Genomic DNA, 72,089 nt, shown 5'->3' on the forward strand with positions numbered 1-72,089 from the left:
TGTGGAAACATCAATTGCTTCCCTTAGTTTTGCCGGTGTTTCTCTCATGTATTTTGTGGCACCTTGATTGGGTGCATAAACATTTATGATTGTTATTTCTTCTTGTTGAATTGCCCCTTTTATTAATATGTAGTGGCCTTCTTTGTCTCTCAAAACAGCCCTGCATTTAAGGTCTATTTTATCTGAGATTAATATTGCTACACCTGCTTTCTTTTGGCTGTAGCTTGCATGAAATATTTTTTTCCATCCTTTCACTTTCAATTTCTTTATGTCCCTGTGTCTAAGATGGGTCTCTTGTATGCAACATATTGATGGTTCATTTTTTTAAATTCATTCTGTGAATCTATATCTTTTAATTGGGGAGTTTAATCCATTTACGTTCAATGTTATAACCGTGAAGGCATTTCTTGAATCAGCCATCTTATCCTTTGGTTTATGTTTGTCATACATATTTTTTCCCTCTCTCTATTAATGTCCTTTAACATACCCATACTGAATCTCTTTAGTACTGTACCTTTCTCCATGTCTCTGTCTCCCTTCTTTGTTTCCCTGTCAGTAGGGGTCCCTTTAATATCTCCAGTAGGGCAGGTCTCTTGTTAGCAAATTCTCCAGCATTTGGTTGTCTGTGAAAAATTTAAGCTCTCCCTCAAATTTGAAGGGGAGCTTTGCTGGATGAAGAATTCTTGGTTGGAAATTTTTCTCTCTCAGAATTTTAAATATGTCATGCCACTGCATTCTCACCTCCAGGGTGGCTGCTGAGTAGTCACTACTTAGTCTCATGCTGTTTCCTTTGTATGTGGTGAATTGCTTTTCTCTTGCTGCTTTCAGAACTTGCTCTTTCTCTTCAGTGTTGACAGTGTGATGAGAATGTCTCGGAGTGGATTTATTTGGATTTATTCTATTTGGAGTTTGCTGGGCATTTATGATTTGTGTATTTATGGTGTTTAGAAGATTTTGCAAGTTTTCCCCAACAATTTCTTTGATTACTCTTCCTAGACCTTCACGTTTCTCTTCCCCTTTTGGAACACCAATGAGTCTTATATTTGGATGTTTTATATTATCTAGCATATCCTTGAGGTCCATTTCAATTTTTTTCAATTTTTTCCCCATTCTTTCATTTGTTCTTTCATTTTCCATTCTGTCGTCTTCCAGGTCACTGATTCATTGTTCAACTTCCTCTAGTCTTGTAGTATGAGTATCTAGAATCTTTTTAATTTGGTCAACAGTTTCTTTAATTTCCATAAGATCATCTATTTTTTTATTTACTCTTGCAATTTCTTCTTTATGCTCTTCTAGTGTCTTCTTCATGTCCTTTGTATCCTGTGCCATGCTCTTCTTCATGTCCTTTATATCCTGTGCCATGGTCTCGTTGTTCATCTTTAGTTCTTTGATTAATTGTTCCAAGTACTGTGTCTCCTCTGATCTTTTGATTTGGGTGCTTGGGTTTGGCTTATCCATACTGTCTGTTTCTTTCATATGCTTTAAAATTTTCTGTTGTTTTTGGCCTCTTGGCATTTGCTTAACTTGACAGGGTTCTTTTAGGATATGTAGATCAATTAAAACTCTCATCTCTAATTTGTCAGATCTACAGTTCGTGGAGTACACTTTCTCTAACCAGCAGGTGGTGTCAGCGAGCCATCTGTTCCCCTCAAGTCAGTTTTTCCCCACTTGGTCTTTGTGTTGAGTGGAGGTGTGAGTCTTGTGGGGTCCAATTGGTGTACCAAGCTTGCATGTGTAGTTGGTGCTGCCCGCCCTGTATATGGGGTGTGTGGGTGGTCGGGGGGGGGGGCGGCTCTAACAATCAAATCTCCCTGGTGTTCCCGGAGATTTAAATAAGCTGCTGCAATAGTCTAATCCTTGAGTTCAGTCCCACCACAGTTTGTCTCTGCTGCTGACCCACAAGTCCTTGGTATTGTCATATGGCCCCTGACACTTGAGAGTGGGTCCCTCTTCCAGGCCATGCACCCCGAGGTTCTCTGTTGAGGGATGACTGTGCTATGTCACAGGTGAGCACCATCCCCCCAGGGCAGTTCTGGGCTACAGGGCTGTGTAGGGAGGCTCCTAGTCTGCTGAAAGGATGGCTGAATGGGGCATGTTAATTCACACTGCTCCACCTTCCCAACTCTGGGACAACCAGCTGAGGGTGCAGGGAAGGCTAATGTCAATGCTTGATTTTGTGGTGTGTGCATGTGTTATTGGAAGCACTTCCCATCACACTGGGTTGTCTGGAGCAGCTCTGGGCTGTGGGGCCAGCAACAGGCAGGAGTGTTCCCTGTCCACCAGGAAGATGGTTGTGAGAGGATGCCCCCCTTTTCTTGGGAATTTGTGGGGTTTAGTGAATTTTCTCAGCCACTGGACTTATTGCCTTGTGTCTCAGAGCTCTCTTCGTTTTGCTCTTGTCTTGACTTGCCCAAATTGCAAGTCTTTGAGGCTTTCTGTTTTGGGGTTCTTAGAGTAATTGTTTTAGAAAAAAAAGGAAAAGATAAGGAAAAAAAAAGGTAAAGGCCCTCCTTGCAGACCTAATGGGTTGTTGAAATGCTAAGAGACAAGGCAATTAGGGCCATTAAAGGATGGTCCAGGGATCAGAGAAACTGGTTTTTCTTCTGGATTTGCATATGAGCCTGATTCTGCCTGAGCTCTGCCCTTCCCCGTTCTGTGTTCACGAGAACTCCAAAAAGCCTCTGCTTTTATTTGTGGGTTTTTCTTGCTATTTTTGCTATCCCTATCTCCTCTCTACTGGGCTGGCTGCTCCCGGATTCTCCAGTGTCTGGTCTCAGTCTATCTATGATTGGAGTTTGGATCAGTAGAATGAGTTTCCAATAAGGGCTGCAACTGCAGTTCTCCCTCCTCATTCCCAGTGCTGATGGCCCCTCCTCCCATGGGACTGAGCCTGGCAGGGAGGGGCGTGGGTCCCCTGGCCATGAAAACTTACAGATTTTGCTGATCTCAGCTGTTCCATGTGTTCATGAGTGATGTATGAAATATGTCCAAAGTCAAATTGCTCTGTGGTCTCTGGTCCACACAGTTCCTGGCTTTCTATCTACTGCCCTGGAGGAGTAACTAAAATGTCTCTCTTCTCTTTTAATGTAGACATTTAGGGCAATAAATTTCCCTCTCAGCACTGCCTTTGCTGCATCCCATAAGTTTTGATATGTTGTGTTTTGATTGTCATTTGTCTCAAGGTATTTACTAATTTCTCTTGTAATTTCTTCCTTTAGCCTCCATATATTTGCGTGTTTTCTGACCTTCTGCCTGTTATTGATTTCCAACTACATTCCATTATGTTCCAAGAAAGTGTTTTGTAAAATACCATTATTTTTAAATTTGTTGAGACTTGCTTTGTGTTCCAACATGTGGTCTATCCTAGAGAATGATCCATGACCACTTGAGAAAAATGTGTATCCTCCTATTGTGGGGTCTAGTGTTCTATAAATGTCTGCTAAGACTAAATATTTATACAATTCAACATCTTTGTTTCCTTATTGATCCTCTGTCTTGATGTTCTACCCATTGATGAAAGTGGTGTATTGAAGTCTCCAAATATTATTGTAGAGGTATCTACTCCCTTCAGTGTTGTCAGTGTGTGCCTCATGTATTTTGGGGCATTCTGGCTTGGTGCATAAATATTTATGATTGTTATGTTTTCTGGATTAATTGTCCCTTTTATTAATATGCAGTGTCCTTTTCTGTCTCTGTTAATTGTTTTATATTTGAAGTCTAATCTGTCTGATATTAATATGGCTACTCCCACTATTTTCTGGTTGTTGTTTGCATGAAATATCTTTTTCCAACCTTTCACTTCCAGCTCATTTTTGTCCATGTGTCTAAGGTGAGTTTCTTGTATACAGCATATAGAGGGTCTTGTTTTCTAATCCATTCTTCCAGTTGCTGTCTTTTTATTGAGGAGTTTAAATTATTAAAAGTAATAATTTAGCATTATTACTGTAAGGACAGTGCTTTCTTCTACCATTTTGTCTTTTGGTTTTTATATGTCATATTTCATTTTATTCTCTCTCTCTTTTTACCCTTCCTGATAGTCTTTATTTTTATACTCTTCTCAAAACCTCTCTCTCCTGTCTTTTCCTATCAGCTTGTAGCACTCCCTTTCATATTTCTTGTAGCGCAGGTCTCTTATCCACAAACTCTCTCAGTGTCTGTTTGTCTGAAAATACTTTAAACTCTGCCTCATTTTTGAAGGACTGTTTTGCCAGATATAGAATTCTTGGTTGACAGTTTTTCTCTTTCAGTATCTTAAATATATCATACCACTGCCTTCTTGCATCCATGGTTTCTGCAGAGAAATCTACACATAGTCTCATCAAGATTCCTTTGTGTGTGATGGGTCACTTTTCTCTTGCTGCTTTCAGAATTCTCTTTTTGTCTTTGACATTGGACAATCTGATCAGTAAGTGTCTTGGAATAGGTCTATTGGGAATGATTCTTTTGAAGTATGCTGCATTTCTTGAATCAGTATTTTATGTCTTTCATAAGAGTTGGGAAATTTTCAGTGATTATTTCTTCTATTATACTTTCTGCCACTTTTCACTTCTCTTCTCCTTCTGGGACACCCATAACACATGTATTTGTGCACTTAATGTTGTCATTCAGCTCCCTAAGCCCCTGCTCATATTTTTCCATTCTTTTCCCTATCTGTTCTTTTGTGTGTATGATTTCAGATGCCCTGTCTTCCAGTTCACTGATCCTTTCTTCTTCCTCTTCAAATCTATTGTTAAATGTCTCCATTGTGTTTTTCATCTCTTCTATTGTGCCTTTCATTCCCATAAGTTCTGACATTTGTTTTTCAAGCTTATCAATTCTTCCTTATGGTCCAGTGGCTTTTTATATCCTTCATCTCTTTTGCCACATTTTCCTTGGCTCGTTGATTTGATTTAAGAGATTCATTTGAACAGTGTTAATTAGTTGTTTCAATTCCTGTATCTCAGTTGATGTGTCACTTTGTTCCTTTGGCTGGTCCATACTTTCATTTTTCCTACTATGGATCTTTATTTTCAGCTGTCTAGGCAACTGATTTTCTTGATTAGTTTATTCTGGAGCTCATTTGCACTTTTTTACCTACGATTTTCTTGTTGGTTGGGTTTGTCCTCTATCTGTTCTCTGGCATTCAGTTCAACTTATTCTAGACCTCTAAACTACCTTCTCTTTAGTTGATCAGAATTTTTCACCTCTTGTTTTTCTGGTTCTTTCCCTGCCTCTATGTAACCTTTCTGTGAGATGGTCTCCCTAGATACGATCCACCCCAATCAGATTTTCCCAGTCCAGAAAATCCCAGTTCTCAGAAGGAGGGCATAAAATTTCCCTGGGAATGAGATCCTGCAGATTATCAGACCCTCCTATGAAGCCTGTAGATTCTATGATTTTACTATCCTGTCCAGCAGGTGCTGCTTGTCAGCCCAGAGCTCCCCACAAGTGTAAAGAGGTTCAACAGGTGCCTTTAATTCTCCACAGACCCTGTCTCTGCCAAGGGCATGGCTGACTGAACCTGGTTTCTGTTTTCCAGCCTCTAGGGCCTCAGTTTCTGAAGGAGGGCTGCCACTTGAGTTTGGACCCACTATCCCTTTTCTTGGGGAAGTTATGCCCTTTAGAGAATTATCTCTCCCACTACTCATTGTGTTGTCTCTCAGATCTATCTTACTTCAGCCCTTGCCTGGGTACAGCAGCCAATTGCAAATATCTGAGGCTTTCTGTAAAAAGCTATGTATTAGTTAGGGTTCTCTAGGGAAAGAGAATCAATGAGAAAGATCTATAAATATAAGATTTATAAAAGTGTCTCACACAGATGTGGGTATGCATGAGTCCGAATTCTGTAGTGCAGGCAGCAAACTAGCAACTCGAATGAAGATGTTTGATGAACTCCTCAGAAAATGAACTGGCAACTTTGATAAACTCCTCAGGAAATGCTTCACTGGGCAGCTGAAGAAGAAGTGAAGGTCTTCTATCTGTCTTGCTTAAAAGTCTTCAACTGATTGGATTAAATCCACCTGACTGCATTCTCTCATTCTGGAAGACACACCCTATGTTGATGTCATCAGTCACAGCTGCAGCCAACTGATGATTTAATAAACCAGGCTGCTGGTTTATTAACCAGCCATAAATGTCCTCGCAGCAATGGTTAGGCCAGTGCTTGCTTGACCAGACAGCTGGGTACCATCACCTGGCCAAGTTGACACATGAACCTAACCATCACAGTCCACCTCTTGTCAACTTGGCAGTTATACACATCACCGAAAACCACACTTCATCTCTAAGTAGAGAACAATAACAGACATATATTTCACCTAACAATACTCCACTGTGCACTGCACAACTGGAAATGCACTAAATCTCTCCACAATAGGGTGTAAGTCCTTGGGTGATATTAACTATTAAAATTGATTTCCTTTTGTTTAAGTACAGCTTATGTCATATGATAAGGCAATAAGACAGAAAAGAAAGCAAGGATATTTGCTCTACAGACAAATAAAAACATACTTAAAACAAAGAGGAAATATTCATGCCATCATAGTCCTTGTTTCTGTAACTGGTCATGTGGCCATAGTTCATATTTATCACTACCTTCTTCCACTACCCATTCCATGTTCCCTTTACCTTCAGCAAGCACTTTAGTTGGCCATGGTTCTTTGCCTGGTGGGGTGACCCAAACCTTCATTCCTGAAGTTCCTTGGCCATTGGTAGTCCTGCATGGATTGGGCTGTTGTTTTCCATTGACTGTAATCACAGGGCATGGTAGTACTAAGAGATGCCCTAGGGGATCTCCTGTATTGCAGGAAAACAATTCTTTACTTCCATTGTGTAGTTGCAGTGCTATTTCCCCTTGATATTATACATCAATCACCCCAGCCAGTACAGTAATCCCCTTCCTTGCTTGTTGACTCAGGCATAAGAAGCCCAAAGTGGCCAGGTGGCAGTCTTAACTTCCAGTTCAATGGGATTATTGTTGTGTTTCCTGATGGAAGCACTCCTCTTTTTGGAACAAAGACTTGTGGACCAGCAGACCTTAAGCTTGCAGGGACAGGAAACAAAAATTAACCTAGTGAAGAAAGAGCTAAAACCAAAGAACTAATGGATCAACTGAAGAAGCAAGAAAATGAACAGCAAACCAATCCTAAACCAAGTAGAAGAAAAAAAATAACAAGGATTCAAGCAGAAATAAATGACATAGAGAACAACAACAAAAACAATACAGAGAATAAATAACACCAAAAGTTGGTTCTTTGAGAAGATCAACAAGATTGACAAGCCCCTAGCTAGACTGACAAAATCAAAAAGAGAGAAGACCCATATAAACAAAATAACGAATGAGAAAGGTGACATTACTGTGGATCCTGAAGAAATTAAAAAAATTATAAGAGGATACTATGAAGAACTGCATGCCGATAAACTGGATAGTGTAGAGGAAATGGACAATTTCCTGGAAACATGAACAACCTAGACTGACCACAGAAGAAATACAAGACCTCAGCCAACAAACGACAAGCAAAGAGATCCAATCAGTCATCAAAAAGCTTCCCACAAATAAATGCCCAGGGCTAGATGGCTTCACAGGGGATTTCTACCAAACTTTCCAAAAAGAACTGACACCAATCTTACTTAAACTCTTTCAAAACATCGAATAAAATGGAACACTACATAACTCATTTTATGACGCTAACATCAATCTAATACCAATACTAGACAAAGATGCTACAAAAAAGTAAAACTACAGGCCTATCTCCCTAATGAATATAAATGCAAAATTCTCAACAAAATACTTGCAAATCAAATCCAAAGACACATTAAAAAAATGATACACCATGACCAAGTGGAGTTCATTCCAGGCATGCAAGGATGGATCAAGATAAGAAAATCAATCAATGTACTACAGCACATTAACAAATCAAAAGAGGAAAATCAAATGATCATCTCAATAGATGCTGAAAAAGCACTCGACAAAAGCCAACATCTCTTTTTGATAAAATCGCTTCAAAAGGTAAGAATTGAAGGAAACTTCCTCAATACGATAAAGAGTGTATATGAAAAATCCACAGCCAGTATAGTACTCAATGGTGAGAGACTGAAAGCCTTCCTTCTAAGATCAGGAACAAGACAAGGATGCCTGCTGTCACCACTGTTATTCAACATTGTGCTGGAAGTGCTAGCCAGGGCAATCCGGCAAGACAAAGAAATAAAAGGCATCCAAATTGGAAAGCAAGAGGTAAAACTCATTTTTTGCAGATGATATCACCTTATATCTGGAAAACCCTGAGAAATCGAAAATACAGCTACTAGAGCTAATAAACAAATTTAGCAAAGTACTAGGATACAAGATTAATGCACGTAAGTCAGTAATGTTTCTATATGCTAGAAATGAACAAATTGAAGAGACACTCAAGAAAAAGATACCATTTTCAATAGCAACTAAAAAAATCAAGTACCTTGGAATAAACTTAACCAAAGATGTAAAAGACCTATACAAAGAAAACTACATAACTCTACTAAAAGAAATAGAAGGGGACCTTAAAATGTTCATGGATAGGAAGGCTAAATGTCATTAAGAAGTCAATTCTACCCAAACTCATCTACAGATTCAATGCAATCCCAATCAAAATACCAACAACCTACTTTGCAGACTTGGAAAAGCAAGTTATCAAACTTATATGGAAAAGGAAGATGCCTCAAATTGCTAAAAACACTTTAAAAAAGAAAAATGAAGTGAGAGGACTTACACTCCCTGACTTTGAAGCTTATTATAAAGCCACAGTTGTCAAAACAGCATGGTACTGACACAAAGATAGACATATTGATCAATGGAATTGAATTGAGAATTCGGAGATAGACACCCAGATCTATGGTCGACTGATCTTTGATAAGGCCACCAAAGCCACTGAACTGGGACATAGCAGTCTTTTCAACAAATGAGGCTGGGAGAGTTGGATATCCATATGCAAAAGAATGAAAGAGAAGCCCTACCTCACACCCTATACAAAAATTAACTCAAAGTGGATCAAAGATCTCAATATAAAAGACTACCAGAAAACTTCTAGAAGACAATGTAGGGAAACATCTTCAAGATCTTGTATCAGGTGGCCACTTCCTAGACTTTACAAGCAACAAAAGAAAAAATAGATAAATGGGAACTCCTCAAGCTTAGAAGTTTCTGTACCTCAAAGGAATTTGTCAAAAAGGTGAAGAGGAAGCGAACTCAATGGGAAAACATGTTTGGAAAACATGTATCTGACAAAAGACTGATAGCTTGCATATATAAAGAAATCCTACAACTCAATGACGGCAGTACAGACAGCCCAATGATAAAATGGGCAAAAGATATGAAAAGAGTTCTCTGAAGAAGAAATACAAATGGCCAAAAAACACGAGAAAATGTTCAGCTTCACTAGCTATTAGAGAGATGCAAACTAAGACCACAATGAGATACCATCTCACACCAATTAGAATGGCTGCCATTAAAAAAAACAGAAAACTACAAACGCTCGAGAGGATGTGGAGAAATTGGAACTCTTATTCATTGTTGGTGGGATCATATAATGGTTCAGCCACTCTTGAAGACAGTCTGGCAGTTCTTTAGAAAACTAGATATAGAGTTACCCTTCGATCCAGCAATTGCACTTCTTGGTATGTACCCGGAAGAAATAAAGGAAGTGACACAAACAGATATCTGCATGCCAATGTTCATAGTAGCATTATCCACATTGCCAAGAGATGTAAACAACCCAAATGTCCTTCAGCAGATGAGTGGATAAATAAAATGTGGTATATACACACGATGGAATACTATGCGGAAGTAAAAAGGAACAATGTCATGAAACACATGACAACATGGATGAACCCTGAAGACATAATGCTGAGTGAAATAAGCCAGGCACAAAAAGAGAAATATTATGTGCTACCACTAATGTGAAATTTGAAAAATGTAAAACAAATGATTTATAATGTAGAATGTAGGGGAACTAGCCATAGAAAGCAATTAAGGAAGGGGGAATGACAACCCAAAAACAGATAAGCTATCATGGGTAAATTTAACATCCTGGGAATGCCCAGGAATGACTATGGTCTGTTAATTTCTGATGGGTATGGTAGGAACAAGTTCACAGAAATGTTGCTATATTAGGTTATTTTCTTGGGGTAGAGTAGGAATATGTTGGAAGTAAAGTAGTTATCTTAGATTAGTTATCTTTTTCTTACTCCCTTCTTATGGTTTGTTTGAAATGTTTTTTTAATTGTATTTTTTAACCTTTTTATATAGTTGATTTTAAAAAAGAGTTAATTAAAAAGAACAATGAAAAAAATACGCAGGGCCTCTTGAGGAGCTGGTGGAGAATGCAGGGGTATTGGGCTTCCCCACCTCGATGGTTGCTGATGTGCTCACAGACAAAGGGGACTGGTGGTTTGATGGGCTGAGCCCTCTAGCACGGGACTTGCCCTTGGCAAGACTATTGCTACAAAGGAGAGACTAGGCCTCCCTATAATTGTGCCTAAGAGCCTCTTCCCAAATGCCTCTTTGTTGCTCAGATGTGGCCCTCTCTCTAGCTAAGCCAGCTTGGCAGGTGGAATCACTGCCCTACCCCCTATGTGGGATCCGACACCCAGGGGAGTGAATCTCCCTGGCAACATTGGTATATGACTCCTGGGGAGGAATCTAGACCTGGCATTGTGGGATGGAGAACATCTCCTTGATGAAAAGGGGGACGTGAAAGGAAATGAAATGAGCTTCAGTGGAAGAGAGATTCCAAAAAGAGCTGAGAGGTCACTCTGGTGGGCAGTCTTACACACAATATAGACAACAAATTTTAGGTACTAATGAATTGGAATAGCTAGCAGTAAATACCTGAAACTATCATACTACAACCCAGAACCCATGAATCTTGAAGATGATTGTATAAAAATGTAGCTTATGAGGGGTGACAATGTGATTGGGAAAGCCATATGGACCACCCTCCCCTTTGTCTAGTTTATGGATGGATAAGCAGAAAAATGGGGAAAGAAAAAAAAAGGCACACAGTGTTCTTTTTTAGTTTAATTGTTCTTTTTCACTTTAATTTTTATTCTTGTTATTTTTGTTTGTGTGATAATGAAAATGTCAAAAATTAATTTTGCTGATTAATGCACAACTATATAATGGTACTATAAACAATTGAATGTATGTTTCGTTTTGTATGACTGCATGGTATGTGAATATATGTCAATAAAAATGAATTATAAAAAAAAAATTTACCTACTGGATCACTAGGAGTGATAGCAAGTGGTGCCACTCTTGTTTCCACCCCTTGATTCCTGGATCCATGAATCCTGGCTATGGGAGAAACAGCACTATAGAGTGGACAGTGATTCAAAGCATACACAGCCTCCTGGAGAACAATGCCCCAGCCCTGCAAGGTATTGCCACCTAGTTGGCACTGCAATTGAGTCTTCAACAGGCCATTCCACCTTTCTATCAACCCAGCTCCTCTGGATGATGGGGAACACGGTAAGACCAAAGAATTCCATGAGCATGTGCCCAATCCCTCACTTCATTTTGCTGTGAAGTGGGTTCCTTGGTCAGAAGCAATGCTGTGTGGAATGCCATGACGGTGGATAAGGCATTCTGTAAGTCCACAGATGGTGATTTTGGCAGAAGCATTTCATTCAGGGAAGGTAAACCCATATCCACAGTATGTGTCTATTCCAGTAAGAACAAATCACTGTCCCTTCCATGAAGGGAGTGGTCCAATGTAATCAACCTGCCACCAGGTAGCAGGCTGATCATCTCGGGGAATGGTGCTATATCAGGGACTGAGTGTGGGTCTCTGGTGCTGACAGACTGGGCACTCAGCAGTGGCTGTGGCCAGGTCAGCCTTGGTGAGTGGAAGCCCATGTTGCTGAGCCCATGCGTAACCTCCATCCCTACCACCATGACCACTTTGTTCATGAGCCCATTGGGCAACAACAGGAGTTGCTGGGGAAAGAGGCTGATTGGTATCCACTAAACAGGTCATTTTATCCACCCAATTATTAAAATCTTCTTCTGCTGAAGTCACCCTCTGGTGAGCATTCACATGGGATACAAATATCTTCATGTTTTTTGCCCACTCAGAAAGGTTTATCCATATACCTCTACCCCAGACTTCTTTGTCACCAATCTTCCAATCATGTTCCTTCCAAGTCCCTGACCATCCAGCCAAACCATTAGCAACAGCCCATGAATCAGTATACAACGCACCTCTGGCCAGTTCTCCTTCCAAGCAAAGAGAACAACCAGGTGCACTGCTCAAAGTTCCACTCACTGGGAGGATTTCCCCTCACCACTGTCCTTCAGGGACATCCCAGAAAGGAGCTGCAGTGCTGCAGGTGTCCACTTTTGGGTGGTGCCTGCATATTGTGCAAAACCGTCTATAAACCAGGCCTGAGTTTTCCCTTCCTCAGTCAACTGATTGTAAGGAATTCCCCAAGATGCCATAGCTGTGGGCTGGGAAAGACAAGGTAAGGTGGAAGGAGTGGGGGCCATGGGCATTTGAGCTACTTCCTCGTGTAACTTACTTGTGCCTTCAGGACCCACTCAAGCTCTATCTCATTTATACCATTTCCATTTTATGATGGAGTGCTGCCGTGCATGCCCAACTTTATGGCTTGGTGGGTCAGACAACACCCAGCTCATGATAGGTCTCATGGCAACTTGGTAACCCATGGCTAAGCATTTTGTCTCTACTAAGGCCCAGTAGCTGGCCAACAGCTGTTTCTCAAATGGAGAGTAGTTATCTGCAGAGGATGGTAAAGCTTTACTCCAAAATCCTAAGGGCCTGCATTGTGACTCTACTATAGGAGCCTGCCAAAGGTTCCAAACAGCATTTCTATTTGCCACTGACACTTCCAGCACCATTGGGTCAGCTGGATCATATGGTCCAAACAGCAGAGCAGCTTGCACAGCAGTCTGGACCTGTTGCAGAGCCTCATCTTGTTCCAGTCCCCACTCAAAAGTAGAAGCTTTTCTGGTCACTCAGTAAATGGGCCGAAGTAGCACGCCTAAATGAGGAATATGTTGTCTCCAAAATCCAAAGAAGCCAGCTAAGCATTGTGCCTCTTTTTTGGTCATAGGAGGGGCCAGATGCAACAGCTTATCCTTCAACTTAGAAGGGATATCTCAACAGGCCCCACACCACTGGACACCTAGAAATTTTACTGAGGTGGAAGGTCCCTATTTTTGTTGGATTTATCTCCCATCCTCTGCCATGCAAATACCTTACCAACAAATCCATAGTAGTTGCTACTTCTTGTTCACTAGGTCCAATCAACATGATATTATCAATATAATGGACCAGTGTGATGTCTTGTGGGAGGGAGAAATGATCAAGATCCCTGTAGACAATATTATGACATAGGGCTGGAGAGTTGATATAACCCTGAGGTAGCACAGTGAGTGTAAACTGCTGGCCTTACCAGCTGAATGAGAACTGTTTCTGGTGGTCCTTAATCACAGCTATTGAGAAAAAAAGCATTTGCCAGATCAACAGCTGCATCCCGGGTACCAGGGGATGTGCTGATTTGCTCAAGCAATGATACCACATCTGGAACAGCAGCTGAATTGGAGTCACCACCTGGTTAAGCTTATGATAATCCATTGTCATCCTCCAAAACCCATCTGTTTTCTACACAGGCCAAATAGGAGAGTTGAATGGGGATGTGGTGGGAATCACCACCCCTGCATCCTTCAAGTCCTTAAGAGTGGCATTAATCTCTGCAATCCCTCCAGAAATCGAGTATTGCTTCTGGTTTGCTATTTTGCTAGGCAGGGGCAGTTGTAGTGGCTTCCACTTGGCCTTTCCCACCATAACAGCCCTCACTCCACAAGTCAGGGAACCAGTGTGAGGATTCTGTCAGTTGCTGAGAATGTCTGTTCCAAATATGCATTCCAGCACTGGGGAAATAACCACAGAATGGGTCCAGGGACCCACTGGACACACTGTGAGATGGACCCGAGCTAAAACTCCATCAATCACCTGATCTCCATAAGCCCCAACTCTGACTGGTGGACCAAAGTGACATTTTGGGTCTCCGGGAATTAATGTCACTTCTGAACCAGTGTCTAATGGTCCACAAAATATCTGATCATTTCTTTCTCCCCAGTGTACAGTTACCCTGGTAAAAGGCCATAGGTCCCCTGGGGAAGGCTGGGAGGAAGACTAACAGCATAAATTTTTGGCAGTATAACAGGGTCCTTCCCCAAGGGCACCCAACCTTCCCCTCATTCAAGGGGCTCTGGATTTGTAAACTGTCTGAAGTCTGAGAATTGATTAAGGGGCCATGACACTCTGTTTTTGCAATTCAAGGGAGACTTTTGTTCACTTGACCTAGAATTCTGCTTATATAACTCAAACAAGAATTTAGTCAGTTGCCCATCTATTTTACTACTTGGTACTCCATGATCTGCTAGCCAGTGCCATAAGTCTCTGTGAGTCAGATTATTTTGATTTCTGCTTTGAGACTGTTTTCCATTATGGTAGCTACGCCCACCTTGTCTGTGGCAATTAACTGCAGCCACTTGGCCTCTCCCAACTCGGGATCACATTATTCCCATTGTGTTTAAGGATTCCAGCTCAGTGACAGCAGTTCCCATAGTAATATCTGACCTACAGAGAAGGGAGACTACAGAGCTCTTCAGGGATGATGGAGCCAGTCTCACAAATTTATTCCTCACAGTCCTGGTAAAAGGCGTGTCCTCTGAACATTCCAGGGGTGTGTGAGCAGGTCTTCCATGATAAATCCACTCTAACATTCCAATCTCTCTAAGCCTTTGAATCCCCTCCTCTACATTGTACCAGGGCAGTTCTGGCATTTCAACCTCTGGTAATGCCCGCCACCTTTTGATCCATGTTTCAGTCAACCACCCAAACAAACTGTTAATGCCCTTTCTAACCCCTCGAGCTACAACATTGAAAGCAGAATCTCTGCTTAGTGGGCCCATATCAGTAAATTCAGCCTGATCCAACCTTATATTCCTTCCACCATTATCCCACACCCTTAATATCCATTCCCACACATATTCCCCTGGTTTCTGTCTGTATAAGTTGGAAAACTCACACAGTTCCTCATGGGTCACACTGTACCTCACCTTTTGGGGCCTGTTGGGACTTTAGTCTAGTTATAGGTCTTGAAGCAAAGACTGGTGGTGGGGGTGGGTCATGAAAAGAATTGTAAGTACCTCTCAAGCCATTTACCTCAGGACATTCTGTTGCAGTTTCGTCTCATAAAACAGGATTAATCTCTCCAGACAGAGAAGTGAGGGCTGCTTCCTCAGGGGAGGTAATTACAGGATTAGCAGGCACTGAAGGTTTTATCTCTTTAGGTGGAGGTTGAATGGTAGTCTCCTTAGAGCAGACTGGAGGTGGGGAAGCTGTTTCCTCAGGGCAGACTGGAGGTGGGGGGGGGGCTGTTTCCTCAGGACAGCCCACTACAGGTAAATCTAACAATGACTCAGCAGAATCCAGGATTCCCGTGTCCTCATTGCCATTATTATCGATCCATATGTCCCCATCCCAAGTTTCAAGATCTCATTCTTTTCCAATCAGTGCTTTTACTTTAACAGCAGACACCCTGAGAGATTGAGATTTTAGTTTACATTGTAAATCTGCTACTCACACAATGAGAGCCTGCATCTGGTTTTCAGAAATCTCAAGTCTGCAGCCACAGGAAATAAGATTTTCTTTCAGGGCACATATAGAAACCTTTACATCTGTCATAACGCCTTTAAGTTTTAAATTTGAAGCCTTTAGCTCATCCCTTTCCCTTATAACTTTATCCAACATATCTAAGAGCAGCCAGCCAACATCATTATGCCTCCTAATTTTGCAAAACTCTGTGAAGGTGTTGAAAACACTGTCACCCAGAGCCTTGCTTCGTACAAAACTATGATTAAGAGAATCAAATGGTACTACTTTGTGTATCTCCATTTCCAACTTATGCCATGGACTGTCAGTGCCATCTTGATTACTGGAAATGGAGTCATTAGTGCCTTTGAACCTAATCAGAGTAGAAAACAAATTGCAAAAGCCCATTTTAAGATTCTGTTTCTCAAGAACCACTCCTGGTACCAAGTAGTATTAGTTAGGGTTCTCTAGGGAAACAGAATCAATGAGAAAGATCTATAAATAAAAGATTTATAAAAGTGTCTCACACAGATGTGGATATGCATGAGTCCAAATTCTGTAGTGCAGGCAGCAAACTAGCAACTCCAATGCAGATGTTTGATGAACTCCGCAGAAAACGAACTGGCAACTCTGACAAACTCCTCAGGAAACACTGCACTGGGCAGCTGAAGAAGAAGTGAAGGTCCTCTATCTGTCTCACTTACAAGTCTTCAACTGAATGGATTAAATCCAGCTGACTGCATTCTCTCATTGTGGAAGACACACCCTACATTGACATCATCAGTCACAGCTGCAGCCAATTGACTGATGATTTAACAAACCAGCCTGCTGGTTTATTAACCAGCCACAAATGTCCTCACAGCAATGGTTAGGCCAGTGCTCTCTTGACCAGACAACTGAGTACCATCTCTTGGCCAAGTTGACACATGAACCTAACTATCACAAGCTACTTAGAATAGTTATTTTTTAAAAAAAGAGAGCAATCCCTTTTCAAGGACTTTTCCCAGCCCCCAAGTTCAGTCAGTCCCAGTATGGACTATTTAAAGATATACCCTTTAGCCTATCATCTCTTCACCTGAATAGTTACTATCAGACAGCTTTAATTTCTCCATGCTGGAGCAGGAGCTCCAATGGACTACTGAAGAGTACAAAGAAAAAGAGTAGGAGAGCAAGAAAAGAAAAGGAAAAAAAAAAGTCCTTCTCAGAGCCAGATCCCAGATCCCGAGGTTTGCAAATGAAAGCCTGAGTTGGTGCCCATTTCTATGTGCCCCATTTTCTTGGAGCCCAGCCCTTTTCCAGTATTCTGAACAACTCCAACTCCAAAAGTCTCTGTTTTTTGTTTGTTTTGCTGTTGTTGCTAGCCCCACCTCCTCTATGCCAGGCAGAAACCGCTGGGCTCCTTTCATGCTGGCTCTTTGTTTATCTGTGCTTGGAACTTTTATTCAGCAGTCTGAATTTGTTAACTAATTCTGCAATTGGGGCTGGGTTAAGACTCCTCCTTGCTACCAGCACAGATTGTTTCTTTCTCCCTCTGGGAACCAGCTCCAAGACTGTCCACATGCCTGGATGGGTGGTGGGGGAGTGGCATCAGCTCCCTGGCTGGGAGACTTACAGGTCTTTGCTGTGATCTCAGCTGCTCCATCCATTCCATACTGTTATGTGATGCATGGCCAGTTACAGAAGACCCCAAAATGACAGTTCCATAGAGTTCCTGGCTATTTACCAGCTTCCCTAGATGAGTAACTAAATTCCATGTCTCACCACTGCACCATCTTGCCCCACCCACCTTTAAAAGTTGCACCCCACTCAACTGTGGGTGATAATTCTTACTGGATAATGTCCATGGAGGTGTGGCCCCACTCATTCAGCGTGGGCCTTGATTAGTTTACTGGAGCACTACGTAAGCTCAGACAGAAGGAGCAAGCTTGCTACAGCAAAGAGGAGAATGCACAGAAGCTGAGAGAGTAGCTGCAGATGAGAGACAGTTTGAAGACAGCCTTGACAGCAAACTCTTGCTCCGGAGAAGCTAAGAGAGGACAAACGCCCCAAGAGCAACTGAGAGTGACATTTTGAACAGGAACTGTGGTCTAGAGAGGAACATCCTGGGAGAAAGCCATTTTGATACCAGAACTTGGGGCAGATGCCAGCCATGTGCCTTCCCAGCTAACAGAGGTTTTCTGGATGCCATTGGCCATCCTCCAGTGAAGGTACCCAATTGTTGACGTGTTACCTTGAACACTTTATGGCCTTAAGACTGTAACCAAATAAACCATCTTTTATAGCCAATCCATTTCTGGTGTTTTACATTCTGGCAGCATTAGCAAACTAGAACACCAATGGTCTTCATTTCTTCACACTACTTCTAGCCATTTTCTCCTGTCTTCTCCTTTCAACCTGCAGAACTCCCTTTGGTAATTTTTGGAGGGCAGGTCTCTTATTGATGAATTCTCTCAGTATCTGCTTATCTGTGAATATTTTAAACACATAAATATTTAAATATCTTGGAGGACAGTTTTGCCAGATAAAGAATTTGGGGCTTGTAGTTTTTCTCTTTCAGTACCTTAAATATATCGTACCACTGCCGTCTAGCTTCCATGGTTTCTGATGAGAAATTGGCACTTAGTTTTACATATGATTCCTTTTATGTGACAAATTGCTTTTCTCTTTCTGATTTCAGAATTCTTTCTTTACATTTGGCATTTGACATTCTGATTAGTATATGTCTCAGAGTAAGTCTATTCGGATATATTATATTTGGAGCAGATTGAGCTTCTTAGACACGTATATTTAAGTTTTTCATAAGAGTTGCAAAGTTTTCAGCCATTATTTCCTCAAATATTCCTTCTGGCCCTTTTCTCCCTTTTATGACATCCATGATGCATATGTTTGTGCACTTTGTGCTATCACTCAAATCCCTGAGACGCTGCTCAATTTTTTCCATTCTTTTCTCCGTCTATTCTTCTGCCCATAGGATTTTGATGGTCATGGCTCCTAGTTTGCTGATTCTGTCTTCTGCTGGATGAAATCTCTTTTGTATGCCTCTAGTGTATTTTTAATCTCTACTATTGTGCATTTCCTCCCCATAATTTCTGTTACATTTTTTATTTTTTAATTTTTATTTTGAAATAAATTCAAACTTACAGTAACAGTTGCAAAAATAATACAAACCCCATACACAGAACTCCAGCATACTCCAATCCCCCTCCACCAATACCCCAATCTACCAACTTAATATTTTGTCACTTTACCATTTCTTTCTTTCCCTCCCTCCCTCCCTAACATCCATCATCTATTTCTCTGTCTTCTGAACATATGAGAGCAAGTTGCACACATCCTTGAACAAGTAATATAATTCACATATACATTTCCTATGAACAAGAACATTCATTTATGTAATCACATTAACTGTAGTTAAGAAGTTCAAGAAATTTAACATTGATATAAAGCTTGCATTCTATATTTCATTTTTTTCTTATGTCCCAATTGTGTCCTTTTGAGCCTTTTATCCTCTATTCTTAGATCTCACCCAGGATCATCTATGGCATTTAATTGTCATTATCTATTTAGACTGTCTTTTTTTTTCAATTGTGGAAACATATATACAGCATAAATCTTCCCATTCCAACCCTTCCCAAGCATTCCATTTAGTGGGATTAATCACATTCACAATGTTGCAATGCCATCATCTTCCCACCATTCATTACTAGAAATTTCCCTTCACCCCAGACAGAAACCCTACACTCATTTCTTATTAACTCCCCATTGCCCCTTCCCATAACCCATACTCTAATTTTCATCTCTATGATCATATTCTCTGGTACTTTCTTTGTGTTTACTGTGGGGCTTAAATTTAACATCTTAAGTCTATAACAATCTTGTTTTCTTTGATACCAACTTATGTTCAATAGGATACATAAACTATGTTCCTATACTCCTCCATTCCCTCACCTTTATGTACTTCTTGTAAAAAATTACATATTTTACACTGAGTCCAAAACCACTGATTTATCATTATACTTTATGTATTTTAGATCCTGTAGGAAGTAAACAGTGGAGTTAAAAATTAAAAATACAATAGTATTGGTATTTATATTTACCATGAGATCTTTACTTTTCAGTCAATTGTTTAGTGTCCCTTCCTTTCAGCCTGCACAACTCCCTTTAGCATTTCTTATACAACTGATCTACTGGTGATGAAGTCCATCAGCTTTTGATTATCCGGGAATGTTTTCATGTCCCCCTCATTTTTAACCTCCAGGTTTTTGTGAATTTTCTAAGTCTCTGATAGTTATTGACTTCTATTTGTATTCCATTGTGGTCAGAGAATGTGCTTTGAATAATTTCAACTTTTTAAAATTTATTGAGGCTTGTTTTATGTCCCAGCCTATGGTCTATCCTGGAGAAAGTTCCATGATCACTAGAGAAGAATGTGTATCCTGGTGATTTGGGATATAGTGTTCTATATATGTCTGTTAAATTTCTCTATCTCTCTCTCTCCTTTCTTTTTTTCTCTGTCAGTAGGGCTCCCTTTAGTATCTGAAGTAGGGCAGGTCTTTTATTAGCAAAATCTCTCAGCATTTGTTTGTCCGTGAAAAATTTAAGCTCTCCCTCAAATCTGAAGGAGAGTTTCACTGGATAAAGTATTCTTGGTTGGAAATTTTTCTCTCTCAGAATTTTAAATATGCCATGCCATTGCCTTCTTACCTCCATGGTGGCCACTGAGTAGTCATTACTTAGTCTTATGTTGTTTCCTTCGTATGTGGTGAATTGCTTTTTTCTTGCTGCTTTCACAACTTGCTCCTTCTCTTCAGTATTTGACAGTCTGTTCAGAATATGTCTTGGAGTGGGTTTATTTGGATTTATAATATTTGGAGTTCACTGGGCATTTATGTTTTGTGTATTTATATTGTGTAGAAGGTTTGGGAAGTTTTCCCCAACAATTTCTTTGAATACTCTTTCTAGACCTTTACCCTTCTCTTCCCCTTCTGGGACACCAATGAGTCTTATATTTGAATTTTTTATTTTATCTATCATATCCCTGAGACCCATTTTGATTTTTTCAATTTTTTCCCCATTCTTTCTTTTGTTCTTTCATTTTCCATTCTGTAGTTCTTGAGGTCACTGAGTCATTGTTCAGCTTCCTCTACTCTTGTACTATGAGTACCCAGAATCTTTTTAATTTGTTCAACAGTTTCTTTTATTTCCATAAGATCATCTATTTTTTTATTTACTCTTGCAATTTCTTCTTTATGCTCTTCTAGGGTCTTCTTCATGTCCTTGATATCCTGTGCCATGCTCTCATTGTTTGTCTTTAGTTCTTTGATTAATTGCTCCAAGTACTGTGTCTCCTCTAATCTTTTCATTTAGGTGTTTGGGTTTGGGTTATCCATATCATCTGGTTTTTTCATATGCTTTAAAATTTTCTGTTGTTTTTGGGCTCTTGGAATTTGCTTTACTTGATAGGGTTCTTTTAGGATATGAAGGATTATTCAGACACCAATCTCTAATTTGTCAGATCTACAGCTTGGTGGCATACACTTTCTCTAACTAACCAGCAGATGACGTCCATGAGTCACCTATTCCCCTCAAGTCAGTTCTCCCCAACTTTGTTTTTGTGGTGTGTGGGTGTCTGGTTCTTGTGGGGTCCAACTGGTGCACCAAGTTTGGGTGTGTTGTTGGTGTTGTCCACCCTAAATGTGGGGCATGTGTCTGAGTGGTTAGGGAGGCAGAGCAGCTTTAATAATCACACTTCCCACGTGTTCCTGGAGATTTTAGGCTGTTGCAAGAGTCTAAACCTTCATTTCATTCTTGCCACAGATTGTCTCTGCCACTGACCCACAAGTCTTTGTTATTGGCGTAGGGTCCCCAGGATTTCCAGGTGGGTTCCTCTTCCCAGCTGTGCCCTTCTAGTGCTTCTGCTGAGGGAAGGCTGTGCTACATCACAAATGTGTGCCATCCCTCAAGGGAAGCCCTGGGCCGCCGGGCTGTGCAGGGGCATTCCTAGCCTACTGTAAAGATGGCTGAATGGGCATGTTAATTTCCCCCTTTTCACACAGCTCCACCTTCCCAGCTCTGGGACAATTAGCTGTGGGTGCATGAAAGGCTATTGTCCATGCCTGATCCTGTGGCATGTGTGCATTGTTGCCAGAAACACTTCCCTTCACACTGGGTCCCTTGGCACGGCTCTGGACTGTGGCTCTGGCACTGGGCAGGAGCGTTCTCAGTCTGCCAGGAAGATGGCTGCAAGGGGCATGATTTTCTTCCCCTTTTGGCTCACCTCTGCCCTCCTCACTCTGAGACAACTAGCAGTGGGTGTGCAAAAGGCTATCTTCCATGCCAGATATTGAGGCATTTGCACAGCCCTTTGCTGCCATGCTTCACTGTGTGTTTCTCGCTCCCATATCTCCCCAGCCATTTTTGGGTTTTTTTAAAAAAGAACTAGACCGCCTCCAAACAGCAAGCCATGGTTTCCCCACACCTCAGTGTGGCTGCCAGACATTCAGCAGACTCACTCACTCATTTCAGAACGCAGACTCCTGGTTTCACCAAGTTCAGATCCCTGTGGGTTTATCAGAACTTGTCCACCTGGTGCATCACTGGAACTCGTGTTCTGGGTCACTTTCTGGCCTCTATCTAGTATTTTTCACAGGGGTGTTTTTTTTCTTTTTTCTTTTTTTTTGCCCTGTCTCTCCTAGCTGCCATCTTAGGTTCTCCTGTTACATTTCTTTTTATGCTTTCAAATTCATCATTAGGCTTACACATTATTTTCTTAATATCCTTTATCTCTTAATGCATATTTTCATTCACTTCCTTGAATTGATTTAGGAGATTTGTTTAACATCTTTGGTTGTTCCAATGTCTGAGTCTCCTGTGAAATTTTAATTTCTTCCCTTGGCTAGTCCATATCTTCCAGACATTTTCATATGGCTTTGTAATTTTTGCTGATGTCTAGGCATCTGATTACCTTGAGTTAACTTTCAAGCTCCATATTTCCTCATCTATGGTTTTATTGTTGATTGGATTGTGTTAGGCTCTTCTTTAATGCGTGGTCTAACTTATTCTAAACCCTTAGAATAGCCTGTGTTTAGCTGATCAGATTTCCTTAGCTCTTCTTCATCAGATTCTTGTTCTAGATTTATAGTGCAATTTCTAAAATTGCATTTTTTCTGCAATTGTTTCACCTCCAGAAGAAAGTTTCCTTTCCTAGTTTCCTTCTTCAGGAATTGTGAACTGTTCTGCTTGTTTTTGTGTAGATTTTTCTCCCCAGCTCCTATGACTTGTTTAAATTCAACCCTTCACTCAGTGCCCCATCTTCCTTACACTTTTCAGTTCTGGGACCCATCTGATCTTACAGCAGTTCATTTTAACCTACCCCTCTTTTTTCATTGAGGCTTTTCTGCTCATACTTTCTTCCCTGTTAGGATATCCCACTCCAGGGAGCCAGATGAGGTTAATCCAGAAATGTGGGTGACTTCAGAAAAACCCATTTTGCTATTAGGTGTCCAGCCAACTGAAACTGGATTGAGTGAGGGTGCAACCTCACATATACCTCTGTTCCCCTCTAAGTTTTTTCTGTTGTTGTTGTTGTTGTTGTTCTTACCAGCCTGTCTATCTATCTGTCTGTCTATCTATCTATTACCCTTGGGGTCTCTGTTGTATGCAGGATTCCTCAGCACCTTCTGTTCCACCCTGAGTCACTGTGGACTTAGGTCCCTCTGCCGGGATACGCATGGAGTTCTAACTCGCTGCTGTGAGTCTACAGTCTCAGTCCATTTTGGGATGAAGCAGGTTGTGCTACCTCTGGATAACTCAAAGCTGCATGGGACCAAGTGAGGGGAAGGAGAAAGGGGACTGAATGGCATCTGGGACATAAGTCTCTTACTTGAGATTTTTCACTTTTTTTGATTCATTGTTTGCAGTGTCCTTCTGCAAGCTCTACCATCATCCCAAGTTCTAAGTAAATGAGATTTGCCCTTTTATTTTGCTAAATCTCTGGGAGGCTTTTTCAAGGGCTGTCTTAAATGACCATATTGATGACATCCAAAGCCAACTTACTTAGATGCTAACTCCATGTACAAAATATATCCAGAGTAATAGAAAAACAACTGGACACTAATACTTAGGCAAAATGACATGTACCATCACAGAGAGAGAAGACAATATTCCCAAGAAAATATGCCCACAATATGGTAAGCACTCAATAATAGTAGTTAATAGCCACTAATAGCTACTATTGATAGCTAATAACCTCTTATAATAACACTCATGTTCACAAATATTTGCAGCATATTCAAAACACTATTCTTTGTGAATATTCTTTTCGCTATATCTTCTTTAATGTGTTCATAGAATATATACTTCTCATAGACATATTCAAAAACTATATCCTTTTTATGTGTGTATTTCTCAAATGACTATATTCCTCTGTTTAATATAAGCCATGAAAAAACCTATTTTACAGGACTTTAAGAAGTCCTAGTGACTTCAATACAACACTCTCTCTTATAGATAGATCAACCAGACAGAAGAACAATAAGGAAACTGAAAACCTGAACAACCTGATAAATGAATTTGAATTAATAGACATATATAAAACATTACATCCCAAATCACCAGGATACACATTCTCCTCTAGCACACATGGAACTTTCTCCAGAATAGACCATATGCTGGGCCATGAAACAAGTCCCAATAAATCTAAAAAGACTGAAATTATTCAAAGCACATTCTCTGATCACAGTGGAATACAATTAGAAGTCAATAACCATCAGAGACTTAGAAAATTCACAAATACCTGGAGGTTAAACAACACACTCCTAAACAATCAGTGGGTTAAAGAAGAAATAGCAAGAGAAATTGCTATATAGAGAGAGATGAATGAAAATGAGAACACAACATATCAAAACCTATAGGATGCAGCAAAAGCAGTACAGAGGGGGAAATTTATAGCTCTCAATGCATACAACAAAAAGGAAGAAAGACCTAAAATCAAAGAACTAATGGAGCAACTGAAGAAGCTAGAAAATGAACAGCAAACCAATCCCAAACCAAGTAGAAGAAAAGAAATAACAAGGATTAAAGCAGAAATAAATGACATAGAGAACAAAAAACAACAGAGAGAATAAATAACACCAAAAGTTGGTTTGTTGAGAAGATCAACAAGATTGACAAGCCCCTAGCTAGACTGACAAAATTAAAAAGAAACAATACCCAAATAAACAAAATAATGAATGAGAGAGGTGACATTACTGTGGATTCCAAAGAAATCTAAAAAAATTATAAGAGGATACTATGATAACTTTATGCCAACAAACTAGATAATGTAGAGGAAATGGACAATTTCCTGGAAACACATGAACAACCTAGACTGAGCAGAGAGGAAATAGAAGACTCAACCAATCAATCACAAGCAAAGAGATCCAATCAGTCATCAAAAATCTTCCCACAAATAAATGCCCAGGGCCAGATGGCTTCACAGGGGAATTCTACCAAACTTTCCAAACAGAACTCACACCAATCTTACTTATACTCTTTCAGAACATTGAATAAAATGGAACACTACCTAACACATTTTATGAAGCTAACATCACTCTAATACCAAAACCAGGCAAAGACGCTACAAGAAAGAAAAACTACAGGCCAATCTCCCCAATGAATATAGATGCAAAAATTCTCAAAAAAAATACTTGCAAATCGAATCCAAAGACACACACAAAAAATCATACACCATGACCAAGTGGGGTCAATATCCCAGGCATGCAAGGATGGTTCAACATAAGAAAATCAATGAATGTATTACAACACATTAACAAATCAAAAGAGGAAAATCAAATGATCATCTCAATAGATGCTGAAAAAAGCATTTGACAATATCCAACATCCTTTCTTGATAAAAACACTTCAAAAGGTAGGAATTGAAGGAAACTTCCTCAATATGATAAACAGCATATATGAAAAACCCACAGCCAGCATAGTACTCAATGGTGAGAGACTGAAAGCCTTCCCTCTGAAATGAGGAATGAGACAAGGATGCCCACTGTCACCACTATTATTCAACATTGTGCTAGAAGTGCTAGCCAGGGCAATCTGGCAAGACAAAGAAATAAAAGGCATCCAAATTGGAAAGAAAGAAAGAAAACTGTCATTATTTGCAGATGATATGATCTTACATCTGGAAAACCCTGAGAAATCGACTACACAGCTGCTAGAGCTGATAAACAAATTTAGCAAAGTAGCAGGATACAAGATTAATGCACATAAGTCAGTAATGTTCCTATACACTAGAAATGACTGAACTGAAGAGACATGAAAATGAAGATTCCATTTTCAATAGCAACTAAAAAAATCAAGTACCTTAACTTCAAAATCAATAAACTTAACCAAAGATGTAAAAGACCTATACAAAGAAAACTACATAATTTACTAAAAGAAATAGAAAGGGACCTAAAAAGATGGAACAATATTCCTTGTTCATGGATAGGAAGGCTAAATGTCATTAAAATGACAATTCTATCCAAACTCATCTACATATTCAATGCAATTCCTATCAAAATTCCAACAACCTACTTCACAGACCTGGAAAAGCTAGTTATCAAATTTATTTAGAAAGGGAAGATGCCTCAAATTGCTAAAAAGATTCTAAAAAAGAAAAACGAAGCGGGAGGACTTACACTTCCTGACTTTGAAGGTTATTATAAAGCCACAGTAATCAAAGCAGCATGGTACTGGCACAAGGACATATTGATCAATGGAATCAAATTGAGAATTCAGAGACAGATCCCCAGATCTGCAGTCGACTGATCTTTGATAAGTTCCCCAAAGCCACTGAACTGGGACAAAACAGTCTTTTCAACAAATGGGGCTGGGAGAGTTGGATATGCAAAAGAATGAAAGAGGGCCCCTACCTCACATCCTACACAAAAATTAACCCAAAATAGGTTAAAGATCTCAACATAAGAGACAATACCATAAAATTCCTAGAAGATAATGTAGGGAAACATCTTCAGGACCTTGTATTAGGTGGTCACTTCCTAGACTTTACACCCAAAGCACAAGCAACAAAAGAAAAAATAGATAAATAGGAACTCCTCAAACTTAGAAGTTTCTGTACCTCAAAGGAATTTGTCAAAAGGTGAAGAGGCAGCCAACTCAATGGGAAAAAAATTTTGGAAACTATGTATCTGACAAAAGACTGATATCTTGCATACATAAAGAAATCTTACAACTCAGTGACAATAGTACAGACAGCCCAATTATAAAATGGGCAAAAGATATGAAAAGACAGTTCTCTGAAGAGGAAATACAAATGGCCAAAAACACATGAAAAAATGTTCAGCCTATTAGGGAGATGCAAATGAAGACTACAATGAGATACCATCTCACACCAATTAGAAAGGCTGCCATTAAACAAACAGGAAATTACAAATGCTGGAGAGGATGTGGAGAAATTGGAACTATTATTCATTGTTGGTGGGACTGAATAATGATTCAGCCACTCCGAAAGATAGTCTGGCAGTTCCTTAGAAAACTAGATACAGAGTTACCCTTCGATCCAGCAATTTCACTTCTCAGTATATACCCGTGTTCCGGTTTGCTAATGCTGTTGGAATGCAAAACACCAGAGAGGGACTGGCTTTTATAAAGGGGGTTTATTTGGTTACACAGTTACAGTCTTAAGGCCATAAAGTGTCCAAGGTAGCACATCAACAATTGGGTACCTTCACTGGAGGATAGCCAATGGCATCCGGGAAAACACTGTTAGCTGGGAAGGCACATGGCTGGCATCTGCTCTAAGTTCTGGTTTCTAAATGGCTTTCTCCCAGGACATTCCCCTCTAGTCCACAGCTCCTTTTCAAAATGTCACTCTCAGTTGCTCTTGGGGCGTTTGTTCTCTCTTAGCTTCTCCAGACAAGAGTCTGCTTTCAATGGCTGTCTTCAAACTGTCTCTCATTTGCAGCTCCTGTGCATTCTTCAAAGTGTCCCTCTTGGCTGTGGCAAGCTCCCTCCTTCTGTCTGAGCTTATATAGTGCTCCAATAAACTAATCAAGGCCCATGCTGAATGGGCGGGGCCACACCTCCACAGAAATTATCCAATCAGATGTATCACCCACAGCTGTGTGGGGTGCATTTCCATGGAAACAACCTAATACACACGTTCCAACTTGATCAACACTAATATGTCTGCCCATACAAAATTGCATCAAAGATAACAGCATTTTGGGGGACATAATACATTCAAACTGGCCCAACCCAGAAGATCTGAAAGCAGTGACACGAACAGATATCTGCACATCAATGTTCATAGCAGCAATATTCACAATTGCCAGGAGATGGAAACAACCCAAATGTCCTTCAACAGAAGAGTCAATAAACAAAATGTGGCATATACACATGATGGAATACTATGCGGCAGTAAGAAAGAATGATGTCATGAAGCATATGACAACAAGGATGAACCTGGAAGGCAAAATGCTGAGCGAAATAAGCCAGGCACAAAAAGAGAAATATTATATGTTACTGCTAATGCAGATACTCAAAAAATGTAAAATAAATGGTTTATAATGTAGAATGTAGGGGACCTAGCAATAGAGAGCAAATAGTGAAGGGGGAACGATAACCTAATAAGAACAGATAAGTTATTGTGGGTAAATTTAACATTCTGGGAGTGCTCAGGAATGACTAACATTTGTTAATTTCTGGTGGGTATGGTAGGAACAAGTTCACGAAATGTAGTTATCTTAGATTACCTGTTTTTCTTATTCCTTTGCGGGGTTATAGTCTATATATTTTCTTGGGGTACAGGAGGAACATCTTGGAAGTAATGTAGTTATTTTAGTTTATTTGTTTTTTCTTATTCCTTTTTGTTTTGTTTGAAATGTTTTTTTATTGTTTGTGTTTTTTGTTTGATAAAACTAATTAAAAATAAAAAAAGAAGTCCTAGTGTCACAGATTTTGAGTCTCCTTGACTATCCCCATAAAAATACCAGCAACCTAGATACCAAATTCCAACCCTATGGATAACATCTATAACAAAAATAGGTGACAAATTCTTCCATTTTGCCCCAAATACAAGCAGATGGACACAAACCATCAAGAGCTAAAAACACGAAGGGACAATAGAGACGATCTGCAGATTGTATCAATTTCAATGACCTCGATGCCATATTATACTATAATTTTCAAGATGCAGTCACTGGGAGAAAATGTGTAAAGTGTAGGAAACTTACTGTATGATCTCTCAAAACTTGCACAAGTGTCAACAATAAAAAGTTTAATTTAAATCAAAATAAAAAGTTTAATTTAAAAACCTTCATAAGCAATATAGTCATGGATAATATAATACTGAACATATTCTTGAATAGGAAATTTTCTTATGAACATATTCCCCTTATGAACGAGAGTGTATCTTAGAAGAGTTATTATGACTCTACCATCTCATGCTCCTCACCTTCCTGCCATTCTACCTGGTGAGTACACAGGGGCAGCAGCAGGCTGACAAATTTAACATTCCTTTAATGAAAGTATACAGTTTGTTTGAGTAAAGTATTTTAATTAATTTTTAAAACCTTTAAAATAAACATTTTAAAGCAGGGTGATTGTGCCTAATGACGTATAAATGTTGATGACAAGCAACAATTATGGTGGAAACTGACGGCGATGACTGAAGTGGTTGTAGGGATGAGCAGGAGGAGGAGGAACAGGAGAAGGAAGCTGTTGGAGGTGAAATATCCCAATATCAATATTAGACCCTAAGCTTCCCAAGTTGCAAAATAACTCCCCCAATAAAAGAAAATTAACAACCCCTGAGAGGAGAAACATGACTCACATCAGAAGTGTAAACAAAGACTCCTAATTGCTCCTGCAGTGAGGACCCGTCTCTGGTGTGACCACACCCCAGAGGAGACTCTGCTCATACGTGTATAAACAGACCCCAAGGAGGCCAATCTTGGCAACTCATTTTTCATTATTCTGCTGGCCTCTGAGGAAATAACAGGTCTAGATACATGTATGGTTCTTCTATTTCCTGATTGTTGAAACCAAGGCACCCCCGAAAATTACCTGGTGACTGTGCTCCATTTTTCCCCACAGATCACGCATTGCAGATTTAAAAAAACTCTAGGAGAAAAATCTCTTTTCCATGAACTTCTATCAAAAATACAGGCTATTTACAACCATATTATTCCCTTATCTCTAAGTGCTTTTCCTCTGTGTACTGAGTTCTCAGCAGCAGTGATCCTGAACATCTGATGGCCTGGTAAAACCAGAGGTAAGAATTTTAGTAACAGATAAAATTATGTAGATTCCTTTAGGGGGTTCTAGGGGTAAAAAATTAGATCAGTGCTGTATCTGTCAGCGTTCTCCAGAGAAACAAAACCAAAAGGATGTGTGTGTGTGTGTGTGTGTGTGTGTGTGTGTGTACAGAGAGAGATTTATTATAAGGATTGCATCGTGCAGTTGTGAAGGCTGGCAAATACAAATTCTCTAGGGCAGGCCAGAGGCTAGAAATTCTGGTAAACGTGATGTTGATGAGTGCAGTCTGAATTCCTTAGGCTGGAAAATCAGGAGGGAATGGAGGATATAGTCTTGAGGTAGAATTCCTTCTGATCCCTAAGATTTCCTCAGTTCTCACACTTAAGATCTCCAACAGAGTTGATGAGGACAACACACATTATTGGGGTAATCTCTTTAGGGTCAAGTAACTGTAGATGCTAATGCCACTTACGAAATACCTCCACTCAGCAACTAGGCCGTGGTTGACCAAAAAACTCAACACCATAACCTAGCCAAGTTGACACATAAAATTAACTATCACAAACGCTGTCTAGAATATTCTTATAAAATGATATTCACTTCTGCACTGCACTGAAGGAATGGTGTTCACTCTAGCAAAACAGCAAAGTTTAGTGGAGACCAAACAGACTGTCCATCAGAAGACATGGATTCTAGGCCCAGTTTTGTCTCATAGTTGCTATATGGTCTTGGGCAACTTATTTAACTGTTAGCACTTCAGTTCCTAGAGAATAAAAAAAAAATATCATAGCTCTCCTATTTCTCATATGCTGTGCTCAAATTAAGACATCAGTTATAAAACACATTCAACCACAACATTGCCTAAGAGAAATGTGTGCCAATATTAACGCTAAAAATTGGAGGCAAGAGAAGAAACTCAGTGACAAGAAAACGCAGAATTGACTTTCAGTTCCAAGTTGCCAAAACATAATAGACCTCGGGCAGGTCACTTAATGGCCAGCACTTCAGTTTTCTCAATATGAAAATGGAAATAAAAGTCCTACTCTAAATATTTTTCTCCCCATACACAAGAACTTCTGGAGGAGTTAATGAAGTTGACTGTTGAAAGAAATATGTAAACTACAAAGCATTTCACAAAGGTTAGTAATTATACTAGGAAGAAATCATTGAAGTACTGAGAATTTATTAGCATAAGAAATATATCTCAAAGACAGAGATGTTTGTAAGTCTCCTAAGACAGCAATGACAGCCCATGCTTTCTAGATAACATGTTTGTAATTTGAGTACTGTGCCACTGAAGATAATAGCACTAAGGTTTTGATTCTTGTACTGAATATAATGTCAATAATAATAACAATAAATAGCTATTGAGCACTGACTACGGACAATATTATGTTTCAGGCTGCACCACAGACCAACTAAATCAGAATTTCTGTGGGAGAAATCAAGTCACCCATACTTTTTAATGCTCCATGTGATGCTAATAGACAACGTACAGAACCACAGCTTTAAGGCTTCAATTCCAGTGAAAATCTAAAAAACATCCAGATACCTCATAACCACTCACAATATTACAGGCACTGACTATGAAAAATATTTCTAAATATGCAAAACCCCATGTTATTTTTATAAACACCTTGGGAAGTTTATTAATTTCTTTATCATGCATATAAAGAGATAGAATTGTCACTAATTAAAACAACTGTAACTACCATGTAACCCTGACACTATGTAGATTTGAGATATGTATTGACAGGTTTATATTGAGTGAATATTTGGGAATTGTATAGATGCAGAAATTTCAATTCTGAGTCAAAACACATCTCCTACTGCAAAGTATAAAATGTAATACTTATTTCCTCTAGGATAGAGGTTCTGAAATTTAGCATGCTTAGCATAACTTGGAGAGTTTGTTAAAAGTACTGGAGACAGGCTGCCTGGTGAAAAAGAGACCAGGAGAGAGACAGGCAGAGTTCAGGCAATAACAGATTGAATAACATTGTTTGAGTCCCTGATCCAGATGCACCTGGGCTGGTACAACCCGTCCTTCCCAGGAATGAGAGTCAATGAAGTCCCCTTTCCATAGTGAAAAAAAAAAAGCAGAGTGTAGGACCCCACCCCTAGGGTTTCTCATTTAGTAGACCTGGAAGAGGACTGAGAGTTCACATTTCTAACAAGCTGCACAGGAACCTAATGATGCTGGTCCATTTACGAACCATTGCTCTAGGATACCTGAAAACATAAGTATGGGGAAAGCTACAAATCTTGCCATTTTCCTCTCATTTTCATGATCTTTGAACATTCATGGGCAGCTCTACATCCCAGAAAACAGCAGAAGTGAGGGAGGAGGCATCAGGAAAGAGCCCAGGATCTCTCAGCCAGAGCTAAATGCTCAAAAGGAGCTTCACAACAGTCCAAGGGTAGCCTTCATGGGCTCTTCTCTCCATTCTCACAGGCTCTAACTTCAAGAATGGAGGCAGAAAATCACTCCACAGTGACAGAGTTCATTCTTGGGGGACTAACAAATCGGCCAGAGCTCCAGCTCCCCCTCTTCCTCCTCTTCCTAGGGATCTACATGGTCACCATGGTGGGGAACCTGGGCATGATCACCCTAATCCGTCTCAATTCTCAGCTTCACACCCCCATGTACTTCTTCCTCAGCAATCTGTCCCTTGTGGACATGTGCTACTCCTCTGTCATTACTCCTAAAATGCTGGTGAACTTTGTGTCAGAGAAGAATGTCATCTCCTACGCAGGCTGCATGTCACAGCTCTACTTTTTCATTGTTTTTGTCGTTACCGAGAGTTACTTGCTGACAGTGATGGCCTATGACCGCTACGTCGCCATCTGCCACCCTTTGCTTTATAACATCATCGTGTCCCAGCAAGTCTGCTCCATGCTGGTGGGTCTGGCCTACATCATGGGGCTCATGGGCTCAACAATAGAAACTATCCTCATGTTAAAACTGCCCTATTGTGAGGTCCTCATCAGTCATTACTTCTGTGACATCGTCCCTCTCATGAAGCTCTCCTGCACTAGCACCGATGATGTCCAGATGGTAGTTTTCCTTTTGGCTGGATTCAACATTATAGTCACTGGCATAACAGTCCTTGTTTCCTATGCCTTCATCCTCTCCACCATCTTCCGCATCAGCACCACAGAGGGCAGGTCCAAAGCCTTTGGCACCTGCAGCTCCCACCTGGCAGCTGTGGGAATGTTCTATGGCTCTACCGCGTTCATGTACTTAAAGCCCTCCACGGCCAGTTCCCTGGCCCAGGAGAACGTGGCCTCCGTGTTCTACACCACAGTGATCCCCATGCTGAACCCCCTAATCTACAGTCTGAGGAACAAGGAGGTCAAGGCTGCCGTGCAGAAAACATTGCAGAGAAAATGATTCTGATGTAAAAGTTGTTATTCTTTCCATTTTAAATGTAAGCTGTTGTAAAAGCCAGAACGAAGCTCTCTGATGTTGGCCCAACCAACTCGACATGGTTCCCTCTTCATTCCCTCCCTCTCTCTTCTCTGGCTGACTCTGAAATCAGCAGATTTCAACTTCATGCTTTCTTTCATCTGGGGTCTATTTTCTCTCCTGAGACTATTAGCAAACATTTATTATCTTAGTTGCAATTTAACATAAACTTTAAACTTACCACATTGATTTTGAGAGCCTTTCATTGTTTTATTACTTTCCATTGAGAAAATGCTACCATATCCTCTTCTTACTTTTTGTTCTTGGAAATACACAGGACAAAGAGAGGTGTATTTCAAGGTCAACAAGAAGTGAAGCACAGTTTCATACAGACCTTCCCCCTCTCCTCTACCTTACTCGTCTGTATTTATTCTTGCCCAAGAAAGTCTATTGATCCCTTTATTCAACTGCCTTACTAACAATAATAATAATAATAATAGCAGTTGATGTTTTTTGGCTGCTTACTCTGAGCCACACACTCCTCAGTGCTTCATATTCATTATTTAAATGAAACTTTGCCACTATGGGTACTATTTTTACCCTCATTTCACAGATATTTCACACAACGTTATATGTCTGGGGAACAAACAACACTGGGCTTCAACCCCAAGACTAGATGACTCCAGAGCCCATACTCTTGGTCATTACATTCACCTCTTCAATTCATGCAGTGTCTAGACATGCTGTCTTCAACTCAAGCTGCCTTTATTATAATCTTCCACTTTTAAATGATTCCTGTAATTTCCTCAAATCACCTCCTTTTATCATTGACCGTTCGTTCTTCCATTATTGGCAACTTTTTCCAGATGACTAAGGAAAGATTACACAATGCTGATCATCATGCCACAGTTTGCCTGGGACTTCCCAAATTTTAACACTTAAAGCTCAGTATCTCCTGAAATGTCTGAATTCCAGGCAACACAATATATTCACCCTGGATTACACATGTTGCAAATGCCCTTGCCAACCTCACTCAGAAAACTCAGTTTTCATAGGACACAATTTCTTTCTCCTTTGCCTGTAATATCAAGGATACAAGCTATAAAATAAGCAGCCTAAGTCTTACCATTTATAGCTATTTTTGGCACAATATTTTATCAGTGGGTCATTATGGGAAATAGAAATAACTCTAGGTTTCTCAAGCTAAAAAGGATTTAATACAAGGAAATACATGCTTACAGTTTTGTGAATGGACAGAGAAGGACCGTGGGAGTCTCCATTAGAATAATGAGTCCAAAGCAACTCCACAATAGATATGACCTAGAAATCAGGAAGCTCCTGCTGTTGTTGTCACCACGAAAAATACATCTTAAATTCAATAAACTGGCAAATGAACAACAGCACAGTAGGATAACATTCAAAACCAGGGATTCTACAAAATTATCATCACTTGGAAACTTGTTAGAAATGAAAAGCTTCAGGCCAACGCAGACCTGCTGAAAAACTGGGTGGAGCCCAGTACCTGTGTTTTAAGAACACTCAGGGGGCTTCTGGAAAATGGCGGTTGGGAGACATGGCAAAAAACACCTCCGTGAAAAATACTAGATAAAAGCCAGAAAGTGACCCAGAACAGCAGTTCCAGTGATGCACCAGCTGGACAAGGTCTGCTAAATCCACAGGGACCGTGCACTTGGTGAAACCAGGAGTCTGCATTCTGAAATGAGTGAGTAAGCTTGCTGAATATCCAGCAGCCACGCTGCAGTGTGGGGAAACAAGTGGGTTGGCATTTGGAGTCAGATTATTTTTTTTAAAAAACCCAAAAGCAACTACAGATACGGCAGCGAGAACCACACAGTGAAGCATGCCTCAGTATCTGGCGTGGATGACAGACTTTCACACACCCGCTGCCAATTGTCTCAGAGTGAGTAAGGCAGAAGTTAGCCAAAAGTAGAAAAAAACTACGCCCCTTACAACCATCTTCCTGGCAGGCTGGAAACAGTCCTGCCTGGCGCTGGCACCACACCCCAGAGCTGCACCAAACAACCCTGTGCAAAAGGAACTGTTTCCAGCAACATGCACATACACCACAATATTGCGTGGACAAAAGCCTTTCACGTACCCGCAGCAAACTGTCCCAGAGCTAGGAAGGCAGAGCTATGCGAAAAGGGGGAAATTAACATGCCCCACACAGCCATCCTTTCAGCAGGCTAGGAACACCGCTACATGGCCCTGTGGCACAGAACTTCCCTTAAGGGACAATGCGCACTTGTGACATAGCAGCCCTCCCTCAGCAGAGGCCCTAGGAGGGCACAGCATGGAAGAGAGACTCACTCAGAAATCTCAGGGACCATACACCAATACCAAGGACTTGTGGGTCAGCAGCAGAGAAAAAGTGTGGTGAGAGTGAACTGAAGGTTTAGACTCTTGCAACAGCCTTAAATCTCCAGGAACACCTGAGAGGTTTGATTATTAAAGCTGCCCTCCCTCCCTAACCACTCAGGCACATGCCCCACATTGAGGGCAGACAGCATGAACTACACACGCAAACTTGGTACACCAATCGAACCCCCACAAGAATCAGATCCCCACACACCACCAAGATAAAGTTGGGGAGAACTGGCTTGAAGGGAATAGGTGGCTCGTGGACACCACATGCTGGTTAGTTACAAAAAGTGTATGCCACTAAGCTGTAGAACTGACAAATTAGAGATTAGTCTTTGAATTAGCATACATATCCTAAAAGAAACCTATCAAGTTAAGCAAATGCCAAGAGGCCACAAACAACAAAAAATTTTAAAGCATATGAAAAAAACAGACGATATGGATAACCCAAACCCAAACACCCAAATCAAAAGATCAGAGGACACACAGTACTTAGAGCAATTAATCAAAGAACCAAAGACAAATAACGAGAGCATGGCACAGGATATAAAGGAAATGAAGAAGACCCTAGAAGAGCATAAAGAAGAAATTGCAAGAGTAAGAAAAAAAAAAAAAATAGACGATCTTATGGAAATAAAAGAAACTATCAAGCAAACTAAAAAGATTCTGAATAATCACAGTACATGACTAGAGGAAGCTGAACAGCAAATTGGTGACCTCAAGGACAACAGAATGGAAAATGAAAGAACAAAAGAAAGAATGGGGAAAAAATCGAAAAAGTCGAAATGGAACGCAGGGATATGATAATGTAAAATGTCAAAATATCAGACTCATTGGTATTCCAGAAGAGGAGGAGAAGGGTAAAGGTCTAGAAAGAGTATTCAAAGAAATTGCTGGGGAAAACTTCCCAAACCTTCTACACAACATAAATACACAAATCATAAATGCCCTGCGAACTCCAAATAGAATAAATCCAAATAAACCCACTCCGAGATATATTTTGATCAGACCATCAAATACTGAAGAGAAGGAGCAAGTTCTGAAAGCAGCAAGAGAAAAGCAATTCACCACTTAAAAAGGAAAGAGCATAAGGCCAGGTAGTGACTACTGAGCGGCCACCATGGAGGCAAGAAGGCCGTGGCATGAGATACTTAAAATTCTGAGAGAGAAAAATTGCCAAACAAGAATTCTTTATCCAGCAAAGCTCTCCTTCAAATTTGAGGGAGAGCTTAAATTTTTCACAAACAAATGCTGAGACAATTTGCTAACAGGAGATGTGCCCTACTTGAGATACTAGAGGGAGCCCTACCAACAGAGAAACAAAGAAAGGAGAGAGAGAGATGGAGAAAGATTCAGTACTAAAGAGATTCAGTATGGTTCATTAAAGGACAATAAGAGAGAGAGGGAAAAAATATATCTGACAAACATAAACCAAAGGATATGATGGCTGATTCAAGAAATGCCTTCACAGTAATAACATTGAATGTAAATGGATTAAACTCCCCAATTAAAAGATACAGACTGGCAGAATGGATCAAAAAACATGATCCATCAACATATTGCATACAAGAGACACATCTTAGACACAGGGACACAAAGAAATTGAAAGTGAAAGGATGGAAAGAAATATTTCATGCAAGCTACAGCCAAAAGGAAGAAGGAGTAGCAATATTAATCTCAGATAAAATAGACTTTAAATGCAAGGATGTTATGAGAGACAAAGAAGGCCACTACATATAATAAAAAGGGCAATTCAACAAGAAGAAATAACAATCGTAAATGTTTATGCATCCAATCAAGGTGCCACAAAATACATGAGACTAACACTGGCAAACCTAAAGGAAGCAATGGATGTTTCCACAATAATTGTGGAAGACTTCAACACATCACGCTCTCCTATGTATAGATCAACCAGACAGAAGACCAATAAGGAAACTGAAAATCTAAACAATCTGATAAATGAATTAGATTTAACAGACATATATAGAGCATTACATCCCAAATCAACAGGATACACATTCTTCTCTATCACTAACGGAACTTTCTCCAGAATAGACCATATGCTGGGACATAAAACAATCCTTCATAAATTTAAAAAAATTGAAATTATTCAAAGCACATTCTCTGACCTCAACGGAATATAATTAGAAGTCAATAACCATCAGAGACTTAGAAAATTCACAAATATCTGCAGGTTAAACAACACACTCCTTAACAATCAATGGGTTAAAGAAGAAATAGCAAGAGAAATTGCTAAATATATAGACATGAATGAAAATGAGAACACAACATGTCAAAACCTATGGGATGCAGCAAAAGCTGTGGGGGAAATTTATAGCACTAAATGCATACATCAAAAAGGAAGAAAGAGTTAAAATCAAAGAGCTAACGGAGCAACTGAAGAAGCTAGAAAATGAACAGCAAACCAATCCTAAACCAAGTAGAAGAAAAGAAATAACAAGGATTCAAGTAGAAATAAATGACATAGAGAACAAAAAACAATAGAGAGAATAAATAACACCAAAAGTTGGTTCTTTGAGAAGATTAACAAGATTGACAAGCCCCTAGCTAGACTGACAAACTCAAAAAGTGAGAAGACCCATATAAACAAAATAATGAATGAGAAAGGTGATTGTGGGTTCTGAAGAAATTTAAAAAATTATAACAGGATATTATGAACAACTACATGCCAACAAACTGGATAATGCAGAGTAAATGAACAATTTCCTGGAAACATGTGAACAACCTAGACTGCCCAGAGAAGAAAAAGAAGACCTCAACCAACCAATCACAAGCAAAGAGATCCAATCAGTCATCAAAAACCTCCCCACTTATAAATGTCCAGGGCCAGATGACTTCACAGGGGAATTCTACCAAACTTTCCAAAAAGAACTCACACCAATCTTACTTATACTCTTCAAAACAGTGAAGAAAATGGAACACTACCAAACACATTTTATGAAGCTAACATCACTTTAATACCAAAACCAGGCAAAGATGCTACCAAAAAGGAAAACTACCGGCCAATCTCCCTAATGAATATAGATGCAAAAATTCTCAACAAAATACTTGCAAATCAAATCCAAAGACACATTAAAAAAATCATACACCATGACCAAGTGGGGTTCATTCCAGGCAGGCAAGGATGGTTCAACATAAGAAAAACAATCAATGTATTACAACACATTAACAAGTCAAAAGGGAAAAATCAATTGATCATCTCAATAGATGCTGAAACAGCATTCAACAAAATCCAACATCCCTTTTTGATAAAAACACTTCAAAAGGTAGGAATTGAAGGAAACTTCCTCAATATGATGAACAGCATATATGAAAACCCACAGCCAGCATAGTACTCAATGGTGAGAGACTGAAAGCCTTCCCTCTAAGATCAGGAACGAGACAAAGATGCCTGCTGTCACCACTGTTATTCAACACTGTGCTAGAAGTGCTAGCCAGGGCAATCTGGCAAGACAAAGACATAAAAGGCATCCAAATTGGAAAGGAAGAAGTAAAACTGTCATTATTTGCAGATGATACGATCTTATTTCTGGAAAACCCTGAGAAATTGATGATACAGCTACTAAAGCTAATAAACCAGTTTAGCAAACTAGCAGGATACAAGATTAATGCACAAATGCACATAAAGTCAGTAGTGTTTCTATATGCTAGAAATGAACAAATTGAACTCAAGAAAAAGATACCCTTTTCAATAGCAACTAAAAAAATCAAGTACCTAGGAATAAACTTAACCAAAGATGTAAAAGACCTATACAAAGAAAACTACATAACTCTACTAAAAGAAATAGAAAGGGACCTCAAAAGATGGAAAAATATTCCATGTTCATGGACAGGAAAGCTAAACATCATTAAGAAGTCAATTCTACACAAAGCCATCTACAGATTCAATGCAATCCCTATTAAAATTCCAACAAAATACTTTGCAGACCTGGAAAAGCCAGTTATCAAATTTATTTGGAAAGGGAAGATGCCTCAAATTGCTAAAAACACTCTAAAAAAGAAAAACGAAGAGTTTTTGAGGACTTAACTCCCTGACTTCGAAGCTTATTTTAAAGCCACCGTATTCAAAATAGCATGGTACTGGCACAAAGACAGACATATTGATCAATGGAATCGAACTGAGAATTTGGAGATAGATCCCGAGACCTATGGCCGACTGATCTTTGATAGGGCCCGCAAAGCCACTGAACTGGGACATAACAGTCTTCTCAACAAATGGGGCTAGGAGAGTTGGATATTCATATGCAAAAGAATTCCCAAATAATTGAAAGCTGATGGACTTCATCACCAGTAGATCAGTCCTATGAGAAATGCTAAAGGGAATTAAGCAGCCCGAAAGGAAGAAACACTAAACAATTGACTGAAACCACAGGAAGAAATAAAGATTTCCAGTAAAGACCACATGGTAAATATAAATACCAATATTACTGTATTTTTGATTTGTAACTCCACTATTTACTTCCTATAGGACCTAAAATAAATAAACTGTAATGACAAAGATTCTCTTCCAACATTATAATGAATAAATAAGACAGTCCCCCAAAAAAAAACAAAAACAACAACAGCATGGTACTGGCACAAAGACAGACATATCAATGAAAGGAATCAAACTGAGAATTTGGAGATAGATCCCCAGACCTATGGCCAACTGATCTTTGATAAGACCCACAAAGCCACTGAACTGGGACATAACAGTCTTTTCAACAAATGGGGCTGGGCGAGTTGGATATCCATATGCAAAAGAATGAACGAGGACCCCTACCTCACAACCTACACAAAAATTAAGTCAAAGTGGATCAAAGACCTCAATCAAAAAGACAGTACCCTAAACCTCCTAGAAGATAAAGGAGAGAAACATCTTCAAGACCTTGTATTAGTCAGTCACTTCCTAGACCTTACACCCAAAGCACAAGCAAAAAAAGAAAAAATAGATAAACAGGAACTCCTCAAACTTAGAAGTTTCTGTACCACAAAGGAATTTGTCAAAAAGGTGAAGAGGCAGCCAACTCAATGGGAAAAAATTTTTGGAAAACATGTATCTGACAAAAGACTGATATCTTGCATATATAAAGAAATTCTAAACTCAATGACAATAGTACAGACAGCCCAATGATAAAATGGGCAAAAGATATGAAAAGACAGTTCTCTGAACAGGAAATACAAATGGCCAAAAAAACACAAGAAAAAATGTTCAGCTTCACTAGCTATTAGAGAGATGCAAATTAAGACCACAATGAGATACCATCTCACACCAATTAGAATGGCTGCCATTAAACAAACAGGAAACTACAAATGCTCGAGAGGATGTGGAGAAATTGGGACTCTTATTCATTGTTGGTGGGATCGTATAATGGTTCAGCCACTCTGGAAGACAGTCTGGCAGTTCCTTAGAAAACTAGATACAGAGTTACCCTTCGATCCAGCAATTGCACTTCTTGGGACACTCATGTTGAAACCTGCTCACCTTGTCTCAAGATGCACTACAGAGCATCAAGGTGATGGTCATTTGTCCACTGTATGGGGAGCAGAACTCCTCTGAGTCAACATGCTGGTAGGTAAATATCAGGAAGAAGACCCAAGAAGAAAGCATAGGGGAATCTCCAGTGCAGTCTGGGTCACTTGGTCCAGTCACTTTTTCTTACTCATAGGGTCATCTTGCAGTTCTGAATTTTATTGATTATGGGGTTTATTTTAGGAAAAGATATATTTTCCCCATAATTTCTTCTCTTATGTCATTTTCATACAGCACAAAGTAATAGTCTAAGAAATCATAAGAGATTTTTAAAAAGTGTTTCTATTTCTTAGAGTAAAAAGCAAACACTGTATACATTCATTGATTTATATTTTGGATGTTCAGAAAAAAAGGTGTTTCCTTCCACTAGGACACACTGCAATATGTTGAATAAAAATGCTAATGATTTTCTTATTTGAAATCTCCCCTCTGGTATAATCAGACACTTGCTATTCCAGACTCCTGGAAGGTAAATCAGGATAATGTTACCCAACATCACCCAACCAGACGATCCCACTAAGCACTTTGTTTCCAGAACAAGTGGTAAGAAGAATCCAGGACAATCTAGAATTTATAAAGACAAAGACAAAGACAACGTCTTCCAGCAACCAGCTCTGGTGTGTGGAAATCGAGGAACCACTGCACAATAACCAGGCTCTACCCAGCCATGACCTTAGCAGTGTTTCCAGCCTTTTGTACAAAGATTAATGGCAGATCCCAGAAAAGAATCTAATAATATAGAAGGAATTTCTGACCCAGGAGCCCCACAGCTTATCTCATAGAAACCAGATGCGCCATAAAATACGGGTTGAAGGCTGTTTTAGAAATTCCAGTCGTGGTGGCACCTCAACCCCCAAAAGGCAGATAAAGCAAGATCAGATACGTTCATAAGATGAACGACCATAAGCATGTGGAAAAGGCCTGCTTCCTCCACATAGATAGTACACTTGCACTTCAAAAAAGAGTAGTGAGTTAGAACCCTAGCAACCAATTAGCTCAAGATTTGATAAGCCCACACCCAATCAGGGCACAGGACACCACTCAGCAGACACCCTTCTCTCCCAACACCCTTCCCTCCCACTGTGGTTTTTTTCTTTTAAAAATACTGCTCTCAGATAGAGAGCCGGAGCCATTTTCTTTCTTTTTGCTGGCTCCCACCTGCTTTCTTCCTCTAATAAATCTTAAACTTTCTACTCAAAACTTTGACTCACTGCGTTGTGTGGATTCTTGAACAACTCTGACCTAACAATTAAAATACATCCCACTTTACCAGGAAGCAGTTAAGAGGACAAGGCTTGAAGGTTTCAAGGAATGCAAAAGGAAGCTTAATAACCATCACTCTTCTAAAGCAAGAGAAAAATCGCATAGCAAATCTTCATGGCAAATTACATGCATGTTTTCCTCAAGAAACTACCAGACTTAGTAGTGGAGGAGTCTGCGGGTCATTTACTCTAGCCCATAGTTCCAGGAGAAGATCTGAGATAAATGCATTTCCCTAATCCAAGGAAAATGCGCAAGAATCACGTGGAAACTGAAGATGCTGAGGACTGCACATAACTTCAGCACTGGAGGAATGAAGGATGATGAGGGAATGAAAACAAAAAGGGAGGACAGCAGGCCTGGGTGTTAAAATGTTAATTTCTTTGACTACAAAAATCACCTGATGGTGACACCCATGCTGATTCAGGGGAACTGGAGATAAGGGGCTATTTTATGCAAGCAAACACTGATGCTATTTTGATCACAAAAGGACAGCCCAGGCAAACATTATACTAATTAACCATCAGCAGGAACCACTCCTGAGGGCTCAGGGCCTCATAGTGATGAAAGGCCAGTTGTGTCGAACTGGAGTAGTCACTAATGACAAAGAAGCAGGAAAGAGCTGAGTAAATGACACCACATGGGAAATGCAGTTTTTCCTCTGTCATAAAGCTCACTTATCATTTTAATAAAATAACACTGAAATAGAAGAAACCTACTGTACTGGTTTGAATATTATGTCCCCCCAAATGCCATTATCTTGGATGTAATCTTGTTTGGGCAGACGTATCAGTGTTGATTAGACTGTAATTCTTTGAGTGTTTCTGTGGAGATGCGCCCCACCCAACTGTGGGTGATGACTGACTGGATAATTTCCATGGAGGTGTTACCCCACCCATTTAGGGTAGGTCTAAATTAAATCACTGGAGCCATATAAATGAGCTGACAAATGGGGGGAACTCAGTACAGCTGTGAGTGACATTTTGAAGAGGAGCTACAGCCAAGAGGGACACTTTGAAGAATGCACAGAAGCTGAGAGAGTAGCTACGGATGAGAGACAGTTTGAAGACGGCCACTGAAAGCAGAATCATGCTCCACAGAAGCTAAGAGAAGACAAACACCCCAAGAGCAACTAAGAGTGACATTTCTGAGGAACTGCAGCCTACAGAGGAACATCCTGGGAGAAAGCCATTTTGAAACCAGAACTTTGGAGCAGACACCAGCCATGTGCCTTCCCAGCTAACACAGATTTTCCAGACACCATTGGACATCCTCCAGTGAAGGTACCCTTTGTTGATGGACACTTTATGGCCTTAAGACTGTAACTCTGTAACCAAATAAACCCACTTTTATAAAAGCCAATCCATTTCTGGTGTTTTGCATTCCAGCAGCATTAGCAAACTAGAACACCTACATAGGAAAATCTAAATGGAAAAAGTATATGGTGCTATTGAAGTGAGATTGTAGCCCAGTTAGGGTGACCAAAGAATAGAGAGAAGGGAGAAGGTGCGAGTTCTGGTCTATTTGTCAATAGAGCAGGGATAAAGGTGTTTCCAATGATCCACTTCCCCAGCCAATCTTTTCTGGGGAGTCATCTCTGGGGCTGACAAAGAACTATATAAGAAAAAGGATCAGTTCCTTGAGTCCAGAATGATAATTTGTGTTACTGTAACATGAAAATCTTCAAACTCTTTCTGCCCCTTGGGACACTTTTCTGTGCTCTCTCCTGACAAATCCAACCACAGGTTTGAAAAATGCCCGAAACACCTTGTTTCCCCTGGGCAGACCAGCAAGGCTGGCTGGAATGTACTAGGATGTGCAGGAAACTAGTCCACATTTCATAAACAAGGGAGCAGCATCTGAGTCAGTTCCAATGTTCCAAGGCGCTCAGGGACCTGGCCTGAAACTGGAATAAGGAAAAACAAGAAACCTAAATACACCACAACCTCAGCCTCTTTCTCTTCTCTCAGTCCCCCACCAGCACTAAAGAGGGGGAAAGGCAATTCTCAAAACATTCAGTTCTCAGGGATCTATGTTGAAAGAAGGACATGAAGAGATAAAATACATAACCACTCACCCTTGTTCTGCTGGTAACACCTGAGCTGGGCCTTATGATGATTCCTTTCCTTTTCCTAGAAAGGAAATAGCTTAGATGATATAGGAGGGGAGAGTTCAATATCCTTCTTTTCCTCGTAATAGCAGGAAAGCAAAAGTCTAATCCATTGCCTCTAAGCTGTTTTGACAGCGTTTCTGATCCTAAGGCCATGGTATCTGATCAAGCCTGCCTCAAGATGTTCCTTTACAATTGAAGGAAGGAAACATTGTCTGTCCATAATATGTAAGCATTAGATGACTTTTTTTCTATTTAAAATAGACCATATATATTCATACAAGATAAAAACCCAGAGCCACCCATAGGCACATAAATATGGACCCTGCTAAATACTTAACATCATCAAGCTTGGGCCACTGGAGCATGGTTTGAGCTCAGCAGCCTCAGAGTCTAGCCTCCTGTCTATCTGTGTGACAGCTGGGTCATGCTGGGCTTGCAACACCACTACTTCATTTCATTCATTGAATAGAATACCTTTACTATGCACTTTTCTCGATTGAAGTCTAATTTGATATCTGTTCAACATTGATTGCTTCATCCATTACTCATTGTTTTATCTGATGTAGTTGACGTTTCATTTTCTCATTTTCTGCTCTGAGGGCTGAAAATTCACTTTTCTCCAAAATAATAACATCCTTTTTCACACTGACAATCTGAGACATCATTTGCTTGGTGACCATGTCTTTGTAGATGATATCCATGTGTGCCTCCAGGACCTGGACCAAAACAGACACAATGCTTTCTGCTTGTTGAGTCATAAACACATTTTCTTCAAGTGAACATGGTAAGGCCTAGTGTCAAAGTAGAGCCTCCTAGTTCCAGAAGAGGTGAAATCTCTCCATTTCCACTCTAGCTGCTAGGGCCCAGCATACTTAGTTTTCTCCTCCAGGAAGTGAGGGCAGCAGCCGCGTGTGGCCAGGGGTGCACAGGCAGGGCCAGGGTGCAGGGTGCGAGTGCACATGGTCCCCAGTCACCAGCGTGGTGCGGCCAGGGCCAGGCCCCTAAAATGACTTTTAAAAGGCTTTCCTTCTACATATTGATAAATAAATTTTTCTACATAAAATTTTCACATGTCAAGTTTGCCACAATAAATAGCAGTTTCTTCAAGAGTCTGACTAGAAACGCAGAGAAGTCTCCTTCCGATACTCCCTAGGGAGGAGTTACTAGCAGCACGCAGAACACACCTTGGCTACTCCCATGCACAATTTCACTTCACCTCTGAGACTGCTTCCCCGTAAAGCAAACCAATTACATGTGTGTTCTTCCCCACTTGCTTGTCAATAAATGTAAAAGGATTAAAATTTTACAGAATGTGATCTCTGGACACAATGGAATTAAATCAGAAATATATAATAAAAATCTATCTGAGGGAAAGGATCTAAGATGGCACCATGAGGAGGAGTGGAAGCTAAGTAGTCCCCCTGGAACAACTTAAAAAAACCAGAAACAACTAGTAAATAATCCAGAATAACTGCAGGAGGACAAACGTGACCGTCCACTCATCATACACAAACTTTAATTGGTTGGAATGCCCAAGAGCACAGCATAAAATCTGTAAGTAAAAAATGCGGATCCCAGCCAGGAGACACCTCCCCCACAGCCTGAGCTGAAAAGCCTCCTGGTGCCAGAGAGAAGCTCTCTCCCAGCAAACGAATATAGCTCAGCTGAGCTCCAACTGGGGTTTTAATTAGCAATGGTGAACTGCTCACTATGAGGTACAAATCCCCAACAAGCAGGCAGAGGCTTTGGGTGATGACTGACCTTGGAGAGCCAGAGGGTCACCTCAGACTAGCTCTGAAGGGAACTCTCTGTTCCTTTTTTGGATCAGTGGAGAAAGCCTCAGCCACCCACCCAGACAAGGGCACAGCACAGGCAGAGAGAGACCATTGAAATGCTAATGACCTCCCCTAGGGTGTCTATCTTCTCTAAGAGTAAAGGGGTGGGGCCCAGTTCAACTACCTGCTTTCCATTCAGAACTTGGGGAAAAACAGCCACACCTCCTTACACCAGTCAAGAAAACAGGCTAACAGGCACCATCTGTTGGGCAGAAAATCACAGTGACCAGAAGCCTCATAGGATGTACCAATTTTCTAAGACACAACCTCAGGGAAACCAGATACTGAATATGTCTTCCTTCTGGGACCTGACCCCATTTTGGTTTGGGGAGACCTGATTGGGGTAATCAAGGAAACCATGCCTAGACAACAGAAAACTACAACCTACACTAAGAAAAATGAGGTTATGGCCCAGTCAGGGGAACAAACTTGCACTTCAACTGTGATGCAGGAATTGAAATAACTAATAATAAGTCAATTCAAAAAGTTTAGGGAAGATATGGCAAAAGAGCTGAACCGTATAATGAAAACACAGGATGTACGTAAGGTAGAAATTGAAAGTTCAAAAAACCAACTGGCAGAATCTATGGAAATGAAAGGCACAACACAAGAGATGAAAGACACAATGGAAACATACAACAGCAGAGCTCAAGAGGCAGAAGAAAACACTCAGGAACTGGAGAACAAGGCACCTGAAAGACTACACACAAAAGAAAAGATAGAGAAAAGAATGGAAAAATATGAGCAATGTCTTCATGAACTTAAAGACAAAATGAAAAGCAAGAATTTACGTGTCATTGGTGTCCCAGAAGGAGAAGAGAAGGGAAAGGGGGCAGAAGCAATAATAGAGGAAATAATCAATGACAATTTCCCATCTCTTATGAAAGACATAAAATTACACATCCATGAAGCGCAGCATACCCCAAACAGAATAGATCTGAATAGGCCTAAGCCAAGACACTTAATAATCAGATTATCAAACATCAAAGATAAAGAGAGACTCCTGAAAGCAGCAAGAGAAAAGTGATCTATCACACACAAAGGAAGCTTGATAAGACTATGTGTGGATTTCCCACCATGGAGGCAAGAAGGAAGTGGGGTGATATATTTAAGATACTGAAAGAGAAAAACTACCAACCAAAAATCCTATATCTGGCAAAAATATCCTTCAGATATGAGGGAGAGCTTAAAATATTCTCTGACAAACAGACAATGACAGAGTTTGTGAACAATATACCTGCTCTACAGGAAACACTAAAGGAAGCACTGCAGACAGAAAGGAAAAGACAGGAATGAGAGGTTTGGAAAACAATTTTGAGAGATAGTAGCACAGCAATGTAAATATACTGAACAAAGATGACTGTGAATATAGTTGAAAGAGGAAGGCTGGGACCATGTGGAACACCAGAACAAAAGATGAACAATAAACACTGGGACTGTGTAACTCAGGGAAACCTAGGGTGCTCAACGATTGTAATAAAAGGTACAAACATGTTTTTACATGAGGTAGAACAAATGAATGTCAACATTGCAAGGTGTTAAAAATAGGGTGGAATTGGGGGGAAAATACAATCAATGCAAACTAGAGGCTAGAATTAACAGAAACATTGTATTATGCTTCCTTTAATGTAACAAAGGCAATGTACCAAAGCTAAATGCATATGGGGTGGTCGGGAATAGGGGAAGTGTATGGTACTCCTGGCATTGGTGATCTTGTCTGACTCTTTATTCTACTTTAGGTTAATGCTATCTTTCCTTTTGTCACTTTCTAGCTATCAAGTTTTTTTGTTTGTATGTTTTTCTCTCTTTCTTTTTTCGTTTTCTTTTGCCTCTCTGCCCTCTTTGACTCTTCCTCCATCTTTGTGGAAGAAACGGAGATGTCCTTTTACAGAGAGTGGCGATGGTGCCCAATACATACATACATGACTATATGGGGAACCAACAATTGTTTACTTAGGAGGGAATGTATAGTGTGTCAACAAAACCATCTTAAAAGAAATGGGTTGATAAAGAAACCTCAAGGGCACTATATTGAGTGAAAAAAGACAAACACATAAAGGCAAATATTGCAGGGTCTCACTGATATGAACTAATTATAATATGTAAATTCATAGACACGAAATATGTTACCAGGACATAGAAATGAGGCTAAAGAATGGGGAGTGGTTGCTTGTTATGAGCAGAATGTTCAACTAGGGTGAACTTAAATGTTTGGAAATGGACAGCGGTGATGGTAGCATGTTATGAGAATAACTTACAGTGCTGAAAGGTGTGTGAAGGTGGTAGAAAGGGTAAGCTCAGAGGCACACATATCACCAGAAGGAAAGCTGGAGGTTAAAAGATGGGAATACATAAAACAGTGAACTTTGTGGTGGATAATGTCCATGAGTATATAAATATTAGAAATCTCTCTCACGAACTAGAACAAATATATCTTACTATAACTAGAAGTTAATAATAGAGGGGTATGTAGGGAAAATATACATACCTATCGCAAACTATATACTATAGTTAGTAGTATTTTAACATTCTTTCATCAACAGTAACAAATGTACTATACGAAAACTATGAATCAATAATGAAGGGGGGCATGGTTAAGGGTATGGGAGGATCTGAGTTTCCTTTTTTTGTCTTTATTTCTTTTCTGGAGTAGTGAAAATGTTCTAAAAATTGAAAAAAAATTAATTGTGTTGATGGATGCACAGCTGTATGGTCATGCCATGGGCAACTGATGGTACACTTTGGATCTTTGGGTAGTTGTACAGTATCTGAACAATCTCAATAAAAAAATTTTAAATAATAATAATCCTGCCTTAAAAAAAATAGACTGGGATGATGAATGCACAACTATACGATAGTACCGTGAAGAGCTGATTGTACACCATGGATGACTGTATGGTATGTGAATAGATCTCAATAAAACTGAATTTTAAAAAAGGATCTGAGGATAAATGAGTAATATTTTTTAAAATTCCTAAATACAACTGGATGAAAGAAGAAGAAATCACAGGGAAAACATTTTGAATTAAAAAATAATGAAAATAGAAGAGAAATCTATCCTGAGGAAATAATCAGAAATCTAGGCAAATTTTTTTACATGAAAGTGATTTTCATAACATTATTTTTATTAATACAACATTAGGAAAGCTGACACAGTTCAACAATGGAAAAAACCTAAGTAAAATGATTTAGGTATATGATGAACTCCATGAAAAAGTATAATTCAAAAAATATTTATTGACAAGGGAAAAAGTTCACATTATAAAAAATATGTTAAACAACATAGCACATAGAGTCTGATCCACTATCCCACTATCTCTCACTGCTCCCTTCCTAATGGAAGCCATCCCATGGAATCAACCCATCACCGGGAAAGCCAGATGATCACCTCAGGGAATGGGGCCATATCAGGGCCTTGATGTTATCTCTGCTGCTGGCTGATAGGGCACTCAGCTGTGTCTGTAGCCAGGTCAGCCCTGGTAATTGGAATTTCAAGTTGCTGAGCCCATGCGTAACCTCCACCCTTTCAACCATGGCCACTCTGCTCAGAAGCCCACTGTGCAATGACAAATGCCTGGGGAAAGAGGCTGGATGGCATCGGCAGAACAGATCATACTATCCAATTGATTATTAAACTCCTCTCTGCTGTAGTCATCCTCTGGCAAGCATTCGCAGGGAATACAAATATCTTCATGATTTTTTCCTCTTTCAGAAAGATCTATGTACATACCTCTCCCCCACAACACCTTGGCACCAACTTTCCAACAATGTTCATTCCCACCTCCTGACCATCCAGCCAAGCCACTGGCCACAGACCATGAGTCAAACATGAACAGCCATGTGCACTGCTCAAAGTTCTGCCCACTGAGAGGATTTCCCTTCACCACTCTTCCTCAGAGATATCCCAGAAAGGGACTGTGGTGCTACAACTGTCTACTTTCAGGTGGTGCCTATTTATTACACAGAACCATCTGTAAACCAGGACTGAGCTTTCTCCTCCTTAGTCAATGGATCACAGGGACTCCTCAAGGATCCATAGGTATGAACTGGGAAGAAGAAGAGCATGTGGAGGGAGTCGGGGCGATGACCATTTGGGCCACTTCCTCACCCAACTTACTTGTGCCTTCAGGGCCTGCTCAAGTCCGATCCCATATATACCACTGCCATTTGGTTATGGATTACTGCTACACAATCTAAATTAATGGCTTGATGGATCAGGCAACATGCACTCATGACGGGCAGCTCAGGTTACATGGTAATTTTGTGGCCTACGTTAAGCATTTGGATGCTAAAAGGTGTTTCTCAAAGGGGAGTAGTTATCCACAAGATGGCAAGGCTTTGCCCCAAAATTCTAAGGGTCTGCACTATGATTCTCTTAACAGAAGCTTTCCCAAGTCTCCAAACACCATCTGTGTCTGCCACTGACACTATAAGCACCATTGGATCTGCTGTAACATATTGCCCAAGTGGTAAAGCAGCTTGCCTGGCAGCCTGGACTGTTGCAGATACTTCTCTTGTTCTACTCCTCACTCAAAATGAGCAATTTTTTACGTCATTCAATAAACGGCCAGAGTAGCACACTCAAATAAGGAATTTGATACCAACAAAATCCATATGGGCCAATAGACATTGTGCCTCTGTTTTGGCTGTAGGACAGGTCAAATGCAACAGCTTGTCCTTCACTTCAGAAGGGATACCTTGACATGCTCCATACCCATGTAGGTGCCTAGATTTCACTGGGGTGTAAGGTCCTTGAATTGTGGTGAGTTTATTTCCTACCCTCTGGCTTGCAAATGTCTTGCCAATAAATCTACAGTAGTTGCTATTTCTTGGCTAGATTAAGACAGGGCTGGAGAGCTGACATATCCCTGAGGTAGGATAGTGAATGTATTGACCTTGCCATCTGAAAGCATACTGTTTCTGGTACTCTTTACTAACAGGTATCAAAGAAAAAATTATTTGACAGATCAATACCTGCATACCAGGTACCAGAGGATGAATTAATTTGCTCAAGCAATGACATGACATCTGGAACTTCAACTGCAATTAGAGTCACAACCTGGTTAAATTTACAATAATCCACTGTCATCCTCCAAGATCCATCAGTTTTATGCACAAGCCAAATAGTGAGTCTAATGGGATGTGATGGAAGTCACCAACTCTGTATCCCTCAAGTCTTTCACGGTGACACTAATCTTTTAAATAAATCAAGGAACGTGATACTGCTTTTGGTTTACTATTTTGCTTTCATAACTTTGCATCCCTCATGCGCAGGTCAGGGAACCTATGCAGGGATTCTGTCAATTGCTCAGTATGTCTATTCCACTTATTCTTCTGGAACTGGTTAAATAACCACAGGATGAATTCAGAAATCCACTGGACCTACTATGAAATTGATCTGAGCTAAAATTCCATTGATCACATGATTTCCAGAAGCCCCTACTCTGACTGGTGGACCACCACAGTAATGTTTTCAGTCTCCTGATGTTAGTCTCAGTTTTAAGCTAGTAACCAGTAAACCCTGGAAAGTCTCATTATTTCCTTTTTCCAAAAGTACAGTCACTATGGTAAAAGGCTGTGGATCCCTTTGGGGAAGGCTGGGGGAAAGATGACCAGTATAATTTTGGAGCCTTCCTAAAGGGGATCCAAAATTCCCTTCATTCAGGGGTTCTGGCTCGATAAACTGGCTCAAGTCTGGGAATTGATTAATCAGCCAAACTCAATCTTTGTGATTCACATTAGATTTCTGTGCACTTAACCAAGAACTCTTATGTTTGTACAGATCAAGGAAACATGTAGTAGACTGTCCAACTATTTCATTTTTAGGGACCGTTTTCAACATGCCAGTGCCATAGGTCTCTCCAAGTCAGACTATTCTGATACTGCTTTGACTCTGCTGTCCACTACAGTAAGCATGCCTACCTTATCTTTGGTGAGTAAGGACCACCTCTTGGCCCCTGCCACCCCAGGATCCAATTATCCCCATCACATTTAAGGATCCCAGTTCAGTAGCAGCAATGCCCACTCTAATGTCTGACCTCCAAAAAGGAGGCATCACAAAGCTCTTCACAGATTCTGGAGCTCCCTTCACAAATTCCTTTCTCATAGTTGTGTGAAACGTGTGTCCTCTGGACTCTCCTGGGTGGGTGAGCAGGTCTTACATGATAAATCCACTTAAAATTCCAATCTTCCAAGGTTTTTGGATACCTTATTCTAAATTATACTAAGGCAGTTCAGGCATCCCGACTGCATTTAGTGTAGGCCACCTTTCAGTCCATGTTTTAGCCAACCAATAAAAACTATAAAGCCCTTTCTAATTCCTACAGATTTAACATTAAGTCCAGATTCTCTGCTTAGTGGGCCCATATCAATAAATGCAGCCTGATCCAACTTCATGTTCCTTCCACAATTATCCCACAACTTTCATATCCATTCTCATACATATTCCCCTTATTTCTTTGTGTGTAAATTAGAAAAATCATGCAGTTCTTTTGAAGTATAATATATATCTTCATGGGTCACACATTGTGCCTCTCCTTTCAGGGCCTGTTAGGACTTCAGTGAAGATATAGATCTGGAAGCAAAGAGGGGCGGTGCAAATGGGTCCTGAAAGGAATTAATAGTGTCTTTCAAGTCAACTGCTTCAGAGGTTTCCATTATAGTTTCATCTGGCCGAAAGAGCATTATTTTCCTCTGACAGAGGTAGAAGGACTTCCTCAGGGAAGTCAATTTCCGGTTTCCAGCAAAGTAAGTTAATCCCCTCAGATAGGGGTAGAAGGACTGCTTCCTCAGGGGAGGAATTACAGGTTAAGATGACAAAGAATTCTCGGAAGAATTTAAGGTTTGGCCAATTCCAACATGAAGTTTTTCACCTCCTAGTCTTTGAAAAAAAATTATTTATTGAAAAGTATATTAGAGCTCTCCAGAGAAACAGAAATAACAGGAGATTAGATAGATAGATAGATAGATAGATAGATAGATAGATAGATAGATAGATACAGATATATGTAAATATTAAGAGATTTATTATAAGAATTGGCTCACACAACTGTGAGGACTGGAAAGTCCAAACGTCATAGCATAGGCCACAAGTTGGAAACCCAGTGAATGTGACTTCAGATTCCCCAGAAGAAGCTAGCTGTCTTAAGTAGAGACACAACTTCTTCTTTCTGACTGCTGAAGGCCTTCAACTGATTGGAAAAGCAGACTTCTCACATTGCTGAAGACATCTCCTTTGTTGATTATAGCTATAATCAGCCATAGATGCAGTCAACTGGTTAAATCCACAAAATACACTCCCAGTAACTATCAGGGCAGTCCTTGCTGGGCCAAGCAACACACGAAATTAACAATCACAAGAAGTCAAATGAAATTACTGTGAATAGAACCAGATTTAAAACGTGTTATCATGCTTTTAAAGTGAAATCTGCAAGGGTGGCAATGAAGCAAGAAAATGCAGCACAAAGGAGTAGTTTGCAATTCAAGGTCCTGGACTCCCATCCCAGTTGTGGCAATAGGGAGCTGTGTGCCCTTGGCCAACAAACATAATATTTCTAGGTCTAAAACGTGTGATCTGTTAAATGAGGAGATTAGATTAAATTATTTGTAAGACCCATTCAATATTAAATGATCTATGATTGTAGAAATAATTTCCATAAGACAAAGAATACCCAGGTAGGGTGACGGGCAGGAATAATAGTTACGCACTGAACGCATTCAAATGGAAAGCCTCAAAATTTGTTTTCTGTTTAGGAGAAAAAAACGAAATTGGATCCGTTCTTGAAAACGCACATACACTAATAAAGTACGGGATCTCTTTCCTCAAATACTGCTTCTTTTTCAAGAAAATGTTTTTCTGCTCAAGGTTTTTCTCAGGGCAACTTTGACATCCTTATTCCTAAAGCTATAGATAAATGGGTTTAACATGGGCACCACAATGGTATAGAACAGGGAGGACACTTTCCCTTGGCCAAGGGACAAAATGGATGGTAGTTTGAGGTACATGAAGACCCCAGAATCAACGAAAAGGGAAACCACAATCATATGGGAGCTGCAGGTACTGAAGGCTTTGGACCTGCCCTCCTTGGAGCGATTATGGAGAATGCTAGAGAGAATTAGAGCATAAGAAATGAAGATGGTGACAATGGACACTCCAATGTCAATGGCCACAGAAATAAAGACCACCAGCTCATTCATGTAGTGCTATTGCAGGAGATCTCAAGAAGAGGAAGGATGTCACACATGAAATGATTGACAAGGTTGTCAGCACAAAAGGTCAGACTTGCTACACTTCCTGTATGGGCCATAGCCCCTGAAAATCCCATCACATAAACACCTAAAAAAAGGAATAGACACACCTGAGGAGTCATGGTGAGTGTACACAACAATGGTTTACAGATGGCGACATAGCGGTCATATGCCATTGCTGACAAGGCAAAGGACTCAGAGATGACAAAGAAACAGAAGAAAAAGAGTTGAGTTATGCACCCTGCATACAACATGATATTCTTCTTTGAGACAACACTCACCAGCATTTTGGGGGTGATGGTAGTGGAGTAACAGAAATCTATTAAGGAGAGGTTGAAAAGGAGAAAGTACATGGGAGCATGCAGGTGAGAATTCAACCCAATTCAGGGTTATCAAGCCCAGGTTTCCCACAACGGTGATGAGATAGATGCCCAGAAACAGGAAGAAGGGGATCTGCAGCCCTTGCAAGTCTGTTAAGCCTGTGAGGAGAAACTCTTGTCACAGAAGAGTTCATAGCTGCCATTTCTCTGCTAGATGGGTCTGTGGGAGCAACAGAAAAGAACCAGTTAGAGAAAAACACAGCACTATCACACTCAAAGTAGCTGTCCTCCCTACCCACATTATAGAAAACAGAATCCACAGAGAGAGATTTAAACTTTGTTGCAATGGTCTTTACAGCCCACAAGTGCAGAGCACAATATGGGGCTAAATTTGCCTCTAGGATGAGAAACTGGTGCTTCTAGGGAAAGGGGTGCTAAAAATAAGCTGGATGACAAAGAAAGAAAAAAAATAAAAATAAGCTGGATGACTTTTAGATCTGTGAGTCATTCTTTTTTCTGTGTCCTTTCCTCTCCTGTCTCTGCTTCAGTTACTGACAGCAGGGCCACTTCTCTGGAGAGAGTAATGACAGTTAGAAGCCATTTTGACTCTCCACGAGGCTTTCTCCAATGGGTCAATGCTGGACAGAGGAAGAATAAGGGTTTCTTTTTCCCACACCTCTTAGCTCAAGTGGCTGAGACTTAATAACAATTTTTTTTAAGTTACCACTTATTTAGTATTCCATTAGTGGCTGTGATCTAAATGCTATGTGACAATATCATTGTCCCTATTTTTACAGATGAGACAACCGATTAAATAACTAGCCCAGGTATAACACTACTGGATTGCAGCCAGAAGGTGAATTTAGGCAGTGTGGGCTCCATAGTTTGTAACTTTTAAACACCATGTTACATGGCAGACCACAATCCAACAGGCACTCACCTCTTGAATTTAGAGCTGCATGCCCTGCCTTGTATCCACAATTGCCCTGGAGATGGAAATGGCCCCCAGGAATTGAGGATGCTAGCTTTGAGCTCAGAACCCTCTTCTCCCAGTCCTTAGCAAAAGATCCTCTACTTTACATTGTAACCATGTCTGCAATGAAGAACATGATTTCTAATTGTTGGGTTACCCAAGGACTCCTCTCCACAGAAGAGACAGCATCTTTTCCTGACCAGTGAAAAACAGGAGACTAAAGAGTTCTATTGCAGATTAGAGAGCTCAGTGACCTGATTATTTAGGCAGAAACTCCCCCAGGATCACTACCTCAGAGATTACCTTCCTTAAGGAAGAACGAATGTTTGTTTATACCCTGATTTTGAATGATTGGGCTTTCAAACACTTGACTATTTCATTCAACTAACATCTCTTTAGCACTGTTAAGAAATCACTGTGACAAAAATAATTATCATTACCACTTTTTGAGTATCCAATACTGTATTTGACAAAGCTCTAATCAGCTGTAATCTTGTTTATTCCTCACAATAATGAAAACCATTTTAAAATTAAGGAGCTCACAGAGTCAATATGCTTCAGAGCCCAAAGTCATGGCTAGGTCTGTCTGATTCCAGGTCCTTTACTCTTAACAACTAGGCTAAACTACTTCCTGATGATAACTACTACTAAAATTCATGAAGCAAGGTCCTTGCCTTCTTTGTTTTGACAGTCTCTTGGAAAATAAAAGAATTAATATAGAAAAAAAAAGGAAGGTGATTAGAGCCAGGAAAGGTAAACACTGAGAGCTACCATTTAGAAGAGGATGTTCAATAATTTATTCATGTTCCAATTCAATCCAGGAATTGATTGCACTACTCCCAGATCAGATATGAAAGATTTATCTGATTCCCTCCTCTATCTTCTCATGGAGGGTAAGTCTGATGGTTAAAAAAAGGGATCACTATGAAGAATGCTCTCACTCTTGGCCTAGATCAGCCTTTCTCTAAATTAATAACTAGTCAAATTTCCCCTTGACTGTCCCTGCCTGCAACCCACATTTCTTTGAGCCCTTCTCTCAAGTGACTCCCCAGCTACTCAATGCTCCCAAACTGAATCCAGGAACATCAGATTCCCAGGGCAGGTCCACACCCCAATTTTTTCTTCCTCTTTTGGTTTGTTTTTATCCTTTTCTTTGTTCTACTACCCACCTCCAACCTCTGTCTTATCTATCCTATACCTCAATCTCTCAAATATTTTATTTTCTTTAATACCAAATACACAAACTCATAGACTTTAGACCTGAAAAGACAAGATCAATTATCTGATCCAATGTTTCCTAAATCTTACTGAGCATCCCAATTACCTAGGATATTTGTTAAATAGAAATTCTGAGCTCCAACAAGACCTTCTGAATCAGAATCTCTATGGCTAAACATATGGTAGCTCTATTTTTTATATCTTCCTGTGATTTCAATGCAAACCATATGTTCCAGTTTGCTAATGTTGTCATTATACAAAATACCAGAAATGGATTGGCTTTTATAAAGGGAGTTTATTTGGTTACAAATTTACAGTCCAAAGGCCATAAAAGTGTCCAAAATAAGGCATCAACATGAGTATACCTTCACTGAAGAAAGGCCATTGGTGTCCAGAAAATCTCTGTTAGCTGTGAAGGCATGTGGCTGGCATCTGCTGATCTGCGTTGTATTCCAGCTCCCCTCTCAGCTCCTGTGCATTCTTCGTTCTTTCTCCCAGGTCATTTCTCTCTAAGCACACAGGGATCCTGTCTTAGCATATTCCAGGGCAAACTCTGGGCTTTATCTTTTAGCTAAACTTTTTAAATGAATTAATGAATACTTGCTGCTCCAGTTTGCTAATGCTGCCATTATGCAAAATACCAGAAATGGACTGGCTTTTATATAGGGGATTTATTTGGTTACAAATTTGCAGTCTGAAGGCCATGAAAATGTCCAAATTAAGGCATCAACATGAGTATACCTTCACTGAAGAAAGGCTATTGATGTCCAGAAAACCTGTGTTAGCTGGGAAGGCACATGGCTGGTGTCTCCTGATACGGGTTGTGTTCCACCTCCCCTCTCTGCTCCTGTGCGTTCTTGCTTCTTTTTCCCAGGATGTTTCTAAGTGCCAAGCGTCCTGTCTTAGCATATCCCAGGGCAAACTCTGGGCTTCATCTCTTAGCTAAATGTCCTTACGTCTACGTCTCCAATCAGCATCTGCAAGCATCTGGGCCTGTGTGGCTCTTTTTAAAGTACTCCAGTAAACTAATCAACACCCACACTGAATAGGCGGGGCCATGCCTCCATGGAAATAATCTAATCAAAATTATCACCTACAGCTGGGTGAGTCATGTCTCCATGGAAACAATGTAATCCAAATATCCCACAAGATTGGATTAAAACATGTCTTTTGGAGTGATGTAATATATCCAAACTGGCACACCATAGAACAAACAAATCCACAGAACAAATGTTTCCCCTCATCTTAGAGACAAAGACATAAGGTCAAAAACTAAAGTGACTTGCCCAGGGTCACATATCTAGATTCAGACTCCAGGTTTCCAATCTGTCCTAGTATTCAGTTCATGAACCCAAATGGGTTTTGGCTTGACTTGAATACAAAGCACAAGTAATGAAAAAATAAATGTGCAGACTTGTGATTCCAGATGCAATAGGGTAACTTGTATCACATTTATGTTCTTAACATAAATAACTATAGCACTGGAAAAAATATATCAAACAATTATTTTCAAGCTTTAGAAATCAGATAACAAAAGGCTTCAGCCTTGAGAGAGAGAGATTAAGGTCATTAGGTGACTACAGTTAACTTAGCTTTCTCACATGGGGCAACTTCCAAGTAAGCACAGTGATATGGAACTCAAACTAATGACAGTCTCTATGAGTAGAATAAAGAAAGATCAGAATTAACAGAAACTAAGACAGTTGGAATTTTTCAGACAAGGTACTGAGAGAAAGAAACCACAGAAAAGAACCTCAGACATCTACATAAGGGACTTCCTTGAATTCTTGGCTGAATCTTGCATTTTGTATAGGCAGGGCAAGCCTCCACAAGGTTTAGCAGAGAATTATTACTACAGACCTAAGAATGGAACAGAGATCACAAAGAATGTGCAGTCCTAGGGAGACACTGAACTTGTGACCTAGTAGGACTAGAGAGATTTTGGTGGACAAGACAGGCATTAAGATGAGACCCCAGAAAAATCATACCATAGGAGGAAGAACTAAGCCCTCAGACTAAGGGCAAAAGTGAAATGTAACCATTTCACAGACTAAATTCAAGCCTCAACAGAATAAAGGTAATCTGGAAGAAAATTAACTGCATTACAAATCAAAATTCAACACTCTTTAGGGAAAGATGTTTCTATAACACATCTCCTCATATAGATGCAAAAGCAAGAAATACGACCCATATTAAAGAAAAATATTCATTGGAAGCAGATCCACAATGAATGACCTAGATGCTCGAATTAGTAACAAGAACTTTATATTAACTATTACAAATATTTTTTATTTAGATAAAAGATAGAAGAAATTGGCCAACAGATGGTGAATTCCAACAGAGTCACCAAAATAATAAAAAGAACATGCAGGAATTCCAAAACTGGAAACTGTAATATTGGAAATGAAGACTTCATTGGACTGACTTAACAGCAGATTGGGCTCTGCAAAGGAAATAATCAGTGAAATCAGACATGTTAATAGAAATTATCCAAACTAAAATACAGAGAGAAAAACAAGAATAATAAAAAAAAGAACATAATAACCAAGACATCTGGGGCAATACTAAATTTTCCAACATGTGTAATCAGAGTTCTAAATGATGAGTCAACAAGAATTGGAGAGAAAGAATATTTGAAAAGATAGTAAATTTAAAATCCCCTAAATTGATAAAACACATAAACCCATGGAACCAAGAAGATCTGGAAACCACAAGCAAGATGAATATAAAACAGATCAATCTCGTAGTCATATCATAGTTAAACAACTGAAAAACAAAGACATAGGGGAAAATCTTAGAAGCAGCTAGAGATAAAGCACACACAGCTTTCAAAGGAGGAAAATAAAGATTACAACTGACTAGTTATCAGAAACAATGAATGGCAAAAGACAATGGAATGATATATTTTAAATCCTGAAAGGAAAAATCTTCAACTTAATATACTATAGTCAGCAAAAATATCCTTTAAAAAGCTGAAGTAAGGATATTGTCAGACAAAAAAAGGTAAATGAATTTATCACCAAAAATACTGCACCTAAAATTAAAAAGAGAGAGAGAGAGAGAAGCAAGTGGGACTGCAGATAAAATGCACATCACTGGAAACAGTAAACATGTAGGAAGATATGAAATACATTTTTTTTAATTTCTTGATGGGTCAAATTACTTTGTCTATTTACAGCAAAATAAAAACACTATATGGTGAATTTTTACATATGTAGAAGTATAATATATAAAATGACAACAGTGCAATAAATTATGATACAATGATTCAAATAAAACAATACAAATAATATAATAAACTAATGTATCAAAGTATTGATAAAATTCCAATAGAAGAGCTAAAATGAAATACTGAAAAACACTCAAAATCCAAGAAAAAATAGGAAAAGAGGAACAAATACTGTTAACATTTGAAAAGCAGTCAATATTACTCACCACATTAATAGAATAAAGGAATAAAATCATGTAATCATCTCAATAGAAGCATAAGAGTATTTGATAAAAGTCAGTACCTATTCATGATAAAAACTCTAAGCAAACTAGGAATAGAATGGAACATCCTGAATCTGATAAAGAGTGTCTATGAGAAACCTGCAGGTAACATCATATTCAAGTGTGAAATAGTGAATGCTTACATCCTAAGGTCAATAACAAGTCAAGAATCTCCACTGTCACAACTTCTACTGAACACTGAGTGGGAAGTGATAGCCAATACAATCAAGAAAGGTGTTGAGAGTCTTAACACTTTTCAAAGAAGGGTAATACAACTGAGTCTCTAAAATGTATCATTCACTGGCAAGGATATAATAAGAATGTCCTCTTTCTGTTTTGCCTTCCATTCACATCTTTCTGAACACTCCTAACTGCTCCCTGCTGCTCACTGCTATTGAACTGAATCCTCTTAGATAAGATACATAGTACATTTGTTCTTCCTGTTTTGTTCTAACTGTTTTGTTTGTATAAAGAGGCCTAATAATTGGAATGGAGGATATAAAACTATCTTCTGTACAGATGATATAAATGTACGTAGAAAATACACAGTAAACTACAACTCGAATTAAAAATTCAACAGTCATGGAATACAAGTTTACCATATAAAAATTAATTCTATTTCTTTAAACTAGCAAAAAGGTAATATAACATTGAAATTTTTAAAGACCATTTGCACTAACAACAAAAAACTAAACAACACACACACATGCAAAATACCTAAAAATGAGTTTAGTGAAATTTGCGTATGATCTTCTATGCCAAAACCTATAAACTGTAGCAGAACCAAATTTTAGAAAACCTAACTAAATGTAAAGATATACCATGTTCATGGATTGGAAAACTAGTACTGTTTAATTGTTAGGTCTACCTAAAGTAATCTATGAATTCAATGCAAGCCCAGTTAAAATACCAGACTTGTTCATAAAAATTGACGAGGTGATTCTAAAATTTATATGGAAATGCAAAGGACCTAGAATAACCAAAATAACTCTGAAAAAGAAAAAGAAAGTTAGAGGACATGCACTACCTGACCTCAACATTTATATAAAGTTGCAGAAATTAAAACAGCATAGTAGAGAAGTGGGTTAAACAAAATAATGAAGCAGACTAGAGTGTCCATAAGTAGACCCACATATATATGCTCAAGTGATTCTCTACAAAGGTGCCAAAGCAAATCAATAGGGGACAAATGCTTTTTGAAAATAGCTATGGAACAATTGCATGTATGTGTGTGTGTGTATAGAAAGAGAGAGAATTACACAAGTAATTCATATGGATCAGAGACTTAAATGTAAAAACTAAACCAAAAAATTCTTCTAGAAGAAAGCAGGACTGGGAAAAAAATTTTAAGCATAGAAGGCACTATCCATAAAAGAATAAAGCACAAATTGAATTTGATCAAAATTTAAAACTCCCCCTCAAAATACACCACTATGAAGTAAAAAGACAAACCACAGAAATGAAGAAAATATTCACAGTACATGTATCTGTCAAAGAACTCAGAAAGCAGAACCCTTATGAATAAATTAATGGGCCAAAGATTTAAACAGACACTTTAGAAGATACCAAAGTGGCCAATAAGCACTGAAAAAGTTCCTCAAAAGCATTACTTATTAGAGGAAATGCAAATTCAAATGACAATGAGAAATCACTATCACCTATTGGAATACAAAAAATTTAAAAGATTGACAACACCAAATGTTGAACCTGGAACAAATAGAACTCTTATATTGCTAGTGGAAATGTAAAGGGAACAACCATTTGGAAATCTGATGATATCTAATAAAGCAAAACATGTACCCCACAATTCCATTCCTGGGCATATACTCCAAAAAATTAATCCATATGTCCACAAGAAGTCTTATACATAAACATTCATGGTAGCTTTATTCAGAATACCAAAAACACTGGAAATGGCCCAAATAAGCATCAATAGGAAATTAGTTTAATAATCTGTAGTCCATTCATAGAATATATTACAACTCAACAATAAAAAAGAACAAACTATAGATTCATAAAACAACATAGGTGAATCTTTAAAAAAAAAAAAAAAAAACTAAGGGATTAGTCTGAAAAAGTATACCAGGAACACATTGAAGGCAACCTAGAAAGCCAAAATTAAAGGCAATGTTTTAGACAATGGGTAACTGCTAAGAATTTTTGAATAAGAGAGTGGTATTCATCAACTCATTCAACAAAAATTAGTTGAGAAATGATAGGGCAGGCACTGTTCTAGGGGCTGTGAATACAGCACTGTGCACACAAAAAACGTTTCCTGCTCTGTTGAGCTTTTATTCAAGTAGGGAGAAGACAGACAATAAATAAAAGAAGTAAGTAATTTATGTAATCTATCAGAAGATAAAGAAAGCCCAATCTTAATCCCATTTCATGTAAGTTACAAATGGAGAAAATCATGGAACTATGATAAACTCTCTTTGTGACCCAAATACAAAGTAGATTTCAGGGATTCGTTAAGTTGACCTTTCTCTAGAAGCCTTAGAGGTTTCTTTGTATGATGCAATATCTGGAAAAGTTCCCATGAGTTGATGTTCCTTTGGAGACTATTTCTGTGAACTTCATTTCAAATTATGGCTTCTCCAAGTCAAGTTCACAGATGATTGGTTCAAACACAAGCTGGGACCGATATGGAAGCAATGTTAATTTTGGTACAGAACCTTCCCTTTTCCAAAACCTGAATCTCTGCATAATGGCTTCCTTGATTTGGCAATTTCTAATTTAAATCTAGCATAGAAAGGATATTCATACATTATACATATTACTACATGTAATGTAAGTAGATGTTTGATACTTATGCATGTATATAATCTCCTTACACATGTCTTTGAGTTTTGGAAGACCATGAAATAGCACATGCATGACCCAAAGTGTGGCACCCATCACTACTTACCAGATAAACACAAGACCATATATTAATTCCAAAAGTAAAGCTTCAGCGTGTGGCTTTACAGAGAATTTAAAAAAAAAAAGGAGCTGAGAGGTCTTATTTGAAATAGCCTCAGTTAACTCCAGAGGAAGTGCATAATACTAAGGTAATTAAGCAGAAGACATACGGTACTACATTTTAGTTACTGCTCAATTAATTTTTAATTGATACATTATGTAACATATTCAAATACTGGGTTTAGGGATAAAAAGACATGTATCGAGGCGGGGCAAGATGGCAGACTGGTGAGCTGTATGTTTTAGTTACTCCTCCAGGAAAGTAGGTAAAAAGCCAGGAACTGCGTGGACTGGACACCACAGAGCAATCTGTCTTTGGGCGTACTTCATACAACACTCATGAAAACGTGGAACTGCTGAGATCAGCGAAATCTGTAAGTTTTTGCGGCCAGGGGACCCGCGCCCCTCCCTGCCAGGCTCAGTCCCGGGGGAGGAGGGGCTGTCAGCTCCAGGAAGGAGAAGGGAGAATTGCAGTGGCTGCTCTTATCGGAAACTCATTCTACTGATTCAAACTCCAACCATAGATAGACTGAGACCAGACACCAGAGACTCTGAGAGCAGCCAGCCCAGCAGAGAGGAGACAGGCATAGAAAAAAAACAACACGAAAAACTCCAAAATAAAAGCAGAGGATTTTTGGAGTTCTGGTGAACACAGAAAGGGGAAGGGCGGAGATCAGGCCTTGAGGCGCATATGCAAATCCCGAAGCAAGGCTGATCTCTCTGCCCTGTGCACCTTTCCTTAATGGCCCTGGTTGCTTTGTCTATTAGCATTTCAATAACCCATTAGATCTCTGAGGAGGGCCGTTTTTTTTTTTTTTTTTTTTAAATCCTTTTTGCTTTTTCTAAAACAATTACTCTAAGAAGCTCAATACAGAAAGCTTCAAAGAATTGAAATTTGGGCACGTCAAGTCAAGAGCAGAACTAAGAGAGCTCTGAGACAAAAGGCAATAATCCAGTGGCTGAGAAAATTCACTAAACAACACAACTTCCCAAGAAAAGGGGGGTGTCCGCTCACAGCCACCATCCTGGTGGACAGGAAACACTCCTGCCCATCGCCAGCCCCATAGCCCAGAGCTGCCCCAGACAACCCAGTGTGACGGAAGTGCTTCAAATAACAGGCACACACCACAAAACTGGGCGTGGACATTAGCCTTCCCTGCAACCTCAGCTGAATGTCCCAGAGCTGGGAAGGGGGAGCAGTGTGAATTAACAGAGCCCCATTCAGCCATCATTTGAGCAGACTGGGAGCCTCCCAACACAGCCCAGCAGCCCAGAACTGCCCTGGGGGGACGGCACTCACCTGTGACATAGCACAGTCATCCCTCAACAGAGGACCCGGGGTGCACAGCCTGGAAGAGGGGCCCACTTGCAAGTCTCAGGAGCCATACGCCAATACCAAAGACTTGTGGGTCAGTGGCAGAGACAAACTGTGGCAGGACTGAACTGAAGGATTAAACTATTGCAGTAGCTTTAAAACTCTAGGATCATCAGGGAGATTTGACTGTTAGGGCCACCCCCCCTCCCCGACTGCCCAGAAACACGCCCCACATACAGGGCAGGCAACACCAACTACACACGCAAGCTTGGTACACCAATTGGGCCCCACAAGACTCACTCCCCCACTCACCAAAAAGGCTAAGCAGGGGAGATCTGGCTTGTGGAGAACAGGTGGCTCGTGGACGCCACCTGCTGGTTAGTTAGAGAAAGTGTACTCCACGAAGCTGTAGATCTGATAAATTAGAGATAAGGACTTCAACTGGTCTACAAACCCTAAAAGAACCCTATCAAGTTCAGCAAATGCCACGAGGCCAAAAACAACAGAAAATTATAAAGCATATGAAAAAACCAGACGATATGGATAACCCAAGCCCAAGCACCCAAATCAAAAGACCAGAAGAGACACACCTAGAGCAGCTACTCAAAGAACTAAAGATGAACAATGAGACCATAGTACGGGATATGAAGGAAATCAAGAAGACCCTAGAAGAGCATAAAGAAGACATTGCAAGACTAAATAAAAAATGGATGATCTTATGGAAATTAAAGAAACTGTTGACCAAATTAAAAAGATTCTGGACACTCATAGTACAAGACTAGAGGAAGTTGAACAACGAATCAGTGACCTGGAAGATGACAGAATGGAAAATGAAAGCATAAAAGAAAGAATGGGGAAAAAAATTGAAAAACTCGAAATGGACCTCAGGGATATGATAGATAATATGAAACGTCCGAATATAAGACTCATTGGTGTCCCAGAAGGGGAAGAAAAGGGTAAAGGTCTAGGAAGAGTATTCAAAGAAATTGTTGGGGAAAACTTCCCAAATCTTCTAAACAACATAAATACACAAATCATAAATGCTCAGCGAACTCCAAATAGAATAAATCCAAAAAAACCCACTTCGAGACATATACTGATCACACTGTCAAACATAGAAGAGAAGGAGCAAGTTCTGAAAGCAGCAAGAGAAAAGCAATTCACCACATACAAAGGAAACAGCATAAGACTCAGTAGTGACTACTCAGCAGCCACCATGGAGGCGAGAAGGCAGTGGCACGATATATTTAAAATTCTGAGTGAGAGGAATTTCCAGCCAAGAATACTTTATCCAGCAAAGCTCTCCTTCAAATTTGAGGGAGAGCTTAAACTTTTCACAGACAAAGAAATGCTGAGAGAATTTGCTAACAAGAGACCTGCCCTACTGGAGATACTAAAGGGAGCCCTACAGACAGAGAAACAAAGACAGGACAGAGAGACTTGGAGAAAGGTTCAGTACTAAAGAGATTCGGTATGGGTACAATAAAGGATATTAATAGAGAGAGGGAAAAATATGGCAAACATAATCCAAAGGATAAGATGGCCGATTCAAGAAATGCCTTCACGGTTTTAACGTTGAATGTAAATGGATTAAACTCCCCAATTAAAAGATATAGATTCGCAGAATGGATCAAAAAAAATGAACCATCAATATGTTGCATACAAGAGACTCATCTTAGACACAGGGACACAAAGAAACTGAAAGTGAAAGGATGGAAAAAAATATTTCATGCAAGCTACAGCCAAAAGAAAGCAGGTGTAGCAATATTAATCTCAGATAAAATAGACTTCAAATGCAGGGATGTTTTGAGAGACAAAGAAGGCCACTACATGCTAATAAAAGGGGCAATTCAGCAAGAAGAAATAACAATCGTAAATGTCTATGCACCCAATCAAGGTGCCACAAAATACATGAGAGAAACATTGGCAAAACTAAAGGAAGCAATTGATGTTTCCACAATAATTGCGGGAGACTTCAACACATCACTCTCTCCTATAGATAGATCAACCAGACAGAAGACCAATAAGGAAATTGAAAACCTAAACAATCTGATAAATGAATTAGATTTAACAGACATCTACAGGACATTACATCCCAAATCACCAGGATACACATACTTTTCTAGTGCTCACGGAACTTTCTCCAGAATAGATCATATGCTGGGACATAAAACAAGCCTCAATAAATTTAAAAAGATTGAAATTATTCAAAGCACATTCTCTGACCACAATGGAATGCAATTAGAAGTCAATAACCATCAGAGACTTAGAAAATTCACAAATACCTGGAGGTTAAACAACACACTCCTAAACAATCAGTGGGTTAAAGAAGAAATAGCAAGAGAAATTGCTAAATATATAGAGACGAATGAAAATGAGAACACAACATACCAAAACCTATGGGATGCAGCAAAAGCAGTGCTAAGGGGGAAATTTATAGCACTAAACGCATATATTAAAAAGGAAGAAAGAGCCAAAATCAAAGAACTAATGGATCAACTGAAGAAGCTAGAAAATGAACAGCAAACCAATCCTAAACCAAGTACAAGAAAAGAAATAACAAGGATTAAAGCAGAAATAAATGACATAGAGAACAAAAAAACAATAGAAAGGATAAATATCACCAAAAGTTGGTTCTTTGAGAAGATCAACAAGACTGACAAGCCCCTAGCTAGACTGACAAAATCAAAAAGAGAGAAGACCCATATAAACAAAATAATGAATGAAAAAGGTGACATAACTGCAGATCCTGAAGAAATTAAAAAAATTATAAGAGGATATTATGAACAACTGTATGGCAACAAACTGGATAATGTAGAAGAAATGGACAATTTCCTGGAAACATATGAACAACCTAGACTGACCAGAGAAGAAATAGAAGACCTCAACCAACCCATCACAAGCAAAGAGATCCAATCAGTCATCAAAAATCTTCCCACAAATAAATGCCCAGGGCCAGATGGCTTCACAGGGGAATTCTACCAAACTTTCCAGAAAGAACTGACACCAATCTTACTCAAACTCTTTCAAAACATTGAAGAAAATGGAACACTACCTAACTCATTTTATGAAGCTAACATCAATCTAATACCAAAACCAGGCAAAGATGCTACAAAAAAGGAAAACTACCGGCCAATCTCCCTAATGAATATAGATGCAAAAATACTCAACAAAATACTTGCAAATCGAATCCAAAGACACATTAAAAAAATCATACACCATGACCAAGTGGGGTTCATTCCAGGCATGCAAGGATGGTTCAACATCAGAAAAACAATCAATGTATTACAACACATTAAAAACTCGAAAGGGAAAAATCAATTGATCATCTCAATAGATGCTGAAAAAGCATTTGACAAAATCCAACATCCCTTTTTGATAAAAACACTTCAAAAGGTAGGAATTGAAGGAAACTTCCTCAACATGATAAAGAGCATATATGAAAAACCCACAGCCAGCATAGTACTCAATGGTGAGAGACTGAAAGCCTTCCCTCTAAGATCAGGAACAAGACAAGGATGCCCGCTGTCACCACTGTTATTCAACATTGTGCTGGAAGTGCTAGCCAGGGCAATCCGGCAAGACAAAGAAATAAAAGGCATCCAAATTGGAAAAGAAGAAGTAAAACTGTCATTGTTTGCAGATGATATGATCTTATATCTAGAAAACCCTGAGAAATCAACGATACACCTACTAGAGCTAATAAACAAATTTAGCAAAGTAGCGGGATACAAGATTAATGCACATAAGTCAGTAATGTTTCTATATGCTAGAAATGAACAAACTGAAGAGACACTCAAGAAAAAGATACCATTTTCAATAGCAACTAAAAAAATCAAGTACCTAGGAATAAACTTAACCAAAGATGTAAAAGACCTATACAAAGAAAACTACATAACTCTACTAAAAGAAATAGAAGGGGACCTTAAAAGATGGAAAAATATTCCATGTTCATGGATAGGAAGGCTAAATGTCATTAAGATGTCAATTCTACCCAAACTCATCTACAGATTCAATGCAATCCCAATCAAAATTCCAACAACCTACTTTGCAGACTTGGAAAAGCTAGTTATCAAATTTATTTGGAAAGGGAAGATGCCTCGAATTGCTAAAGACACTCTAAAAAAGAAAAACGAAGTGGGAGGACTTACACTCCCTGACTTTGAAGCTTATTATAAAGCCACAGTTGCCAAAACAGCATGGTACTGGCACAAAGATAGACATATAGATCAATGGAATCGAATTGAGAATTCAGAGATAGACCCTCAGATCTATGGCCGACTGATCTTTGATAAGGCCCCTAAAGTCACCGAACTGAGCCATAATGGTCTTTTCAACAAATGGGGCTGGGAGAGTTGGATATCCATATCCAAAAGAATGAAAGAGGACCCCTACCTCACCCCCTACACAAAAATTAACTCAAAATGGACCAAAGATCTCAATATAAAAGAAAGTACCATAAAACTCCTAGAAGATAATGTAGGAAAACATCTTCAAGACCTTGTATTAGGAGGCCACTTCCTAGACTTTACACCCAAAGCACAAGCAACAAAAGAGAAAATAGATAAATGGGAACTCCTCAAGCTTAGAAGTTTCTGCACCTCAAAGGAATTTCTCAAAAAGGTAAAGAGGCAGCCAACTCAATGGGAAAAAATTTTTGGAAACCATGTATCTGACAAAAGACTGATATCTTGCATATACAAAGAAATCCTACAACTCAATGACAATAGTACAGACAGCCCAATTATAAAATGGGCAAAAGATATGAAAAGACAGTTCTCTGAAGAGGAAATACAAATGGCCAAGAAAACACATGAAAAAATGTTCAGCTTCACTAGCTATTAGAGAGATGCAAATTAAGACCACAATGAGATACCATCTAACACCGGTTAGAATGGCTGCCATTAAACAAACAGGAAACTACAAATGCTGGAGGGGATGTGGAGAAATTGGAACTCTTATTCATTGTTGGTGGGACTGTATAATGGTTCAGCCACTCTGGAAGTCAGTCTGGCAGTTCCTTAGAAAACTAGATATAGAGCTACCATTCGATCCAGCGATTGCACTTCTCGGTATATACCCGGAAGATCGGAAAGCAGTGACACGAACAGATATCTGCACGCCAATGTTCATAGCAGCATTATTCACAATTGCCAAGAGATGGAAACAACCCAAATGTCCTTCAACAGATGAGTGGATAAATAAAATGTGGTATATACACACGATGGAATACTACGCGGCAGTAAGAAGGAACGATCTCGTGAAACATATGACAACATGGATGAACCTTGAAGACATAATGCTGAGCGAAATAAGCCAGGCACAAAAAGAGAAATATTATATGCTACCACTAATGTGAACTTTGAAAAATGTAAAACAAATGGTTTATAATGTAGAATGTAGGGGAACTAGCAGTAGAGAGCAATTAAGGAAGGGGGAACAATAATCCAAGAAGAACAGATAAGCTATTTAACGTTCTGGGGATGCCCAGAAATGACTATGGTCTGTTAATTTCTGATGGATGTAGTAGGAACAAGTTCACTGAAATGTTGCTATATTATGTAACTTTCTTGGGGTAAAGTAGGAACATGTTGGAAGTTAAGCAGTTATCTTAGGTTAGTTGTCTTTTTCTTACTCCCTTGCTATGGTCTCTTTGAAATGTTCTTTTATTGTATGTTTGTTTTCTTTTTAACTTTTTTTTTCATACAGTTGATTTGAAAAAAGAAGGGAAAGTTAAAAAAAAAAAAAAGAAAAGAAAAAAGACAAACAAGGAAAAAAAAAAAAAAAAAGATGTAGTGCCCCCTTGAGGAGCCTGTGGAGAATACAGGGGTATTCGCCTACCCCACCTCCATGGTTGCTAACATGACCACAGACATAGGGGACTGGTGGTTTGATGGGTTGAGCCCTCTACCATAAGTTTTACCCTTGGGAAGACGGTTGCTGCAAAGGAGAGGCTAGGCCTCCCTGTATTTGTGCCTAAGAGTCTCCTCCTGAATGCCTCTTTGTTGCTCAGATGTGGCCCTCTCTCTCTGGCTAAGCCAACTTGAAAGGTGAAATCACTGCCCTCCCCCCTACGTGGGATCAGACACCCAGGGAAGTGAATCTCCCTGGCAACGTGGAATATGACTCCCGGGGAGGAATGTAGACCCGGCATCGTGGGATGGAGAACATCTTCTTGACCAAAAGGGGGATGTGAAAGGAAATGAAATAAGCTTCAGTGGCAGAGAGATTCCAAAACGAGCCGAGAGATCACTCTGGTGGGCACTCTTACGCACACTTTAGACAACCTTTTTTAGGTTCTAAAGAATTGGGGTAGCTGGTGGTGGATACCTGAAACTATTAAACTACAACCCAGAACCCATGAATCTCGAAGACAGTTGTATAAAAATGTAGCTTATGAGGGGTGACAGTGGGATTGGGAATGCCATAAGGACCAAACTCCACTTTGTCTAGTTTATGGATGGATGTGTAGAGAAGTAGGGGAAGCAAACAAACAGACAAAGGTACCTAGTGTTCTTTTTTACTTCAATTGCTCTTTTTCACTCTAATTATTATTCTTGTTATTTTTGTGTGTGTGCTAATGAAGGTGTCAGGGATTGATTTAGGTGATGAATGTACAACTATGTAATGGTACTGTAAACAATCGAAAGTACAATTTGTTTTGTATGACTGTGTGGTATGTGAATATATCTCAATAAAATGATGATTAAAAAAAAAAAAAAAAAAAGAAACAATGGCTAAAATTTTTCCAAAATAGATTAAAAAAAAAAAAAAAACTATACTCCTATGCCCCAACAGATCCAAGAAGCTGAATGAATCCACAAACAGAATAGAGACAAAGAAAACCATATAAAGTACTGCAATAATCAAGTTGCTGAACACCAATGAGAAAGAGAAAATTTGTAAAGCAATCAAAGGGAAAAGCACATTACAGAGGAACAAAAATAAGAATATAGACTTTTCATCAGAAATGATGCAAGCATGAAAACAATAAAATGGCATCTTTTAGGGGCAGAAATAAAAAGTGTCAATCTAGAATTCTGTACTCAGTAGAAATGTCTTTCAAACTTGAAGGTAAAAAAAGGATTTTTTTAGACATACAGTAGCTGAGAGAATCTGTCATCAATCATCAATTTACTCTACTTCAAG

General features: G+C 39.5%; 1 protein-coding gene and 2 pseudogenes across 1 annotated transcript; 1 reads left to right on the forward strand and 2 right to left on the reverse strand.

Annotated features, from left to right (window-relative positions):
- Positions 1 to 32,352: 32,352 nt before the first annotated feature.
- On the forward strand, positions 32,353 to 33,276 carry LOC119538721 (olfactory receptor 151-like). Its single transcript, XM_037841840.1, has one exon. The coding sequence runs from the start codon at positions 32,353 to 32,355 to the stop codon at positions 33,274 to 33,276; it is 924 nt and encodes a 307-aa protein (XP_037697768.1).
- Positions 33,277 to 44,851: 11,575 nt separating this feature from the next.
- On the reverse strand, positions 44,852 to 51,132 carry LOC119537415 (annotated as a pseudogene).
- Positions 51,133 to 54,253: 3,121 nt separating this feature from the next.
- LOC119538718 lies at positions 54,254 to 55,184 on the reverse strand (annotated as a pseudogene).
- Between the last annotated feature and the right edge of the window lie 16,905 nt (positions 55,185 to 72,089).

The sequence above is a fragment of the Choloepus didactylus genome, chromosome 6 (assembly GCF_015220235.1).
Source record: "Choloepus didactylus isolate mChoDid1 chromosome 6, mChoDid1.pri, whole genome shotgun sequence".
Lineage (NCBI taxonomy): Eukaryota > Metazoa > Chordata > Mammalia > Pilosa > Megalonychidae > Choloepus > Choloepus didactylus.

Excerpts from the sequence above, each read along its gene's own strand:
- LOC119538721 (XM_037841840.1), top strand. The coding sequence starts at position 32,353 with ATGGAGGCAGAAAATCACTCCACAGTGACAGAGTTCATTCTTGGGGGA.